A 72,089-nucleotide genomic window follows, 5' to 3' on the forward strand; every position below is an offset into this window, starting at 1 on the left:
AAAGATGGGTAGGCGCAACACGTCTTTGTAGATTTTGTCCTGTGCTGGTGAATTGGAAGAACCAGCAAGAGAACAATCCGTTCCTACAACTTTCAAAATCCAACTGATTGAAAAAAAAAGAAGAAAAAAAAAAAAAACAGACAGTGTATGTGTTGCAATTAGTAATCCAATAAATTGTATTTCTACGCCAAGACATCCGATTAGTCGATGGACCAATTACTCAATGATAAAACTTGTCCATTTACATGCAGATAAAATAGTACATTAAAATGTGTGACCGCTACAAATTCATCTCGATCAATAATGTGAACGCCATTGAGAACTTCAAAGGGTTCTTGGCCTTCGTGCCAGGGTCACGGTGTAGTATCTGTTTTTTGTTTTTACACATCAATAAAAAATGTTTTAATACAACTGGGTTCTAAGTAGGACGTCACCCAGTATGAAAGGGTGAATGCGGTATTATGGTGGAAGAAGATACTAGCTATAAGAGAAACTTTTGTTTAGTTCTGGAGTGACAAGGATGACCAACGACCCCCCCCCCATATTCCAACCTTTTGAGTTGGCCTTATGCATAAGATTTTTGTTCATGTTGAACTTTTTAGCCTGAATAAAAGATTTAATATCTCAAAGTGTAGTATCTGTTCTGATGTTGCACTTCATTTTTTGTTCTCGGTTAATGAAGGAGACATCCTTCATGACTGATACATTTTTATTTTTTGTTACTAACGAGAGTGAGCCTTTTTGGGGATCTGGTATGCCCCCACATTAAAAACCGACTTTGTGTCTAACTCTGCCCTCGTAGAAGGCAAGTAAAAAAAAAAAAAAAATAAAACTTCGCTGAGTGCTTGTCCAGAATTACCTCCCCAACAAAAATAAAGAAATATATATGTATACAGTCTTGGTCACATTTCAAGTCCTCATATCTGCTTAACCATGAATGGTCGCAAGATGAAAGTGGTGCCAATGTAAAGCTAAATGCATTAAGTTTTTTTGTGAGGCTATTGGTTTATTTTTTTATTTTTCACGGTACGGGTTCGAGCCTGCCTACCTTCTACCACTTTTTTGTTGTTGTTATTCAACAAACACCTCCAAACACCCGGGCAACACCAGGCACCCAGGCTAGTCTATAATATAAATCTCACCTGTCTGTTTAAATGTATGTATGTATGTTTGTATGTCTGCCTAAAACTTTCGACAGAGACGACAGATTTTCACGACATCAATATCGTTTTGAAGCTCGACCCTTCGGACGACAAATATAAAAAATTTGGCTGAAAACATTAATCCATTCACCCTCAACTGGGCACTTTTCCACAAAAACGGGGTCGCTTTTTTTGCCGATATTTTTTAAAGTCATCCCTTTTCGATTGACTAACCTTAATTTAAACCTTCAACACTTCCGGTTTGGCAATGGACGCAACAGCAAAGACGTTGTTTTTTTTTCACATTCTTTTCCTCCTTCGCGATAGGGGTTCGAGCCTGCCTGCCTTCTACCACTCTTTTTTTTTTTTTGCTCAACAAACACTTCCAAACACCCAGGCAACACCAGGCACCCAGGCTAAGATATAATAAATACCGAAAGACAAGGCATTAATGGAAAAACCAACCAAGCTTGTTCATCGAACAACTCACACTTTTGCATGTTCTTGTTAATACATTTTTCTACTCGATTCCCGTGTTCTGTTTTCCTTGTAAACCTTTAACTAAGGTTATAACAGAGAATTTACCAAATTTCAATCCAATACAGGATTTTCCAAAAGTCTTGGCACATTTCAAGCCTTCATATTTCTCTTAACTACGAACGGTCGTAACATGAAAGTGGTGCCATTTTAATGCATTAATTTTTTTTCTTTTTTTTTTAAATTTCTTTTCAGATCCAGAAATGGTGTTCACTCAACAAGAAACATGAAAGTGGTGCCATTTTAATGCATTAATTTTTTTTCTTTTTTTTTTAAATTTCTTTTCAGATCCAGAAATGGTGTTCACTCAACCAGAAACAGCGTGTTGTGTGCTTGAATTTGCAAAAACTGAATCCTGGACACTTGTTCAACGTGCATTTCGCAAAAAAAGATCTCACATGCTGTGATTTTTTTTTACGTGGATATTTGTGAAAAGACTGTTCCAAGAGACGTGGATAAGTTGAAGGCTCGTTCATCTGTTGCAACCATTGACAAAGTAATGCTGGAGTGTATTTGGCAAGAATTGGACTATCGGTTTGATGTGTGTCTTGTGACCAATGGTGTTCAAATTTGAACATCTTTGAATAATCCATTAAAAACTTGAGATTACAAACTTTCTGAATATGAATCAGATGCGTTTTTATATCCTTAATAGTTCTGAAGATATTCAATGTCAAAATGTGTTGAAGACGTTTGGAACACCCTGTACATACCTGTGACAAAACGAAAATATCGTACACCAAAAATCATGTAAATTGATCATGCACATTTATTTTTAAACTAGCAGGCTGCTTGGTGTTGCCCAGTCATAAAATATGCTTAAATACGATGTTTTAATTTATGCAGATTTATTATTTATTATTATAGAGCCAATTTTTTATTGATTATTATATTGTACCCAATATATTCCAAAAAGTAAAAAAAAAAAAAATTACCCAATATATAGTAGTAATTTCAAATGTTTAAAATAAATAAATAAATAAATAAATAAAAGTATGACTTGGGTGCCATCATCTAGAATCGAAACCAAAACATTTAGCTCTCCAGTGTTATTCGTTACCATCCGAGCTACGTCTACATACATATAAAAACTTAAAAAGTAACCTTGTTAAAACTATAAATATATATTTGCACATGCATAGAAATAGCGCGTTTAGTCGACATACACTTGTTAAACCTATAAATATATTGAGAAAATTTTTGAGAACTTTGAAGTGTCGAATATAATGATAAAATTATTTTTTTCTATTGTTTTTTTTTGTATAAGTCCTATATTTCGCTAATACATAGCCTCATCAGGGTCGAAAGTTCGGTTCATGAATTTCTTTTTCTTTTTCATCATTATATTCGACACTTCAAAGTTTTCAAAAATTTCTCAATTAAATTTAGCTTTTAAAAAAAAGTGTCTTCAAAAAGTGTGTAACCATCTTTTACTTTAAATCCCGCTCGAAACTGGAGCACTACACACTTGAAACCACCGGACTAACACGTAAATTCTCGTCTCTTCGCCATAACACCAAAATGAAGAAAAAGAAATTCACGAACCGGACTTTCGATCCTAATGAGGCTATGTATTAGCGAAATATAGGACTTACAAAAAAAAAAAAAAAAAATGATTTTATCATTATATTCGACACTTCAAAGTTTTCAAAAATTTCTCAATTAAATTTTATTTAAAAAAGTGTCTTAAAAAAGTGTGACAATCTTTGACTCTATAAATATATATTTGCACATGCATAGGAATAACATGTTTAGTCAACATGCGCTTGCCAAGTTCCAGTTTTTTTTCAATTCTGACCCCTTAGCAACTATTTTTACTGGCTAAAAACCAAATCGAATTTGTTCCACAGGTTCGATATATATATATATATATATATATATATATATATCAAGTTCCAAGTTTGTAGACCAAAAGTTGACAGAGTAGTTTGATACAGACCATTCCGCACACAGGCGGACAAGGCCACTTTTATATATATATATATATATATATATATATATATATATATATATATATATGTATACTAGCAAGCTGCCCTGCATTTATCAATCGTAAAATATTCATTAATATATTTTAATAAATACGATATTAGCATGAATTATTATAGAGTCAATTTTGTATTGGTTATTATATTGTACCCAATATATTTTAAAAGAAAAAAAAAATGACTTGTCACCAGCTAGAATCGAAATCAAAACATAGCACACCAGTCTTAATCGTTACTGTTTGAGCTATCATCATATCTATAAGAAATAGTTAAAAATGAACCAACTTTAACATATAAATGCATATTTGTGCATGCATACAAGAGAACTTTAAGTCGACTTACGCCTACCAAGTTCCAATTTTTAAAAATTTTGACTACTTAGCAGTTATTTTTACCATCCATTAAGACCAAATCGAATTTGTTCCACAGATATATATATCCTATATATCAAGCTTCCAAACTGTTGACCAAAAGTTGACAGAGGAGTGTAATAGAGCCTTTTTATTAGACAGACAGACAAGGTCACTTCTGTCAGCATTGTCATTGTGTGTTAAAATGTTTTTGATTACTAATGAGGGTATGACTCCAATGATTTCAACGATCGTTTTTATAACCACAGTTATAACAATCAACCAATCAGAAGCTTCAAAAGTTATTATAAAAACTTTGGATTCAATCAGTTCGCCGTTGGCCTCTGTCTCGGAATGACTGAATCGTGACTACATTGATTCTTCGCCGATTTTATTTACTGTCGCCATCTTTGTTCAACATAATGTCTCAACACTTAACATGGCATTTGTCCTTCCCTTGTCTGCGACAAATCCAAATTGCACTTCTGATATTTCAGATCATATTTTTTTTCGCAGTCTCATCATTAGTAATTTCAGTAGAAGCTTCAATGTATAACTTATCAGGCTAATCGTTCTGTGACGTTCACAGTCGGTTGTTTCAGGTTTCTTGGAGAGTGTGATGAATGTGGAGATAAACATATCTGTTAAAATCTTTCCAATGTCATAAATGCGATTCAGAAGAACAGCTTATTAATGCCTATTTTATCAAGTGTTTCAGACGTTTGCACTGGTAAAGAGTCTGGTCCAACAGCCTTTCCTTTGTTCATTTTTCTGATGGCATTTTCAACGTCTGCCTCTAAGATCAGTGGTTCTTCTATCGCTTTGGTAATCTCGGGCTGATTTCCTCTGTCATCAAAAAAGAGATCTTCAATATATTCTGGCCATTTGTTCAGTATGTCTGTTTTTATCCATCAATACATCTCCATCTTTTGGTTTCATACAGCCGCTATGAAATGATGATTTCTTGCCTGTGATGTCATTGACCTTGCTGTTATTTCAATTATAAGCATTTTTTAAATTCCGTAATTACTGGTTGTGAGTAAAGTTATAAGGAGGTCGAATATTCTGTTTACTTATTCTTTTTCGTAAACTGCCTTGGCAATTTTCGGGGCTATGCTCTTGATCAAACGGGGTGTTCTTTTACTTTTTTTTGTTCCATGGATTATTTCAGCGTCCCAAATTATCTCTTGCAAAAAAAAAAAAAAAAAATGCTTATTTTTGCTAGTTATCCCCCTTTGAATAATCGTCTCGGACACTGTAAGCACCCAGCTAATAAGTACATAATTTAAAATGCTTATAATTTCTATTACAGTAGAACCCCGGGATATGGTGGTCCCGAGATACAGTTGTTTTCAGGTTACGATGTTTTTATAACCCCTGGTTACGGTATCCCCCGCCTTACGGTGTTCCTTGTTACTAATTTTTAATGCCGCATCTCGAGGTTCTACTGTAATTTTGTTAAGCAGGTACGTCACAATTAAGTATATATATATATATATAAAAAAAAAATGTTTTTAACCTGTTCTTAAAAATAATTTATGTCGTTAATTAAAAGCATTTACCGAAACCTGGCTAATTGTTGCTTATAATTGCAGTTCAATCAAAGGGAGATTACTCTTGATCGATTACACAGTGTGTATTTATCTCCCTTACATCAATGGAAGATTGGACACAAGATCAGGAAAAGTGGGATTTGAAAAAACAGTGCCCTTAATGGACGAACATACTTAGAGTGGATACTTTTTCCGTCAGTCACTATAATGAAAGGGCGGTAAGATATATTTTCCCCAAACAGTAGCTTCCCTTGGAAGTATTTAAAATTCTTAGCAAATCTTGATCGTCAAGATTGTTTGCTCCTTTTGATTTCCGGTTTCTGCTCCGTATATGGGACTACGGTGGCAAGTAAGATATAGTCCCTTCTGATTAATGACTACCGCCATCCCTCTTTCCACATGTTAAGAATGGCTTTTTCGTCCGCTTGACCATGTCTAATTATCCAGCCAAATAGACAGTTAGAAACTGGAAGTTAAATATAATAGAAAATCTTGACTATTAGCCAAATCCTTATATTAAAAGATTTGGAATCCATATAGTGATTCAACCAAAATTGGTGTAATAAAATTAGTTAAATAAATGTTACCAAAGGCAAGATAACTTAATCTTCTACCTATCTGGATAAGTTTGTATGTGCTTTAACTTATTTTAAAGCGTTTTTAGTTCTAAACAAATTGAGTTTCCATCCTGTGCAGTTAGAACGAAAAAAAAAATATATAAATATATGGCTTCCAAAGACTCTTAATAATAACTCCAAAATTAAACAAAATGCTGGTAGAATATTGCATTTTCGCATGAATGGTAACATTTATTTATTACATATTTGATTTTGTTTTCTTAACTACACAGTTAAACTTACCCTAATACTTCAGTACCCCCCCCCCATCCTCCAAAAACCAAAAAAGAAAAGAAAAAAAAAGAAGAAAAGGAAAACGAAACAGAAAAATACAGTAAAGTTTAAAAAAAGAAGAAGCAAAGCAAAGTATAAAAATCCACTGGCAACGCCAGGTAGTCACAAGGTTCAGCCAATAAATGATGAAGAAACATTAGTTTTATTTCAAGATACTTAGCTGCCAATGATAATTGTTTTTTATAGAAGAGATTGTCAATTTTTGGTCCCAATATTATTAGACCATACATTTATTCATTATTTCCAAAGATGCAATCATACTCCAAAAGTTCAACAGCAACAAACGTGTACATGTTTCAAAGAAATTCGGTAAAAAACATCCTTAGCGCCACAAAAGAAATTGTCTTAGCATTTCATTACAAGTTCAGGTAAAACTGATTTTAATGATTACAAACACATAAAGCAGAATACTCGTCAAAATCCAGAAATAATATTTAATTATTCCATACTTTTTCCTTGTTTCACAGCTTGTGAGAATCGTGAAATACATTTTTATAAATGCCTCAAGGGGCGATCTTCAGTGATGCACTTGCATCTTGATTTCCAGAAATATGAGGATAATATTGTTGTATAATGGACTCTGTCTAGATTCTTATGAATGCTTCAATTGTGATCTTCAGTGATGCACTTCTCTCATTACCGTTTACAAGTTTCATATCATATTATAATAGACAGCAACCACAACCTGACTATTAGATGCATCAGATCGTTTCCTTGAAAGCTACGTTGCAAAAAAAAAAAAAGAAATGTACTTTAAGCATCTACAGTATTTCTTTTCAATGGCATTAGAAGCTGCTTTCTTAGAACTCCACGCCTGTGAAACCCTTGTTTCCCTGTTTTCCAACTGACTACAATATAGCCGTCTTCAAGTCCAATGTAAACAAGTTCTTGATGAGCCGTTCCCCTTAAGCAATCCAATTTATCAAATTTACACTACTGACGATCACTATAATATTGTCCCATTGATTACTGTACACGCATTGACTCTTATCTTCAAGTTGCTTCTGAGCCTTGATAAGCCTTTAAAAAAAAAAAAAAAAAAAAGAAAAGAAAATAATAGGCATCATGCTGACAGGTCATAAAAAAATGAGCCAAAGTAAATGTCTGCGAAGGATATAAAAAACTCAAAATTACTTTTAAGTTGATTCATCATTTCCTAATAATTTCTTTTCTAGTTTTGATCGTTTTTAGGCAAATCCATTTGGATGCAACTAACACTTTACTCGTAATCTCCTTAAGAGCACAGGCCATTCTGCGTCAGATTGTCTCCTTGAAAGCTATGAGCTATGTGTGTTAACATTACAAAAGAAAAAAAGAAAACTATTCTGACAATATTATTGAATTATTTTGGAGATAAGTAATTTGTATAATTTTTTTAATTTAATTATTTGGACTATTATCCGCTTCTTCTAGCTGTGTATGTATGTGTGTGCGTGTGCATTTTTTGTGTATGTCCGGCAAAGGCTTTTTTGTATGGGTGGGGTGGGGGGTGGGGGTCACTGTTTCTTAGAACTTTTTAGACTATAATATTTCCGAAACGGGGTCAAATGTTTCTTTTATTTGAGAGATTTTTATACGCTATTTTCGCGATATTTTTTTACTCTCCGCATTTCTTTAGTTTTTCCATGTAAAAAACGTGAAACTGTGAAAGCGAAGTCGAGTTCTTGGCTTTTTGTGCCGAGACATTTAGAAAGCAATGAGGCTTGATCAATGCGGGGGGAAAACCCCGTCATATCAGACAATTACTATTCATTTGGACACACCCCTTTTTATGGGGAGCTGGTTTTCCCCAACATCTTGGGAAAACTGGCTTGCAGCCAAAGTTAAGTCGCGTGATGTTTGACCTCATTAAATTCACGCACCTGTCACTTTTTAATCGTTAAATTAAAACGCTTTTCACTTCCTGTCCCGTTGTGGTCGAGTGGTAAGATGTCAGGTTTTTTCACACTTTCTTTTCCACCACCTTCGCATCAAGGGTTTGGGTTCGAGCCTACCTGCCTACCAAATCTGTTTTTTTTTTTCATTTACACCAACAAATACCCGGGCACCCACGCTAGTCTAATATATAAAAAGCAAAATGTGTGTGTAGGTGTGTCTCCCAAAAATTTGACACACGCAATGAACACTGACAAAATTGATATCATTAGAAAGATCGATCTTTCAGATGACAAATATCCAAAAATTGGCCAAAAAGATTAATTCTGTGCTGGTCAACTGGACCGTTTTTTGCAGGGAGGGGTCAGTTTTAGCATCAAAATTTTTGCAAGTTGTCCTACGCCTAGCAATCTCAACGTACGTTTAAAATACATTATTGTGAAGGCCTGTGACTTATATGTGTGCCATGAGTGAGACAGCTAATGCATTTTCACCTCCTTTTCCTCTTTCGCGTTACAGATTTGAGCCTGGCTACTGCAGCTAATTTTTTTTTTTTTTTGCGCTTGCACGGATACTTGCTGCTATTTTGATTGAAGAAAAGTTTTTTTTTTAGGGGATTGGTTGCTTAATCGTCTAACTATACAACCTCTCAACAACCAAGAAACGGCTTGTTCTTGTTGCGTAAAAAAAGGAAGATAACACTTCATTAACGGAATTTCTTTCGGTTGTCATTCATTTCGTGAGGCACCCATTAATCAAGTTTTTTTGTCTGTCCAATTTCTTTCAAGTGATTCGAAATTGTCTAATTCAGAAGCAAGTTTTCAAACAGTTGTGCATAGATTGGCTTTGATTACGGCTCTTAATTAATCATTGTCAACATCTGATGGCCGACCACTACGCTCATCTTCAAGATTCTCGTTGTCGCCACAAAATTTTTTAACCCACCATTGTGCTCTGCGTTCAGTAGTAGTTCCTGGGCCAAATACCTCATTGTGAGCTGTTTCAGCTTAAATTCAAATAAGAAAATTGTGCAAATTTGTTTTTTTCCGTCTTGTATTCAACGTTCTGAAAAGAGGACATAATTGTTTTAAAACGATTGTAATTTAAATGATTCGATAGAGTGAAGAATGCTCTTTAAAATGATATATAAAATAAAAGGTATTATAATGAAAACATATTTGAAAATACATGATTTGAAACAAAAATAAATTCTGCAAGAACTTTCTTCTCAAACTAATAATGTTTTTGAATTTTAATTAATTTTTTTCATTTAATAAACTTTTTAAAAGTTTAAAATAAAAAAAAAAGTAAATTAAAATATTTTTATTTAAACTAAATTTTTTTTATTTTAATTTTTATTCAATGAAATTTTTTAATTTAATTTTTTTTTTCAAACATTCTGGATGAAAAATTCTTTATTGCAATCTCCAAGAAATATCTGGGTTGAGGAGTTATAACTATTTTGAAATCGAGAAAATATAAACAGTATAAAGTTTAATCACATTAAAAAAAAAAAAAAAGAATTCAGTAAAATTTGAAGTTAACTTTAATCAATCAAATTTAATTTTTATAAAAAGGATGAAACCTACCAAAAAAATTATATATTTTCTAGTTTTTAAATAAAAAACATCATAACTTTTTAAAAAAATCTAACAAATTTGATTTTAAAATTATCAAGCCTAAATTGAAATTATATTTATCTAATTTAAAACAATTTTGACACAAAAAGGAAAAAAAAAATTAATTGTAACATTCCTAATTTGAAGAAAATCTTAATATTAAAAAAAAAAATACTAATCATATTTGTTTTGTAATTTTTAATTTAAAAAATAAAAACATTGACAAACCAAAATTAAAGTTCTAATTTGAAAATTAAAAAATTACATCTAGGGTGATCTTGTATCACTTCAAGTCTGCTTTTCCCAACTGTACTGACATGCAGAAATTAAAAAAAAAAAAAAAAAAAAAAAAAAAATCAATCCAAGTCAACAATGAATTCTTTGTCTCTTTTACATCAGATGTAGCCTGCACGTTACATTTGCTATGAGGTGATTTTCTTTATGAAACTATCATTTAAGTTAGTTTTGATGTACCATTGTTTAGGGTCATCTTAAATCTTTCTTGACCTGATTTTTCCTTGCTTACCCTTGATTGAAATAAGTGTACACACACACACACACACACACACATTCATATTATACAACACGTATATACAATTATGAATGTGTATCTTTAAATGTACAACAAACAGCAAAATCCCACCCCTACACAGTAGAGATCCCTAGATGTAAGAAAGCCATCTGCTCTAATAGTTTCTTCTGTTACAAGAAAGGTCTCCCTTTTCTTCTAAGTAAGAAAAACATTAGATAAGTAAAAATGAGATTAGATAGACCGAGATTCGAACCTCGTAAGCCAGGTTAAGGAATAGGGTAAGAAATGGAATTTTCGCATTGTTCAGTTTTCACATAAAATAGTTTAGATATGTTGTTTGAAAAGAAATTTGATTGTTCAATTCTTTATATGAAAACCGAATTAAAATAAGTGCCTTGTTTAGGGTGAAAATGGAATTAAAAAAAAAAAAAAAATAGAAATAAAAACAATAAAAAAATGTATAAAATACAGATGAAATATGGAATAAGGAAGACCTCCAGCTGAGCTCACTTTGGTTGACACGGGTTTAACCATCACCTTGGCATGTTCAAGCAGATTTTTGCGACCAAGAGTGTGTTTTTATATATTTACACAACTTTAATCTTTGGATTGATATTTTTATTTTAAAAAAATAAATTAAATAATTTATATTATTTATTTGTGACCAAATTTATTTGGACAGTGCATTTATATATTTACAAAAATTTTGATTAAAAAGACTACTTCGACCAAAATTTGGATTGATATTTTTATATATATATATATATATATATATATATATATATTATATATATATATATATATATATAAAAAACACACAAAAAAATAAAATAAAATAAAAAGCAATAAAAAAAAAAATTAATTATATTAGGTATTTGGGGCCTGGTAGACCAAATGAAGACTTACAATTAAAAAGTTGATTTTTAGGAATATTTAGCTTTGTTTTGAACAAATATCACATTTAAAATAGTCGCAGGCAAGTAATTGTTTACAAGTAAAAAACAATTCAATTCAACCTCATTTTCAAAAACACATACACAGTCGCGGATGTGTCTTAAAATGCATGTATAAAGTACATGCTTCATTGTCATTGCAGTAGTAATAACAATAACCGTCCATTTTGAAACATATTATACAGTATTTGCAGCTTCTCTTCCAATGTTCGGAATTTAATAATATCAAAACGCATTTTATTTCCTTTTTATGGATTGATTGTTGCTATTTCTTCTGATGAGTTAATGACAAAATACACGCACAAATTGATATAATAATTAAGTTATTGATTTTGTGCTGTCAAGAATTGTAAATGTCAACTATATTAAAGGAATAAATTGTAAGATGGTTAACATCATGAATTTTGGAATATAGACCTTTTGTCAATACTGCATCTCAATGGGTGTGATGCATAAACATTTTGCTGCAAAAAAAAAAAAAAAAAATCGTTTTCTCACGTTACTTTTATATATGATTCCTAAATTAATTCATTGATATATATATATATATATATATATATATATATATATAGCCATAAGAGGTGGATGTAGTTTGCTTGAAGCATTGTTAGTATGTAGTTAAATAGAATTGTAGAAGGCGGTACAATGCAGAGGTAACGGAAACACACAAGCTGAAGCAAGTGAGAAAGTTTTATTAATACAACTTACAAATACATGTGTACATATTCATATATTTCTTATACACATAATATTTTTATTTGCACAGTGGTTACCTGGGAAAGTCGATCTGGTGGTATATCCGTGTTATATAATATTTCGAGAAAGATCTCTTTGGCAGATATTTGACTTTGTTTAAATAAAAACAACAGCACGTTTGAACCAAAAGTCAAATAAATATCTGCCGAAGAGATCTTTTTCGAAATATTATATAACACGGATATACCACCAGACCGACTTTCCCAGGTGACCACGGTGCAAATATAAAATATAATGTGTATAAGAAATATATGAATATGTACACATGTATTTGTAAGTTGTATTAATAAAACTTTCTCGCCTGCTTCAGCTTGTGTCTTTCCGTTACTTCTGCATTGTACCGCCTTCTACACATTCTATATATAGCCATGTTATATATCATTTTGAAGTGGTTCAAGAAATTTTGCAATGGTAATGAGTCTCGAACATGAAGATGGTCACGACCGGCCAACTGTGGTTCACAATAAACATTTGAAAGCCTTAATTGAAGCTGATCCTCGCAAAACCACACGAGAAGTTGCTGTTGAACTTGAGGCCGAGTACTCAACAGTTATTCGCCATTTAAAGCAAATAGGGAAGTTAAAAACGTTGGATAAATGGGTGCGGCATGAATTGAATGATAATCAAAAAATATTCACTTGAGGTGTCTTTTATGCTCCTTCTGCGCAACAAAACAACCCATTTCTCGAGTGGATTGTGACATGTGATGAGAAGTGGATCGTCTACGACAATCAACGACATTCGGCACAGTGATTGGATGCTGGAGAAGTTCCACAACACTTCCCGAAGCCGAAATTGCACCAAAAAAGGTTATGGTGACTATTTGGTGGTCTGCGGCTGGTCTCATCCATCACAACTTCTTGAATCTGGGCAAAATGATTATGGCGAAGAAGTACTGCTGACAAATTGACGAAATGCACCAAAAGCTCCAACGTATGTGCCCGAGATTGACCAATATGAAGTGACCAATTCTCCTCCATGACAATGCTCGCCCACATGTTGCTCAACTGACCCTGCAGAAGTTGAACAAATTGGATTACGAGACTTTGCCTCATCCGTTATATTCATCGGATCTCTCGTCCAACGATTATCACTTTTTCAAGCATCTCAACAACTTTCTGCGTGGAAAATGCTTCAAAAGCCGAGATGATGTCGAATCGGCCTTCAATAACTTCATTGCTTCCAGAACTCTGAATTTCTATGCTAATAGGGGTAAATAGACTGATTTCTTGTTGGCAAAAATTTGTCGATTCTAATAGTTCTTATTTCGATTTACGATGAAAGTTGAACTTACTTTTGAAGTTGAACGTCAAAAAACGACATTATTTTTTTTCCCCAACATAATATAATACACAAGTCCATTAAAACAGGACGAATAAACATTACCCGAACAGTTCTTTAACGGCTAATCTTCCTGGAATAAATGTCTCAGACATCAAGAAGCATGTTACATTGGTTATGGCGGCATGAAGCGACTTTCTATCATTTACGTTGGTTTCGATGTACCATTGTTTGAGATCATCTTTCACCAAACATTCATTCCAGGTCTCTTTCCTCGTAAATGCGTGCATACATCTATCTACCCAACGTGTCCATACAACGCAGAGCTAGCTTCTGTTTGAGTATCTTCAAACTCAGTAGCAGGGAGTTCGAAATAACTGCCATAAAGTTGCAAATCAACTGATAACCAGATAATTTCCTTGCATCTTCAGAAAGATTGAGCCAGTGAGAGTCCAGCATTCACTGGTATCGCTCTATGGAGATAATTGGGATTGAGTTTACAGCAACTAACAAGCGAGAGTGAACGATAGGTTAAGATAAGCTCATGAAACTTGACCCATGCAATCTATACCTGCAGTCATCCCAGATCATATAATAGATAGCACAATGTGACAATTAACTTATTGCCAAGATAGAATCTGTACTGGTAGAAAATGTGAATTAATTTCCCAATTTTTTTTTTTTTAAATTAAAAACAAATAAATAAATAAAAAGAGAAAGATTTCTATTATTTTTTTTTTTCAAAACAAACTAAAAAAAAAACAAAACAAACAAGCAAAACTGATAATGATCTAACATCTCTAAATCTTTCTAGAGGACCATTAATAATATCTATCCTTTCAGTTGTTCAAACTACTGTCCTTATCTTGTTGTGTGTTCAATACACAGTATCAATCGTCATCTAAAAAGATTTTTAGAAAGATTTCATCAAATTGGTACGAACCTAAATACAAACATGGAAACAACTCGACACTCTTTTCATTTGACGTTTCTGAATTTTTGAGATGAGGATTGGTTATTCGTATTATTTGGATTCATCGGACTACTGTTCTCATCTTGAGTGTGATTTTCACAACATTTTGATCGATGTAACCTCGGAACTGTTTCAGGTGTATCTTTTTGACCTCTGAAATCTGGATGGAATTTCAAACGAACCCCCCCCCCTTTTTTTTTTTTTACTTCACGGGGGAAGCATGCTCTCATTCTGTCAGCCATGACTGGATAGAAGTCCTAAGTAATACACAATTGTATTTTTTGGTTGTTCACACTGAGAATTGAACCTTCAACGCTCAGGAGAATATCAGCACAGTGGTTAGAGTACTTGGAAAAATCAATTGTAAAAATGATATTCTTCTGAAGGTTGAAGGTTCAATTCTCAGTGTGAGCAAATTGCATATTACTTAGGACTTCTATCCGGTCATGGCTGACGGAACAAGAGCATGCTACCCTCGTGAAGTAAATAAAGGGTTCCGCTCAAAATTCCGTCCAAATTCCTGAGTTCGACAGAAATATTCCTGTGACACGGTCAGGCGTCTTGATTTTGAATGATGGTCACTGTTAGATAGTGCGGCCCAAAAAGCGGAATTGGCACTGGTGGTATTTTTTTTTTTTTTTTTTTTTTTTTTTTAAATCGGAAAAAAAAAAAAAAAAAAAAAAAAACGACGAAATTACATTTTTGTTTGTTAAATATGGAAACATACAAAATAAGGTCCATCTTTCTTAATTTAAACAAAAAACACTCACGTCTAAAAATAGAAATAAGATGAACAATACATGGAATGTCTTGGTCGATATTCGATCATTCTATGTCAACGAAATCGAGTATCTAGCAGATCGAGTTACGCTTACGTGTAGGTCGGAGTCTCCGGGCGAACGCGACAGAAATCATATAAAAAACGTGCAGATTTTAGCAAGAGAGTAGTCGGCCGGCGGTACTGGTGAAGAGACAATCACCTAGAGTTGAGTAAGCCGCGCCCTCTGGTCCCATCCTTAGAATCGAGATGCCTGGCAGTGTTGATTGCCCCCCCTCTCCCCGGTTCTTTTCTACATATAACAAGCGTTGTTGTTTTTTTGTGACGTTATTATCATCAACACCACACGACAAAACGTCTTATTCCAGAGTTTGACAAAAAGAAGGTCGAGGTTACATCAAACAAAATGTTGAGAAAAATCACACTCAAGATGAGAACAGTAGTCCGATGAATCCAAATATAAATTTCATTTCATAAACGCATCACACATTTTGAATTCTAACAACGATGATTCATTGGAGAAAAAAAAAAAAAAGAAAAGAAAATCACAAAAACTTTCTACCATTCATCAATAAGAGCTATTGGCAAGATATACTTGAAAAGATCAGAGATTACATTCTTGAAACAGGGCTTTACGTTGAGAGTGAAGCAGTCGCATTTGCAAGAAAATTTGCAAAGTGGCTACTAGGAATAATAAAATGCTGAGTGTGGTTTGAGTTGTCCCCTTTGCAAATTGCCTGATCTTTTGATGATTGTGTTTTTTTTCACCAACAATCTTCCAAAGCTCATTACTGAATGAAAAAATTTCTTTTCAACCTTTATTTGCTTTTTAATAAAACGAGCAAAGTCAAATTATTTAAACAATAAAAGGCTTAGTAAAACAATATCCTTCTCTTTTTAACGAAAGTTGATTGAAAACATCTGAAGAAATTCAAATGTTTATATTTTCAAGTCTTGACATAAAATTTGGTGCATATTTAGAATTACAATTATTTTTAAAAATACACAAAAATCTTTATGAAGCCTGTACTCATCAATGAACAAAGATGTCATATTCCAAAAATCATACGAGTTTGGCTAGTAACTTTTCTAGCTGGCTAGTAAACAAAAATATTTAGTTTTCAAAGGTCAATTAAACATAAATTTGTCCACAGAACCCTGTGAAACATCCAAGAAAATAACACAGTTGTCTGAACAATTCAAATGATATAAAATATTTCTTCACTATTTTTTACTTTAATTAAAAATGAAAAAAATTAAAAAAGAAATTTTTATAAACAAATTAATTGATTAAAAAAATTACATTTTTTTTTAATCAATTAATTTTTACTTGCAATAAACAAAAAAATCTTTATCAATTTGTTTTAAATATTGATAAAAAAAACACAAAAAAAAACAAAAAACAAAACAGAAATTGTAACATCTTAATTTTTTGGATTTTGATTTCGAAAAAAAAAAAATAATTTAATTTAAAGAATTTAATGTACAGTGCAAATTGGAATTTTAAATTAACAAAACGAAAAAACAAGAAAAAATAAAAACTAATTGTATTTTCTGTATATTGGTAGCCTTACAACCTATGCTAATTTACCCAAAAATAAAATCAGATTCTACTTTTATTAGGAGATTATGTGTAAACCACCTGAAGAATTTAGAATAGGCGATCAATTTTGCATATAAATTTAACATAAAATGATTACCCATTTCCAAGACACCAGGCTATAAACACTTTGTAACTTGATAGCATTTTAGGGACACAAGTTTTTTTTTTTTTTAAAAGATATTTTGATTTTGTGCTTTTTTTTGGTGGTGGAGGGGTCTAAAAACATGGCAAAGAACGATTTCTAAGAAAGGACACCTTTGACATTTCTTAGAAATAGCTGATTAAAAATTAATGATTTTGGAGTAGAAGATTACCTCTAAAAAATTGGCGGTAGAAATAATTAAAAAAAAAAAATTATTTTAAAATTTAGAATATAGGATCAATTTTGCATATAAAAAAGCAATGATGACTCACTTCCTGACTAAACATACCATTCTTTTTTTACTAAAAAAAGAGGTTAATCTAGTTTGCTTGAAGCATTGTTAATTGTGTATATACAAAGGAAATTTAAATCTATGAAATAACTAAATTTATAAAATATATATAAAATCTATAAATATACAGAAAGCACTACAATGCAGTGGTGTAATGGATAAACATGAGCTGATGCAAATTAAGACATAGTGGCAGAATAAGTTACGCAGATTCACTTTTTATTGATACAATATTTTCTTTTTAAATATTTTACACGTATCATGGTCAGATGGGGGATCCGTATTGTAATGTTTCGGGAAATCATTTTCTCGTCAGTGTGCTTAAAGCCAAATGGAACTTCCATGAGCAAAATTTACTTTCAAGAACTTCCATTCTCGGAGCACAATACCATGGAATTGCTTTCCTACTAACTACAGCATGGTTGTCAGTAAGCTTAATGTCAGCAAATATTTGTTAAGCCGTCCTCTTAAATTATCAACTTCTGCCTTTCGACGCATTATTTCCAATCAGTTTTATCATATTGTTTATCACCCAACTGACAATCTTGTTCATTTTTATCCTCGAATGGCATTTGGTCTTGGTAAGAGATGACTCATTCGTATTACACATGTTCTTACTTGCATCAGCATGGTCAGATGGAGGATCCGTATTGTAATGTCTTGGGAGATCTTTCTCCCATCAGACATTTGCTCAACTTTCAAACAGGCATATTATGGCTATCGTAAAGGTAAGCAATTCTTCAGAAATAAAATTAAATTCCAATTTCTGCAGAAGTGTTCACTTTTACAATAGTCATAATATGCATGTTCGAAAGTTGAACACATGTTCGACGAAGGATAGTTTTCACCCCAAAATATTACCATAGCGATCCTTCATCTAACCACGCTGATACAAGTAAAAACAAGTGAAGCATGAATGGTCTCCCGTGAGTGCACAGTGAATGACGCATAAAAAAAAAATGATCATGTTCAGCATTACCCCTCCCCCCCACTATTTAGCGTCAAAAGTCCCCAGGGGACATCAAATTCTGGTGAAGATGAACAAACGATGCAGTTTTAGGCCTTAACATATGTAACTGAGTTCTGTACCATGCAAAAAAAGAAATGACTAAGTCCATCACCCCACCCCCCCTTTAGCCCCAAAACTGCTAAATAGACATACACAGAAAATTTTGGACAAATATGGTAAAAGAGTCCAAAACAAATGGAGCGTTTTTATTAGCCCTAAAAGAACCTCTGGTGCACACCCAAGAAATCACTTAGTTACAACTTTTCAGAAAGTTTTACAAAAATCCAAGGCATCAATTTTTTTTTTTATACGCACAAAAGTGTCAATTTTAGCCATTTTAACCTGAAAGGCACCCCTGGCGGGGTGGGGGTGGGGGTGAACTGGAGTTTTACCAAAAAATCCGTTCTGTTACTTTTTTTTTTTTTACTCCTATCAGGTTTAATGTTTGTGTAAAATTTCAAAAAAATTTCAAGGTGTAGTTATTGGGAAAAGTACGGACAGACGAACGGACAAGAGTGAATTTACAAGTCCACCCTCTTTTTGTCGGGGGACCAACAATACATATAAAATATTTGTAAAAATATATATAAACGTATATATTGGATCTATAAAGGTGAAACTATATAGCTTATTCCAGTGTTATGTGTCTTGATTTGCTTTAGTTTGTGACTATCCGTTACATTTCTACATTGTATTGCCTTCTATAAATTTAAATTTCATTCATAATTTTTGTTGTTTTTGTTTTCGTTGGGTGGGTGTCCTTTTTTAATGCTAAAAAAGTTAATGCATAAAAATTTCTAAGAAATGGCAAAGAAAAATTTCTAAGAAATGGCCGATAAAACAGCTGATAATCTAGGAATAACGGTTGGTTGGTTGTTTTTGTTTTACAGCATATCAACCCTTTTCAGGTTATTTAATGCCGAATCCGGTGATTTTGAGGAGAATTTTTTAATAGAATATATTTGTTTTTTGCAAGTCAGTTTCTATTTAACTCATAGTTGGGACCCTAACAGGTACTACCACTCCGGGTCAGAGTGGACCTGGGAGCAATGGCAATTAAAGGATGGCTCCACACTCCCCAGAGCCCGCAAGCTGGGGCCTCACCATCGGATATAGTTTAAGGTCATGCCCAGGACCCCTAGGAATAACGGATTATATAAACAACCCGAAAGAAATCAGTAAAAATTTAAAAAATAAAAACTAGAAAAAAAAAAAAAAAAAGATGGTATGGGCTCTCTAATCCTACTGCTAACCCAACATACAGGTAATAATATGCAAAAATACACGCACAATAGTTTCCCCTCCTCAAAATAAAAGAAATGACCAAGATTTAAATAAAAAACGAAACTTAGTTTACATGTCCTTAAAAACACTATCTGGTTAGGAAGTGGGCGATCATTTTTACGTTAAATGCATATGTGAAAATTGATCCTTCATTTTAAAATTATTTTTTCTGACAGACTTTTTGAAGCTGTTTACATGTAATCACTAGAAAAAAAAAGTAAAATCTCATTTTATTTTTTGGTGAATTATCATAGGATGTAAGAAATCACTTTTTTTTTCAAGGAAAAACAAAACCAAAGTCCTTCATTAACCTCATCACTAACCTTAGTCGGGTATAAATACGAAAAATAAATAAAGACAAAAAAGGTGCGCGCCATGTGGGTGTAAGTAATTTTTACATTTTCACCCATCGTTTCCAATCCTCTCATAGTCTTGTTTATCATTTAAATCACAATCTTATTAACTTTTATCCTCGAGTGGCCTTTGAGCCTTGATAAGTGTTAACTCCAAACTAGTGAATGTTTTTATGCCAAAAAGCAATTACTTGATTTATAATATCTTTGAATGTACATTTTCAGCAAACCCTTCCACCAAACACAGCAATTTACATTTGATCGCATAGAAAAGAAAGTACCATGTTCTTAAGAATGTGATCCGGAAGTAGGTGATCATTCTATTCCCCATTCTAAATATTTTTTTTTATTTCGCTCAATTTTATATTCAAGTTTTTTTTTTTTTTTTTTATCTATTTGCAATTTACATGTAATCGCTAAAAAATAAAACATGATTTGATCCAAAAGTAGGTGATCATTTTTGATTAAATTTATATACGAAACTGATCTCCCATTCTAAATTATTTGTTTTTGTTTAATTTTACATTCAAATTTTGCAGTTTACATGTAATCGCTTAAAAGAAAAAAAAAAAAGAAAAATAAGTAGAATCTCAATTTCCTCTTTGGATGAATTAGCATATGGTGCTAGGCTACAATGACACCAAATTTGTTTTTCTTTGTTTTTTCTCTCTTTCTATATATATATATATATAAGTTCTTTTTTTTCTACCCCCCCATCCCACCCCCATTAAAAAAACGTTCTACGAATTTCGTCTATTCAACCTTTTCGCCCGAACCAAGACCCAGAGCTTGGAGCCGAAGACGGCTGTTCCGACTTATCCGATGAGAGTCTTAGAGATCGTACTTCCTGTACGAGCCGGTTTAATTCCCGGATGCGTGTTTCTTGTTGTTCCGTGACAATGTCCAATTCCTGGATCCGGTTCTCCAGGATCCGAATCTTTTGTTTTTTCTCCTCTTCCTTAAGTTGCTCTTTCATCGATGACCTCTGGTATTCCACGTACAACGTAACCGAAGCAATGAAGAAGATGATCGTCTCGCCAAGTAGCTCTGCCCCGAGGTCAATGGCCATTTGTTCATTCAGTTTTTCTACATCTTTGGCTTTTCCGAGGCCCATCACTCGCATCTTCACATTCACGTCCGCCCAGTGGTAAACTGTAGAAAAAAACAAAAAGAAAACATGAAACTTTTAGTTTAGTTAATTTTTTTTTTAAATCTTTTCTTTTTTATGGAAATTGCTCCAGGCAAGGCATGAAGCCATTTGATGTAATGAAATAAAAACAAAAACAAGGAAAAGAAATATCACTTCAAAGTCAAAAAGTAGTCAATGAGAAGCATTGGATCGATAGAAAAAGGAAAAAAAAAAAAAGAAAGAAAAAGGAAAAAAGAAAAAGGAAAAAAGAAAAAGGAAAAAAGAAAAAGGAAAAAAAAGGAAAAAAAGGAAAAAGGAAAAAAAGGAAAAAAAGGAAAAAAAGGAAAAAGGAAAAAAAGGAAAAAAAGGAAAAAAAGGAAAAAGGAAAAAAAGAAAAAAGGAAAAAAAGAAAAAAGGAAAAAAAGAAAAAAGGAAAAAAAGAAAAAAGGAAAAAAAAGAAAAAAGAGAAAAAAGGAAAAAGAGGAAAAAGGAAAAAGAGGAAAAAGGAAAAAGAGGAAAAAGGAAAAAGAGGAAAAAGGAAAAAGAGGAAAAAGGAAAAGAAAAAGGTTCGTAAAAAATAGTGAAAGAGGTATAAATAACGGATAAGTGCCGAAACGATTTTTAAAGTTGTTTACATGTAATCGCTAAAAAAAGAAAAAAAAAAGTAGAATCTCATTTTATTTTTGGTGAATTATCATATAAGCTAACAATAATACCACTTTTTTGTTCAAGGAAAAAAAAAAAAAAAAAAATCCTCCATTAACCCCATCACTAACCTTACAGTCGGGTATAAATACGAAAAATAAATTTTTAAAAAAAGACAGAAAAGGTGCGAGTCATGTGAATGTAAGTAATCTTTACATTTTCACCCATCGTTTCCAATCCTCTCATAGTCTAGTTCATCATTTAATTCACAATCTTATAAACTTTTATCCTTGAGTGGCCTTTGAGCCTTGATAAGTGTTGACTAGTGAACCTTCTACACCAAAGAATAATTACTTGATTTATAATGCCATGATCGTATTCGTCCACCAAGATTTCTAACCGGCGAATAAAAACTTTTTGACCTTCAAAGAATTAACGAAATAATTTTTTTTTTTTTCTTTCTTAACACTTATCGCTTCTTGTTCACAATTCGTTATTTTATTTGACCTAAATTTTCAGAGTTTCAGAATGAGGCTTCTCTGCTAGACCTACTTTTTTTACTTGCACCAAAATTGAATTTAACTTGAAAATCCTATTTAAAAAAATAGTATGCTTCTTAAACTGCAGAACACAATTTCAGATTTTATATCACTTTTTGTATAAAAAATTATCGGAAAATGATCAATTTTCGGAAACTTTATGTAAAAAAAAAAAAAAAAAAAAAAAAAAAAAAAAAAAAATTTAAATTTTGAATTTTTTGAAAAATATAAATCTTCCATTTTTTTTTTGGAAGAGAAAATGTTTTTTTTTTAAATTTTATTTTTTTAATTTAAAAAAAAAAAATTTTATTGACCATTTTATTTATTCATTCATTTAATACACAATACAAACTGCTAGTCTCAGTTTTTTCTATTTTTTTTAAAATTACATTTTACCCCAAATAAGGCACAGTGCCACTTTGATGTAGGCGGCTACTATCAGGGGCATAAATTGCAGGGATACTATGCAGGGAGTTGAGCAGCAAGATGTCTTCACATTACACTTGAACTTTTGTATATCAGTACAGTTTGGAAAGCAAGAACCCGGGATGGAATTCCAAAGTCTAGTAGTTCTGGAAACTATTCTTATAAATCTAGGAATCTCTACTGTGCAGAGGTGAGACTTTGTTGCTTCAGTTTGTCGTGGTTATTTACATCGTGTGGGTACAAAGGCTTGTAGTTCATCAGCGCATCTACCAGTAAAATACTTGTAAAACAGGCAGAGGCATGCAACATTTTGTCGATGGGACAGAGGCTGAAGCTTAGATGACAGTTCAGGACCTATCAGGTTGGCGACTCTATTTGAACCCTGTCCAGGAGGGAGAGACTAGTAGCAGATGCACCAGCCCAAATGTGACAATAATACTCCATACATGGGCGAATGGTAGCCTTGTAGAGGTACAGGATATTTTCATGCGTAAGTAACTTTCTAACACGGTAGAGAGAGCCCACCTTCTTCGCAGCAGCTGCAGCAATGCTCTCGATGTATCTATTCCAACTCATGTTCCCTGTGAATGTTAAGCTGAAGAGTTTGGATAAAGTACTTTCAGGTAATATATCTTTAGTCATAGTTATTAGTGGTTCTTAGTCTTGGTTCTTAGTCTTGGCAGCATTAAACGTTACCATCCATTTTTGTCCCCATTCCATTACAGACTGAAGGTCTTTCTCCAGTGTTTCCGCCATTTCCTTGGATATGTGTTCATTCGTTTTCCCCTTGTACCTGTCATAGAACGTGATGTCATCAGCAAATTTTATCAGGAGGTTGTTTATGAATACCAGGAATAATAAAAGTTCAATGATCGATCTTTGAGGTACACCTGCATTTATATCATATTGTTTAGACGTATGGCTATTGAAGACAACCCGGATTCTTCTCTTATTTAAGAAGGATTTAATTATATTAAGTGCCCATCTAGTAATACCATAGAATCTAATTTTCATGAGCAGACCATCGTGCCATACCTTGTTAAAAAACCTTAGATATATTTAGGACTATTACCATCCCCCCTTATCCAGTGCATGGTATATATGTTCAGATTACAGTTAGGATATCTGCAGTAGAATGGGCTTGCCTAAATCCATAGTGTTGGTGGGACAGAAGCTTAGCAACTCTAATGTGGTGGACTAGAGCTTGATTATTATGGACTCAAATATTTTGGCGAAAAGAGGGAGGAGGCTAATGGGGGCGATAATTTAATGGGTCAGTTCTTTCACCAGAATTCTTGTAAACTGGTATCACAGAAGCAGCTTTCCAACAGTCAGGAGAGCAAAATTTGTTGAAGCATTTGTTAAAACGTTTGGGGAGAACTGGAGCAACCTCAGCAGAGCGTTTTTTTAATAGTACAGCTTTTGAGGTGTCTAGGTTTTTTATGATATCATGTACTTGAGAAGGGGTGATTTTCAGATCATCTAGTGTGGTTTCTGTCCACAAAGGAAAATCAGAGAGGGAGTGGTTTCTGGGTCCAAAATAGAGTTTGAGGCAAACTGATGGGCAAGCAGGTTAGCTTCCTTGGTTGCTGTGCAATCAACTTCATGATTGTTTGATAGTGGGGGAATTGTTGATTGCATATTATTTACTATACTGTTGTAGATTTTCCAGAAATCATGAGTTCCTAATTTCTGTGCTTCAATACGTTTTCTGGTGGTTTCAGTATATTCTCTCTTAGCTGTTGCTATTTCTTTCTTAAACATCTGTTTGTACTGGACTTATGTTGGATAAATCTGCAGTATGCATGTTGCCTCTGAGCAATGGCAGCTGTGCAAGTAGAAGTAAACCATTGAGAAAAGTGAGGTTTACTATAGAACTTACATGTGGGAACATGTGCTTGAATTGCTGCTTTGAACCATTTAGTGATCTCATTTGCGCACTGTTCCACCGAAAGAGAAAAGATATTTCCACATGGGGCATTTCTGATGTGATCTCTCATGGCATCCTAGTCAGCCTTATTGTAATACCTTGTCCTTTTGAGCAATGGTTCTTCAACTTGAGGTGGAGAGTTTAGAGTGATGTCTATTATTATGACAGCATGATCAGCATTCCCGAGTGGGTCATGGGCATTTGTTACACCATCCTCAGGAATTGCTGTGAGAAATCGACCCAGAAGTGAAGCTTGCTGATCCTGATGATCTGGGAGACGGGTCAAGAATGTTACTATCTGTGTCAAGGAATGGGATGTAGAAACATTCATTGCCCTAGTCAGGAAACAAGGCTAAGCACTGGGCATCTCTAATGAGCTCGTGATCAAACCTCTGCTCCTAGCTAATAGGCAAAGAAGGAGTATGGAAGCTGGGCGATAGGCAGAGCCTATCTACTCCTTAAGCAGTTTAAGTTTGCAAACTAGTGATTTGATTGAGTTACCAGCTCTAGGGAGGTTGTTGACTAGGACTGAAGAGGCCTCCCTCCCCAGTTTAGTGTCAAGATGTACGAGGTCAGTGGCACAGGTTTAAATATTGGAGTTTTTCTTCTCTTAGATGGATGACCTGACCAGATCTATGGGTCCATCAGCATCAAGAGGGTTGTCTCCACACCTAGTTTCAAAGCCGCCGCATGGATAGTTTGTTTTCTATCAATATTATAATAGCAGGTATTCTTCAGAATTGTCGGATTCCCAGCTTCTTTTGTTCCAGCTCGTTTGACCTGTTGCTCTAGTGGTCTTCATCAATTCACTGTTTCATACCTCATTGTAACACAGCTTCCTATTCCAGTAGCTTCTTTCCAAGAACCGCAGGTTTGTGGAATTCTTTGAATGTTTTCCCCCCACCTATAACTTTTTTTTTTTTTTCAAGACTAAGATTAATAGGCATCTCCTATCTTTGCAATTATCATTTTTCATCTTTGTTAGTTTCTTACATCAAATGGATTCATGCCTTGTCTGGAGCGATTTCCATTAAAAGAATTAATGGTTTTCATTGTCTTTCAATATTTTTATCTTCACTGTTTTCCTATTGATAAGAGGCAGCTGTTTTTGTTTTTAAATACAAGTTGACAGCTAAACCTTTTTCCCACTTGTTAAAGTTAAGCCAAGGAATCAGCATTTGTAAAAAAAAAAAAAAAAAAAAAAAAAAAACTAGCAGGATACCCATTCCAGAACGGGTATTTTTTATTTATTTTTATTTTCAAACAAGGAACACTACCATTTGGGCGTTAGGGGAGACTATTTTCTTACTGGTTTAATAGGGAACTGTAGGGAAGTGAGCAGCATGATGTGTGTTCACATTACATTTAAAATTCTGCAGGTTAGTACAGTCAAGTAAACTTAGGGAATTCCAAAGTCTAGCATTCCAAAGAAAGAAACTATTAGAGTAGAAGGTTTTCTTGGTATCTAGGGACTTTAACAGTGAAGGGGTGGAATTTTGCTGCTTGTCGGGTTAGTCATGAGTATATACATTCAGAGAGCACAAGTTTTATGAGTTCATCAAAGCACATTACATTAAAGTACTTGTAAAACAGGGACAGGGATGCTACATTGCGGTGATGGGACAGAGGTTGGAGCTTGGATGATAGTGAAGGACCTCTTAGATTTTAGACTTTTTTTTTTGACCATGTCAGATGTGGTAAGAATACTCAGTGCATGAGCAAACTGGGGCTTTGTAAAGAGATTGGATACTCTCTGATTTTAGTAATGTTCTTATATGGTAGAGGGAGCCAACCTTATTTGTATTACAACTCTTCTGAGATGGCATTGTTAAATACCAGTGGCAAGTGAAGGTTCAGGATAATTGGAAACCCATCTGGTACTCGCCAGGCTCAACATTGTTTAATTTCAGTGATCTTACAAGAACCGGAGTGTCAACATGATTACACCACACATAATATATATATATATAAGATTGTTTATTTATAAGCGATTCTGTTGTGTTTTTTCCTCCTTAGTGCTTTAAAGGGAGAGGTTATCTGCTCTTTGTTTATATTCTAGTCGCTCCCACATTTTTGGGACATATTTATAATTAATTTATTATTTAAATATTTATTTAAATATCTTCTACGTGTATAAAATTAAGTTATTTATATATATATATATACACACACACACACACACACACAGAAAATAAATAATTATTCTTTTTCTTCTGATTTATGAACATGTTCTGAATCAGTTAGAGTTTTTGTTTTTCAACTTAACTTTTCTTTCTAAATTATCTGGGTGAAGTTTGGTTGGTGATTCGATTTCTGGAGTCCTGCAAATTGTGACTGGCACAAGCGTGGATTTGCCAGGATCTGTGTAAGCTCTCCGAATTATGGAAAAAATGTTTTTTTTTTATCAAGCAGACACCCGCCCCACGCTCCACCCCTATTGCAAACAGCATATCCAATTTAATAACTTTTTCTTTCTTCTCTCGTTTTCTTTTCTTTGAAATAATTTCCTTTCTTTCAATAATCATATGCCATCTCCCTCTCTCTGTTTTCTTCTCTTTCACTGCAAGAATTTATTCTGTCACTAACTTGTCATCCTCGTGACATCCAGCCATCACTAAGAATTTTAACTTTACCCGTTTCACTGGTTAACAATGAAAATTCCAATATTTCAGATTTGCAATGAATTTGATTTCGGTCATTAAACATCAATTAAGCAAGATTCCCTGAATTTCAGTTTCTTCTTAAGACCTCTTAAGCTTAAGCCTTAAATTGTAGACATTTTCTAGAATTAAAATCGTGTAATGGATTTTGATCAAAATTAGAATAAGGATTCCAGACATAAGGTTTAGTACCAGTATATATTGATTTTGATCTTAGAAAAGGGGCATAAAAGTGATGAAAAAAGTCCCAGAGTTCAGGAGTTAATACCATGGAAAAGAAATCAAACAAAAAACTTTTTAGCCAATAAACACAAAAAAATGCCCCCTCTCTCAGGTGGCCAGAAAATGGGTGCTCATTTTAAGTTAAATTTTGATGGAAAAGTGATCATCCATTTTTCGAAAAAGTAATTTCTTCATATCATATTTTTTGGCGACAGAAACGGTTTGCAGATTCGTTTTTAGCACACCGAAATTTACAAAAAATATATTTTGTTATATACGAACGTGAGACGGGCCATGAAATAAAATACCGATTTTTCGGTGCAATATTCAGGAGTCAGAAAACATCCATTAAAAAGGGATCTTTAGACAACTCTAACTCTACAAGAATTTATAAAAATATTTAGTGGAGAAAATAAAATTGAAAATAAATTTAAAATGAACAAATAAAATAAAAACAAGCACAAAATAAAAGTATAAATGAAATTTACTCAAAGAAAAAAGTCAAAGCAGAAAACACGCTCGATTAAAAAAAACCTTCTGCGCATCATGTCTGGTAAGGGAGCCGTTCGTGAAAAGCAAACGTTTGCACAGGGTCCACACTCCTCATCAAGTGCCAAAAAGAATCTCTAGTGACTTTGGAAGTATACAAAAAGGTGGGGGCGGCAAATTAGTGATGGTCCAAAAGTGGGTGATTAGTTTACACTAAATTTATATAGGAATTGATACCTCTATAGGAGGGAAATGTTGTGAATTTCTCTCCTAATAATTACTTAAACACAAGACCAAACGACATTGCTTTTAACAAAACAATAATAAAGGGTTTATTTAAAAAAAAAAAAAAAAAAGCTAGATTGTATCTCAAACTGGAGAGAAAGAAAGAAAGTGTAAATGTCTGAAGGTGTCGTCTGCCATCAGACTGCAGTCGTCAACAAGTAGCAGTGGGAGGGGTGAGTGAGAAAGGTTTGTATAGGTCGCTTGCTGGCGTCTCTCAGGCGATTGCAGCTGAGATCCCAAAGGGCTAAAAATACTCCTTAAGGGGACAGCTCAAATCAATGCGCCCTGCCAACCGATTGGTCAGTGTGGCCGAATCACTTTGGCACTGGGCATTGATCCACTTATAGTAAATAGTTTGTTAACTGCTACACCATCCCCTGCTTAGGCGAAAAGCCGATAAAGAAAAATAAAAAGGTAGCAGTCTTTAGAAAAATACAGAACGCAAGGCAACGTAATGTCTGGAAGTTTATGTTGCCGAAGAAAGAATATATAAAGGGGTAATGGGAATAGAAAGTTCCAGCTAAAATTTTTTTTTTTTTTAAATAAACCGAATTTACAGGGGTTTAAATATGCAAAGTTTTGCATAATTTTTGGAGCCAATGTATACGGCGGCCACTATGTGTAGTAGTGATATAGTTGTCATTTTCAGTATTCATTTCAGGTGTATGCTGTGTGAATGTAGGTGGGATATGTGTGTCTTGTGTTTCTGAGTTAAGAAAAACTCTTTTCACTGTCAACAGATACTGTTTCTTTTTTACCCTAATATCCAGGGTGAAAAGTTTAGAAGTGCGTGATAACACGCGATAAGGACCAGTATAAGGCAGTGTTAGAGGGGCTTTCACATAGTCTTTTCTAAGAAACATGTGTGTCCATGAAGAAATGTCTTTAGAGACCAAAGATTTTATGGTCTGTTCCCTAGGTTTCATGGGTGGGAGCTTACTAAAGTAAGCTTGCAGCCTGTTTATAAAAAGAGCTGGATCTGACAATCCTAGTTCTATCGGAATCAGCATCTGACCTGGCAGCGATAGAGGTACTCCATAGACAAGTCCGGCTGGAGAGTATCCCAGGTCCTCTTTGATAGCTGCATGACAGCCAAGAAAGACAACAGGTATGTATTCGCTCCATTGCTGTTGGTCAGGGTAAGCGCGTAAGGCAGCTTTCAATTGTCGATGGAAGCGTTCTATCATCCCGTTCGAAGCTGGGTAATAGCTTGTTGTTCGAATACGTTTGATCTCTAAAATCCTGGAAAGTTCCTGGAACAGGTGGAATTCAAACTGTGCTTCACGGTCTTTGGTAATTGTTGTGGGGACTCCATAGCGTGATATCCAGCCCGATGTAAGGGCTCGCGCTACAGATTCAGCCGAAATGTCCTTTAGGGGAATAGCTTCAGGCCACCGTGTGAAACGGTCTATGCAGGTCAGGAGATAAGTAAATGCCTGGCTAAGAGAGAGAGAGAGACGGGAAACCCGTTTCGAAGTTTTTTTGTTATTGTTTTCTTCTTCGATTTTGAACGCGCTGTCGCTGTTTGTATCGGCGATGGTATGGTGACAAAAGGAAAATGAATAATTTTCTTGTTTTCATCGAAGTTCTTTTCATGAAAAAAAAAAAAAACAAAACAAAAAAAAAAAAAGAAATATCTCTTCCAGTCTTTCTGATTTGGTCCCTTTTTTTTTTTAATATATATTTTGATCAAAAAAAAAAAAAAAAAAAAAAAAAAAAATGCCGCTTTGTAATCAAAAGGTCTGTGTTCGTATCGGGTGAGTCAGTCACCATCTTATAGTAGGGAAATGTGCATTTCTCTCCTAATAATTACTTAAATAAACACAAGACCAAACGACATTGCTTTTAACAAAACAATGATAAAGGGTTTATTTAAAAAAAAGAAAAAAGAAAAGCGAGATTGTATCTCAAACTGGAGAGAAAGAAAGAAAGTGTAAATGTCTGTTTAAAGGTGTCGTCTGCCATCAAGACTGCAGTCGTCAACAAGTAGCAGTGGGAGGGGTGAGTGAGAAAGGTTTGTATAGGTCGCTTGCTGGCGATCGCAGCCGACGCAGCTGAGATCCCAAAGGGCTAAAAATAGTTCTTAAGAGGACATCTCAAATCAATGCGCCGACCGAAATCACTTTGGCACCGGGCATTGATCCGCTTATAGTAAATAGTTTGTTAACTTGCTACACCTCCTACAAAATCGAAAATATTTGGAAAAAAAAAAAAATCCCTTAAACAGAATTCTCTGACATTATAAGGCAATTATACACAGAAAAAATAGGTTCGTAAAAATAGTGAAATAGGGATAAATAACGAATAAGTGCCAAAACGTATCGTATTGATGGCCTTCACGCAGGTCACGAATCGTATTCGTCCACCAAGATTTCTAATCGACGGATAAAAACTTTTTGACCTTCAAAGAATTAACGAAACAAGTTTTTTTTTTTCTTTTTCAACACTTATCGTTCGCTTCTTCACAATTTGTTATTTTATTTAATCGACGACACAGGAATTCAGCTAAATAAAAAAAAAAATAAATAAATAAAATAAAAAAAAAAGAACTTTTTTTTCTCCACCTGTTGATCCAAATCCGTGCGCGCGGTAATTGAAAACAACACCAGAAAACCAAAGTCGCAAAATATTCTCCCTTGAATGAATTTTTAAAACGAAAGTCGAAAAACAAATTTCGGTTAAAATTGGTCGAGATTTTTTTTGTTTTCTATAATAGTATTCTTAAAAATAAAAAGAAAGAAAAGGGTTAAACATGACCTCACCCCCGCTATCAACAATAAAAATAAATACATAAAAAAATAAGTCAAATTTTACGACCTGGAGTGCTCCAGCGTAGTATAAACACCCCCAACCTCCCTATGTTAAGAACGGCTTTCGAGGTTGGGGTGGGTGGGTGTTTATTCCGAAAGCCGTTCTTAACATGCGGCGGTTGAGGTGTTTAAAATACGCTGGAGCAGGTCGTAAAAATTTACCAAAATAAGATTGTATGTTGCTGCAATACTTTTATTTACAAAATTATTTTGAGACTAAAACGATGGTTTCAAATATCACCGACTTCCTAACCAGAAAGTGATTGAACACCGGATTCTAGACCACATAGTGTAGGACAAAACAAGTGGCCATTTATTTTAGCCACAAAATGTCAATGGATTTGACAATTTATATTTAAAAAAAAAAAAAAAAAATGGTTACTCGTTCCGACTCAGTGTTGTCAAAAATTCGGCGATGATATATATATATATATATATATATATATATATATATATATATATATATATATATATATATTAGGTTGGTGCAAAGACTGCAAAGATAATACTTTTTGACTTGAAGTTGGACGTCAAAAACTACATTATTTTTGCAACAACCTTGTGCCGTCAAACTTTTACCTAATGCGAAAACCAATATTTTTAAAGAGTACTCTCTTTCTCTCTCTCTCTCTCTCTATATATATATATAGACGAGAGAAAGAAAGTGGTTTTAGTCTACACGAATCTAACAACGTAGACTCCTTTTACACTGTTTACATAATCATTAGGGACATCCGTACTACTCGTATATATATATATATATATATATATATATATATATATATATATATATATTCGTGATATGATTATTTAAAGTTTTATCTTATTTTTTTTTGGGGGGGGGGGTCTTGAAGAAGGACAAAAAGCGCGCAACCACAAAATGCCAAACCAAAACAAAAATTTACCGTTTTAACTTTTGAAGGACAAACAGTGGAAAACAAAGAGGTTTTGTTTTTATTTTGACAACTTAATTTTTTACTTATTTATAAACTGAGGAAAAAAATACATAGAAAACAGAAAACAATAAAAATTCATGTACAATTATTTTCGTTTCCGTAAGAAAAAAAAAAAAAAAAAAAAAAAAAAAAATTGGCTGGTGGCCTCGATCCCCATCTCCCTCCTAGGCATTGTCATTTATTTAGATTATAAACAGAAATTTTAAAGATTTACAAATAAATAAATTACGAAAATTCATCGAGTAGAAACTTATTTATAGTCAAAAGTAATTTTTACGGAAAATTGGGGAAAATTGCATTTTCCCTAGATGTGAACACATTGAAGATTGCGAATACAGGGGACAAACTTATCTCCCTTCCCGCCACTTTAATGGTGACCAATATTTTAGCCTTATCGGAGGTTTCTTCAAAAAAAAAATTTTTTTTTCACTAAAAACGCAATAGCAAGTTGCTATAGTCTAAATTTTCGCAATGTTTTTTAAACAGCAATAAAGACAGTTAAGTAAATACTGTTGTTTTTGCTGAAAACGACATATTTAAAAAATCGATCTATCGACTATCTAAGTAAGATACCCTGACATCTTAGGTCAATTTAAAAAAAACTCAATTTACGCTAATTGTCTTCGAAAACTGTTTTCATTCATAATGTTCTACCTTATCGTTTTTCGTAGTTTTTGGATATGTTCAATTGTTCACAACTATGGCATGACAAGTAGATACCATTGGTTTTATTTGAAATTCAATATTTGGATTTTCGATTTTCGCTCTAATAACGAAGAGGAAGACACTCAATTTAATAAACAAAAGATACCGTAAAAATTAAATTTAACTTGAAAATCATATTTAAAAAAAAACAAAAACAACACGGCCCGTATTCTACATAAAGTACCAATAAATAATAATATTTAATTAAAATAAAAGTTCGGATAATGATAAAACACCAAGTTATCAAACACACACACACACACACACACACAACAGAATTAGGGTTCGATTTTTAGAGAGGAGCCAGTTTCCTTTGTAAGTTTAACGTAAAGTGAAATTTTGAAATTTTTTAACGAGATTATTTAAGAATAAAAAATACGACATTAACACCCCCCCCCAAAAAAAACACGAAGATCTAGAAAATTATAAACTTGAGCTATCGCTTTTTTTTTTTTTTTTTTTTTTTTTTTTTTTTTTTTTTTTGCTATCCTCATTTTGGACTCTGTGGTAAAAGTCTATATTAAACGATATAAAATCGGTGCAATTGGTACCCTTCATTAATCGAATCACTAACTCTAATTCCAAACTTGGGGTTAATTAAATGTGCGTTTTTTACCATATTTGTTTGCGCATTCGTCATCACACCCGATTTCGCGGCAGTAATATAGACTTTTGGGCTTACGGGGTTTAATGTTATTTAACTAAAACATGGTTCAATTGAAAAAAGTCGTTTAGGAATTATGACGAACCTGATTTCAATGTAAATAATTTGGGTGACTGAAATAGGATTTGATCAGTGAAATTTTTATAGAATCACTTTTGTGTTGCCACACGAACTTAGGGCTAATGGTAGGCTTCAGGGTTTTTTTGTTATTTTTTTTCACACTTTCAGGCAGGACACTCAATAAACTTAGGAAACCACACACAAGAGCACATATCACTCAATTGGATTGGAAAGCGATTATTTAGATACGGTCAAAATGCCGAAATAAAATCAAATTTGTTTTTTAGTGCTTATGCACTTATGTTACCGTGCTATGTTTTTACAAATCGTATTTTCCAGTTAAATTCGAGTTTTATATCTTTTTTTCTGTTATTAAATTTTGTTGGTCAATGAGCACTAGTTGTCCAACCTGCAAATGGTGTTTATTCCGAAATCCGTTCTTAACATCGGGAGGTTGAAAATAAACTGCCTTTCGGAATACCCCCCCCCATCTTAAGACCGGCTTTCGGAATAAACACCCTTTCCAGGTTGGACAACATTGACCAAATTGTTAGGCGAAAGTTACTGTACTTTCACCTAACAATTTGGTCAAATAGTTACAAATTTTACAATAGTTACAATTTGGTCAATAGTTACAACCCCCCTTCTCATGTTAAGAACAGCTTTCTAAATAGTAACGTTATTGTTTTAGCACGGTAACATAAGTGCATAAGTACCGTTTTTTAAAAACTAATTAAAATCTATTAAAACCCAATATTTCTGAACAAATTTTGATTTTTCCAGAAAGATAAAACCCTGAATCTTTACACACTAAAAGCAAAATATTTGATTTCCGTAAATAATTGTATTACCCAATTATTTAGTTAAACTCACATAGCAAATAAAACTCCTTGCTAAACATTGAACAATGTATTTTGTGTTGAATTATTGTAAAGTGTTAGGACAGTTAACAAAAATTTATTTATTTTGCGTTGAGATAAATTCTACACGTCTTTTTATTTTTAGAGGTGGGGTGAGGTAGGATTGGGTGTGGTTTACTTTTTAAGCGATTACATGTGGTTTTACGACCTTGCCGCTCCCACCTTTGGTTACCTGCCCTAAAAAAGTTAGAATGGTCTAGAAATGGGGATCATTTTACTTTAAATTTATACGCAACCCAATCCCATAATATTTTTTGTTTTCATCAGGTTTTTCGAAGGAGTTTTTTCACCACAGCCACGGTTTCACACGTAATCGATTAAAAAAAGCAGAATCTCATTTTATTACTGAAGGGAGAGGGATAGATGATTTAACGGAGGTCGTTAATTTACAAATTTACCCCCCCCTTTTTTTTTTCTTATATATATATATAATCTGGAAGTTTGGGAAATGTATGTCCGTCAAAATATTTATTATATCATCAAACTTTAATGAATTAAAAAAAAAAAATAGAAAGAAAAAAAAATGTAAATTAATATATAATTGTAAAAATAAAAAAGCTAAATATACGATACGAATATTGGAAATGTTTTAATTGCGTGTCCGACGTTTTTTTTTTTTGTTTTTTTCATTCATGATCGTGTTCGACCCTCCATCAAAACACGTTATCTCGAAGTCGCTCGAAACAGAAAAAGACTCTACAATTTTTACTTACATTGTGCAGGTGGTATACAAACATATTTCCTAACAAATGGATGCGCTTTCGCCCTATTCTTGATGGCGTTGGCCACCGGCTTACTAATTTGTTTTATGGCCAAAGCCGCAAGTTTGGCGATCGGAAAAGCCACCATAGTCGGCGTGCGAGAAGAAAAAACACACAACCTCTAAAGCATAAAAACGAAACAGGAAGTTGACGGTGTCGAGGGTTAAAATGTCGACTCTTTATAAACATCCGTATACGTTTTTCATCTACCGTGTCTATATATTTACCGCGGCCACCTCTAGCTGGCCTCCATACTACTAACATTGGCGCTTCTGTACTATTGGGATCAATTCTAATAAATTACAACGGTAGCTTCCAAATTACCTGATTGACTATTACTGCATTATTATTAAACAAAACGGTACTAGTGCATGAGCTGGCCTGGGCGTGGCTTATCACTCGCCGGATTTCTCCGTAAAATGACGTCACATGCTGCCATCTGACGGAGAAAATGGACGAGGTGTGGGGGTGGGGGGCTTACAGAGAGAGAACACGCGAAAAAATAAATGGCCGACAGGGGGGGGGGGGCTAGCAGCGCCAAATACAAGTTTCCAGAATATTTCAACATGAAACTGCTTGAAAAATTAATTATAGCATTTTCTTTAATTACTATAAAATTAATATAGTGGTAAAATTATTTAAAAAAAAAAAAAAGAAAACAGAAGCCAAATTTGAAGCCAAATTAAAAAAAAGAAGGCCAAACCATTTCAAAAAAGGTCAAATTCACGAAATTAGCCATTAAAAGAATAATAAATGGTAACATTATCAATAAAAGTTACTTTCCAACTTATCTGCATCATTCGTTGGTATTTTTAAGTAGTTTTAAGTGCTTTTTATTTCATATCGAATGTTAGAGCGGTTTCGCTAACCTTGCGAAGTTCTGAAATGCCATAAAACATACCCTGTTTTTTTTTTAAATAATTACTACTTTTTTAAATAGAAAAATGAATGATGCAGGTAAGTTGCAAAGTAATTTTTATTGTCAAATAATAACAGAAAAACTTACCGTAATTATTTTTCACATGCATGGGAGTCAAATAGAAGAAAACTTGTCGTAATGTTTTCAAGGAAAAAAGCTAAACAAAAAAAATGGACGACTGGGGGGGGGGGGGCTAGCAGCAGCAGCGCCAAATACAAGTTTCCAGAATATTTCAACACGCAACTGCTTGAAAAATTAATTAACGAATAACACCAACCACTCTAATTTGTTTTTTTTTATAGGTAATTGAGGTCGCTGACAACGAATCTGATAGTCAAACTTGGGGCAAATTTACCGTTTGCATGGTATTTACCCCTGAACCCACGAACTACTTTTGACCATTTTGCAGCTTCCGTTTATGCTACAGCGTAGCATAAACGACGGCATCACCAAGCAAACTACGTTGGGGGGGATTTTTTTTTCCAGGACATAGCGCGCGCCCCAACATCACCCCCCCCCTGCTCGCTCGCTCACTATGTCCTGGAAAAAAAAATTCCCCCCCCAACGTAGTTTGCTTGGTGATGCCGTCGTTTATGCATAAACGGAAGCTGCAAAATGGTCAAAAGTAGTTCGTGGGTTCAGGGGTAAATACCATGCAAACGGTAAATTTGCCCCAAGTTTGACTATCAGATTCGTTGTCAGCGACCTCAATTACCTATAAAAAAAAACAAATTAGAGTGGTTGGTGTTATTCGTTAATTAATTTTTCAAGCAGTTGCGTGTTGAAATATTCTGGAAACTTGTATTTGGCGCTGCTGCTGCTAGCCCCCCCCCCCAGTCGTCCATTTTTTTTGTTTAGCTTTTTTCCTTGAAAACATTACAAGTTTTCTTCTATTTGACTCCCATGCATGTGAAAAATAATTACGGTAAGTTTTTCTGTTATTATTTGACAATAAAAATTACTTTGCAACTTACCTGCATCATTCATTTTTCTATTTAAAAAAGTAGTAATTATTAAAAAAAAAAAAAAACAGGGTATGTTTTATGGCATTTCAGAACTTCGCAAGGTTAGCGAAACCGCTCTAACATTCGATATGAAATAAAAAGCACTTAAAACTACTTAAAAATACCAACGAATGATGCAGATAAGTTGGAAAGTAACTTTTATTGATAATGTTACCATTTATTATTCTTTTAATGGCTAATTTCGTGAATTTGACCTTTTTTGAAATGGTTTGGCTTCTGTTTTCTTCTTTTTTTTAAAAAATAATTTTACCACTATATTAATTTTATAGTAATTAAAGAAAATGCTATAATTAATTTTTTCAAGCAGTTTCGTGTTGAAATATTCTGGAAACATGTATTTGGCGCTGCTAGCCCCTCCCCCTGTCGGCCATTTATTTTTTCGCGTTTTCTCTCTCTGTAAGCCCCCCCCCCACACCTCGTCCATTTTCTCCGTCAGATGGCAGCATGTGACGTCATTTTACGGAGAAATCCGAGCGAGTGATAAGCCACACCCAGGCCAGCTCATGCACTAGTACCAACAAAACAACTTTGGTCGTGTTAGCAGTTGAAAAATTGCCGCCATCTTGTTTAAATCGAAACGGAGAATTACCTCCGTTTTGGACTCTCCTCTGTCTTACGATCATTTTCATCAAATTCTACTTTTTATTTTTTTTAATAAATAATTTTCTACCTTATCGATTTTCGTAATTTTTTGATATAACCATCTTAAAAGTACGAGGAATACGTAGATACCACCGTTTTCATGTGAAATTCAGTATTACGATTTCCAAAATTTCGAACCAATAGTGTAGAAGCGCCCTAAAATTATTTTGTTATCTTATCTCGCTTGCTTGTTACCAAGCACAGTGGATGACGTCACGAAATTATTCATCACAATGGATGACGTCACGAAGGTCATCGGGCAGTAGATAACACTACAAAAGACGAATGGCGTACAAATGAAAATCGATTGAAAGAGAATTAATGTATGTTGGGGAGGGGCGAATATATATATATATATATATATATATATATATATATATATATATATATATATATATATAATGCAATCATGAAACGAAGACGAAAATTCATGATTAAAACGTTTAAAATAAAGTTAACAGGGTAAAAAGAATAAAAAAAAAAGGAAAGAAAAAAAATGGGGGAGTCAGCTGACTGGTTTCACCCTCCCTTTATCAAAGCTGTATCGAGGGATTTAAGAGAAAAAAATCACACAAATGGGAATCAAAAATATGTACAAAAATAACGTTGCGTTATGTTATGTATGGGGGGGGGAGGAAACATGGGGAGAAGCGATTGAAATACAGCAATGTTATATTACTCAAATATCCAAGAGACTAATCACGCTCAAACCGAAGAGGCATTCCTTCTGCTTACAGAGGGAAGGCCTTCTCAACCGAACGTGAACAGTCTCCAAGATCTTTAAATGAAATAATGAGTGAGCACGACTCAAGATTGAAAAAGAATTTGTGCTAAATTTCGCTGCACAAGACGGGTTTTTTTTATAAGGTGGTCAGTAATTGAAGACCCGTATGTATTGGCAATTACGTCTGTTGTTTGTTATGTCCCATTTCTGATTTTGGTAGGTACGTGTTGTTGGACTCTTCCATCCAATCTCAATGTTGTTCGACCCACATAGTTGACACTGCAACTACATATCAAAATTGTAAATTACATTATTATGATGGGGGGGGGGGTAGAACATCTTTTCGAGAAAATGGCATTAACGTTCTCGTAGGAAACACAACACGTACATTTGAAGCAAAATAACAATTTTGCACTGTTGAGCTGATTTGCTTTGCGAATTTCTCACTTACTGTCCCCAACCAAGGTAAACGCAGATATACTGGACATTTATTAACTGATTGAATTTTAGTTACAGAGGACTCTGCTATTTTCTTTGTATAACTGACCTAATCACATCCAAAGGGTACCTATTTTTGGAGAGGGTATCAGTAATTATTTTTATTTCCTCATCCAATTTTGATTTTGAGCAGATCATAAGGGCATGATGTGTTAGGGTTCACATTAAATTTATCTTACGTTTTCGGGGGCAAAATGAATCCCAGCATGTATACAGTCCCGTAAATGTAGGTTTCCGGTTTATTGATGTAAGATAACTGGATCGTGTTTTCGTTACCAATACATTGAGGAAAGCTGTGGATGAATTAGACTCCTTCATAAGTGTACTGTAACGCGGGATGCATCTTATTAAGTAAGGAGAAAAAATTATTTGCCTCTATTTGGTTATTGAAGAGGCAAAATGTGTCGTCCACATAGCGAAAATAGACCAACGGTTTCATGGGTCCAGACAGCAATTGCTCTTCATGGAAACTCACAAAAATATTCGCCATTATCAGGCCCAAAACTGAGCCAATCGACACACCGCCTATTTGCTGATACATTACATCGTTGAAACTGAATTCAACAGATGTCGTGGCAAATTTCATCAGCTCAATGAACATACTTTCAGAAATGGGAGGAGGCGATGTCTGACTACGATATAAAAAATCAGTACAGATATCTGTAGTCTCTGAAATCGGCACGCAAGTAAACAGGTTGCTAATGTCCTAAGAATACATAAATTTATTAGCAACCTTTAACCTCTGTATAAAGTCTGCAAAATAAAATGAATCTTTCAAACAGTATTTACTGTAATACTTTAATACTTGTTGTAAAATATTTAAGACCCATTTTAAAACTTTATTCTGTGATGACAATACCGTATGTATGTATGTATGTATGTACGTATGTATGTATGTATGTATGTATGTATATGTGTATGTATGTATGTATGTATGTATGTATGTATGTCAGGTCATGTCATATGCTACTGGTACGATGTAACCCAGTACTACCTGCCTCATGGTCGGGTTACCGGCGACTAAACTGGTTCCCCCACTAGACTTGTTTGGTGAGGAGAGCGGCTAGTCTCCCTGAAGGAATAAAAACAAGACCTTCCAAAGGGCGAATGAACTCTTTTTTGGGGTCAACGGCCAACTAGTACCGTGTGTGTTGGTGTGTGTGTGTGTGTGTGTGTGTGTGTGTATATATATATATGTGTATTGGGGTGGAGAGGGCTCCCGTAAGCCGTGGTGAAGGCAACCTTTCTAGGAGAAGCAAATCTCTGATTTAAAAAACCATAAAGCGGAAGACCAGTACCCGCATTAAGCTGGTCTGCAGTTTAATTTGTTGCTGGCTATCTTGCTCTTGCTTGTTGCTGGATCTCAACATTTTGAACCGAGAGAGAGACTTAGCTGTCGTACAAAGCTAAGACTCCGTAACATCATATTTGTATAGATACTCCCTCAGACATTTGGGCTCATGGATTTTAAATGTCTGAGGGAGTGGCACTCGTCTGACAAGACGTTGCAATCATCATGTATGTCAGGTCATGTTATATGCAACTGGTACGATGTAACCCAGTACTACCTGCCTCATGGTCGGGTTACCGGCGACTAAACTGGTTCCCCCACTAGACTTGTTTGGTGAGGAGAGCGGCTAGTCTCCCTGAAGGAATAAAAACAAGACCTTCCAAAGGGCGAATGAACTCTTTTTTGGGGTCAACGGCCAACTAGTACCGTGTGTGTTGGTGTGTGTGTGTGTGTGTGTGTGTGTGTATATATATATATGTGTATTGGGGTGGAGAGGGCTCCCGTAAGCCGTGGTGAAGGCAACCTTTCTAGGAGAAGCAAATCTCTGATTTAAAAAACCATAAAGCGGAAGACCAGTACCCGCATTAAGCTGGTCTGCAGTTTAATTTGTTGCTGGCTATCTTGCTCTTGCTTGTTGCTGGATCTCAACATTTTGAACCGAGAGAGAGACTTAGCTGTCGTACAAAGCTAAGACTCCGTAACATCATATTTGTATAGATACTCCCTCAGACATTTGGGCTCATGGATTTTAAATGTCTGAGGGAGTGGCACTCGTCTGACAAGACGTTGCAATCATCATGTATGTCAGGTCATGTTATATGCAACTGGTACGATGTAACCCAGTACTACCTGCCTCATGGTCGGGTTACTGGCGACTAAACTGGTTCCCCCACCAGACTTGTTTGGTGAGGAGAGCGGCTAGTCTCCCTGAAGGATTAAAAACAAGACCTTCCAAAGGGCGAATGAACTCTTTTTTGGGGTCAACGGCCAACTAGTACCGTGTGTGTTGGTGTGTGTGTGTGTGTGTGTGTGTGTGTATATATATATATGTGTATTGGGGTGGAGAGGGCTCCCGTAAGCCGTGGTGAAGGCAACCTTTCTAGGAGAAGCAAATCTCTGATTTAAAAAACCATAAAGCGGAAGACCAGTACCCGCATTAAGCTGGTCTGCAGTTTAATTTGTTGCTGGCTATCTTGCTCTTGCTTGTTGCTGGATCTCAACATTTTGAACCGAGAGAGAGACTTAGCTGTCGTACAAAGCTAAGACTCTGTAACATCATCTGTGTATAGATACTCCCTCAGGCATTTGTCTATTAAAATGGTCCTATGGCAATGGAAGTCATTTTTGGGCTCATGGACTTTAAGTGTCTGAGGGAGTGGCACTCGTCTGACAAGACGTTGCAATCATTATGTATGTATGTATGTATGTATGCGTGTGTATTTGAAGGCGAAAGATTTTTAGAGAAACAGAAAAAATAGTGAAATGCAGCGAATGTGATGATCAAGCAGTCATAACAGGATCTATCTTTGCCTGATGTGTAGTTTCAGTTTCGTTTTGCTTCAGTCAAAGTCAAAAATCTTGATCTGTATTGAGACAGATAGATATTCAAATATTCCACTAAAATTCTCTTTCACCTTTTAGGAGGTAATGTTTTACCCTTAATAAAATATATTTAATTAAGAACACAGCACGAAAGGAAACCACAAAACTTCTTTGCAACAATAACAATGAAAAAGGGTATTTATTTCACAGCAGGAAGTTGAAGGTAGGACTGTGATAGAGGAAGAAGAAATAGAAAGTTCTTTTTGGGGTCTGTTAATAGCAGTTGTCTCCAGTTGAGGCCGTCTATGCTAGGTAGAAGTGCCCGGTGGACAGAGGACGAGAGAGGAAAGGTGTTGCTTGGCTGAAATTCCCAAAAGGGTTGAAATTAATGCAATAAAGACGGTAACTCACCAAATCACTTCACAAAAGTTGTTCTCTGCAATAAAATAAAACTCAGTATTCATGGCTACTACAGATTAGGATAAGTTGCACTTTTTTTTTAAGCCTGAAATTAGTGACCATCTAAAAAAAAATTAATTGCAACTTTTAATTCATAACTTGGCTCGAGGTCCGGTCTTGACTGATGATTTTCTGTAGTTCCAAAAGTAGTTCTTTAGGGGACTGATGAATCAATGCATCCTGTTAACTAATTGGCCAGTGTGTGGCCGAACAGCTCAAAGGGGAGGTGGTTCACGAGAGAAAATAGGTCTTTTTAATAGCTACAACTCTCAAACGCTGATTTATTCATAAAAATAAATGGAGAACACTAATTTTTCTCTCAAATTTTATATCTTTCTTGTAGTCTCCTGGTCTTACTGAATTCCAGGACAGGAATTCATCTAGTCTAGCCTTAGTACTATGACTGTAGGTAGCATCACTTGAAGAAGGTACACCATTTATTATAGTAGCCAGTATGCAGCAGCCATAGCAAAGAGATCTTATTTGGGTTTCAAACACTATGTTATTTTGAATATTTAGTCAGGGTTTACTTGTAGTTGAAAGTATCTTTATGCCAGATTGTCCTGACAAACTCTTGTACCGAAAGACCTTAGACATTCAAGGACAGTATCCAGTATGCATTTAAATTCTCTCCAGTAGGCATTCAAATTTGATTGAATCGCTAAAGTGCGTTTTGGAAACCTAAACAGATGAGTCGCCATTTTGATTGACGAGTTCAACTTCAGTGTAATATTCGATCAGAATATGAAAATATAGACTACGTTATAGAAATGAACAAATGATCATTTGCACAGTGAACTGGTAAATGACTCTATTTTTCAGTTCACTGTGAATAGAATATATTGTAAAGTGGTTGTGTCTGTTAGGAATGTCTGGTCAGGAACTAGCCGTTTTTTTGAGTCAGCCATATTTGTGCGTATCTATCCTGAATAAGAAAAAGGTACACAGAGTGGGAGGAAAACACGTCTTCTCTACAATGATATAAATGTGTCTGTCATTTAACTAGAACAGGAATAGCGAAGCATGGAAATGTTATTATATTTTTGAATTTTTTAGATGAAATTTCATGCAGCTTACTGGGTTTGACAGAAAGATTCCCCAGTTCGACACGATACACTTGAAGAAGGTCAAAGGTTCCATCAACCGAAACGTTGTGAAAATAACGCTCAAGATGAGAACAATAGTCTGAATAATCCAAATAATACAAAGTTGAGTTGCTAGCTCAGCAGGTGCTTTTTTTTTTTTTTTTACATAAGAGTCACCACTTATCAAGGCCAGGAGGCCATTCGAGGATAAGGGTTAATGAGTGTACAGTAGTCAATGGGACAATTTCGTAGTAATCGTTAGTAGTGGAAATTTGGTAAGTTGGATTACTTAAGGGGACATCTCATGAAGAACTTGTTTATGTTGGACTTGAAGACGACCATATTGTTGTCAGCTGGAAAGCAGGCAAACGGAAGAGAGTTCCACAGGCATCATAGAAGAAATGTAATACAGTTTCAGTTTCCTCTGGAAATCCATGTCTATAGGTATCTGATTTAAATTAGAAAAGGGTCACCATGAGTCTGAAGGAAAAACACCAACATCTTTTCTACAACAGCATAAATATGTTGCTCTAGTGGTCTCCATCAATTCATTGTTTTCATACCTTATTGTAATACAGCTTTCTGTTCTAGTTGCTTTTTTCCAAGAACTGTGGCCCTGGATATGACCTTAAACTATATCTGATGGCAAGGTCCCAGCTTACGGGCTTTGGAGAGTGTGGAGCCACCCCTTAATTGCCATTGCTCCTAGGTCCGCTCTAACCCGGAGTTGTAGTACCTGTTTGGGTCCCAACTGTGGATTAAATAGAAACCGACTTGAAAAAAAAACTTATATTCTATTAAAAACTTTTTCTTACAAAATTACTGGATTCAGCATTAAATAATCTGAAAAGGGTCGATATGCCGTAAAACAAAAACAACCAACCAAGAACAGCAGTCTTGTGGAACTCTCTTCCTGCTGACTGTTTACCCCTACTTTTAACCTTGTTTTTTTTTTCATCAAGACTAAGGTCAATAAGCATCTTCTGTGTTTACGATAATAATCTTTTGTTCTCGTTAGCGCCTTACATTAAGGTGATTTTTTTTTATCCCAGTAACTTACATGTTACTAAATATATTACTACGTTTTCTTTCAACCTAAAAGACTTTACTCCTTGATTAAAGGCCTAAAAATGTTTACCATTTTTAACAAGTAAATGTTTCAAATGACCAGCGCATATACAAGGGAAGTAACTCTGTATTCAGAGTTACTCCCCTTTTGTGGAGGAGAGAGTCACTAAATATTTTTGGGAAAAAGATAAAATACAATTAGCAGGAAATGACGAGTGAGTACACCTAGTATAATTCAATAACTTGAGTGTTATTTCTTCCGCCCATCACACCGATAATTTCTTGGGTAAAGTTAACACTTTTGTCCAAACTTCTGTACACGTAACGCACCTTCTCTCAACTCCCAACGAACTTCTGCTAATTCAACTTATTTCTTCGAAATCCAACTTCAAAATGAACATCCCTCTAAAAAAAATCAACCCTCTTTTATCTCCAACCAGGAGCATCTCATTTGCATATCGGGTGGTCACATTGCAGGCATATAAAGAGATAAGGCAGCCATTTTTGTTTCTTTCTTCTTCATTCATTTCATTCCACGACCGACCTGTTGAATTATGCACATGTGCTAACTAGGTAAGTCGCACGTTTCCCTACACCTATGTAAACAAGTATGTAAGATGAAATCAAGTACGGATTATTGCAGGTAAAGTTTATAGGGTACTACCTATAAACTTTACCTGCAATAATCCGTATTTGATTTCATCTTTGGCAACAGTTTTTTTTTTTTTTTTTTTTTTTTTTTTTTGGTCAAAGTTATCACAAATAAGCAAAATATATAACATAATTTTTACCAAAGTATAGAAAATTTAATTTTCCATTGACCGGCATAGTTTTAAACTGTTGAAACTGTTTATAAGTTTTGTTATTTCAAAATTTGATTCTTGTCCAGAATTGCCAGATTTTTCTTTCTTTTTTTTTTTTTTTTTAATATAAGGAGAATTCTGGACAAGAACCCAAAATTTTTAAATTTTTTTCTTTACTTTCACTTAGCCAAAGTTATCAATCAAAAATTGTAATTGATTTTTTTTTAGATGGTCACTAATTTCAGGCTTAAAAAAACCCCCAAAAAACAAACAAACAAAAAAACAAAACAAAAAGTGAAGCTTACCCTAATCTGTAGTAGTCATGCACCTGAGTTTTATTTTATTGTGGAGAGCAGTGTGGGAGCCTTTCCTAGTCTCACACAAAAACACGCGTTCACATCTGAAGCCATATTTCTTGTCATATGCATATGCGCACACAAACATACGCGCACATGTACACACAAGTAGATATATTCACGTTCGCGTATATACACTCACATTCACGTGTATATACACACACGCTAACGTACACACATGTACGCACATGTACGCACACATGGACAACGTCACTTCCCTTTCAAAGGAAATTCACACATGCGCAAAAGACCACCGGAAACAAATATAAGAGCAATAAGCTGCGTCCTCCTTTTTTCGACTTAGCTCTCGAGCTGAGCGGTCGTCGGACCATTCGCCCCCCCTGCCTTTCGGGGCGCTCCGCGCGCATCACGTCCCCTGCTACTATGTAGGGGGCACAAGCTAACAGACAGTATGTACACTTTATACGTTTTCTATCTCCATGGCCTGGATTGACTTTTTCTCATTCTCTCTCTATACTACAATAGACTTTCCTCCTCACCAGCTAACAGCGAGAGACGCACGCCAAACTAAACACGTGTAGTACCCTTTTCTTTCACTTGTTTCTTCACGAAATAAATTGTAGTTCGTTTAATTCAATTTAGCACGTAGTTTGTCTCTTTCTCAATTCAATTCATTATTCCTAATTTGCACCACCTCAAACAAATTGGCGACACCCGAACGTGAGATGAACACGCATTTCCTTCTATACCCTAGACCGCTACACCAGCTCCTGTGATGTGATTTGGTCATACAAGAACAAATTAATGTCTAAGTTACATTAATTTCAACCGTCCCTCAAAGAACTACTTCAACTCTTTTAAGAATTGCAGACAGCAGTTAGAGAGTTCCCTAACATTAGCCTAGAAAGACGTCGATCTGTTTTTCTGCCTCCATTACCGATGCTGAAAGAAGCTACCTTCACTGAAGATTTCTCCAAGAAGACTTTCAGCAATCAAACTTTCTCACTGTCTTATTGCTTTCTTTACTTTGACACCGTCCTACCTTTCGTCAACCTACACCCAAAGGTGTATAACTGCTGTAGCCCTAGGAAAGGGTCATTAAGGAAGACGTAACCAACAGGGTTTTAGGTAGAAAGAATACATTTTTTTTTTTTACACAGTGATCACCACTTATCAAGGCCCGGAAGCCACTCAGGGATCAGGGTTATTGCAAGTACAGTACGTTAGTGTGGAGATTTGATGAAGTGTTTACTTAAGGGGCGGTTCATTAGGAATTTGTTAACGTTGGACTTGAAGACATCCAAGTTGTAGTCCGGTGGGAAGCAGGCAGACGGAACAGAGTTCCACAGGCGTGCAGTTCTAAGAAATAAGCTTTGTTCATGGAATCCGCGTTTTGATTTAGGCACAGATATAGAGTGGGGGAAATTTTTCACAGTGGATTCAGCTAGACGGGTGTTTTTCGTGAAAGATTAGCGAGGGGGGAACCAGAGATTGGAGTTCAGACGAGCACCTGCCATGGAAATAATGATAAAACAAGGATAGGCTCGCAACGTCTCTTCTGTGGGAGAGAGGTTGCAGGGTAGAGAAAAGGGCATCCCCCACTAAGCCACAAAGTCTATTTTGTACTCTGTCAAGGCAGGATAGGCTGTTTTTAGCAGCTCCTGCCCAGATGTGGCAGCAGTATTCCATCCTTGGACGTACTTGGCTTTCATATAGATAGAGAATTGCATCAGTAGTGAGATATCTTCTGGAGCGGTAGAAGGATCCCACCATCTTTCCAGCGACCTTGGCAACAAACTTGATGTATGTGTTCCATTTCAGATCAGGAGTAAAGGTCAAATCCAGAAGCTTGTCAAAAGACGGGGCCTCACCCAGACAAGAGCCATCCATCACAATTGATGCCAGATGAGGATCAGAGCGTTGATGATGTAAGGATAGGAGTTTGGTTTTGGATGCATTAAAGGTAACCAGCCACATCTTCCCCCACTGAACCATGCGCTCGAGATCAGAGGGGAGAGAATCAGAGAGAACTTTGTCATTTACAGCCTTTGATGTGTTGCCGTAGATGGTCGTGTCATCAGCATAGATGTCAATGAATGATTTAAGTATGTGTTTAGGGAGGTCATTGATGTAGATCAGGAAGAGAGTTGGGCCCAGGATTGACCCCTGAGGGACTCCAGCATTTATATTGCAGGCCTCCGCTTTTTTGTCCATCTACCACTACTCTTATGAGCCTATCGGAGAGAAATGATTTAATGATTGAGAAAACATTTCCAGTTATATCGTAGCTGGAAATCTTGTGAAGTAGACCCTTATGCCATACCTTGTCGAAGGCCTTTGATATGTCAAGAGCAATTGCCCTAGAAAGGAAGCCTTTGTCAAGAGATTCACTAATCCTGTGGGATATAACCGTCAGCACATCTGTGGTAGATCTTGCAGAGCGGAAACCATATTTTGTGTCACTAAGAAGGTTATTCCTGCTGAGGTGGTTGACTATTTCTCTATTTAATATGGATTCTAGCAACTTACTCATAACACACAGGAGACTTATTGGTCTGTACTGAGAGGGAGATGACTTATCACCTGAATTCTTAAATACAGGGCAAACTGATGAGGTCTTCCAGGGAGTCGGAAAGCACTTCTCCTTAAGGCAGCGCTTAAATAGTTTCGTAAGTATGGGAGCAAGTTCTGGTTGAAGCTTTTTTAACACTATAATTGGGATGCCATCAGGGCCAGTTGCTTTACTGGAATCTAGGTTCTTGATTAGCTTGATGACCTCATGCACGGATATTTGTATGTTACCTAGCTTGTTCTGTGTTATAGGAGGAAATATGGGGAGTTGATGGCCTTTGTCGTATAGGGTAGAATTAGCTGCAAAGTTCTTTGCAAATAGTTTGGCCTTGTCTGATACCGACGAGATGACCTCTGGTCCATTGATAATGGTTGGGATAGAATGCACACTTCTGTTCAGGATCCTATTTGTTATTTGCCAAAACTGGTGGGAACCAAGCCGCTGATTAGCCACCTTGGATTTAACAGACTGAGCATATAGCTCTCTTGCATTTTTTATTACTCTTTTACAGTGGTTGCTGGCAGTACTGAAAGCAGCTTTAGTCTCAGTGCATCTATTACGTTGGTAGCTATGGAAAAAGTGATTTCTGTGCGCGATAGCAGCAGCACATTCTGGGGAGCACCATGGCTGGCTGTTAGGTTTTTGTTGGAGTTTTTTAGATGGTATGAATTGGTCTATGCCTACAATTAACCATTCGGTCAGATCTGATACTATAGAGGACACTTCCTTTTTAAACATGGAGTGCAGAGGTAAATCAGATATGAATGTACGGAAGCTATCCCAGTCAGCCATAGAGTATCGGTATACAGTACGGTGGAGGGGTACGTCTGGGGACTTCTTACATTTTGTTTTTATCTTAACTGATACAACGGAATGGTCGGAGGATCCTAGAGGAGAATTAACGGAACATGAACATAGCTCAGGGGAAGTTGAGAGAAAAAGGTCTAGGAGGCTTGCATATTGACCGGGTGTATCGGGCACACGGGTGGGTTCGCGAACAATCTGAGTGAGGTCATAAGCAATGGCAAAATCATGACAAAACCTCCCCTCATCGTCTGTCTTATTTGAATGGGTCAGCCATTCCACGTTATGAACGTTGAAGTCACCACAGATGTGGATGTTAGCCAAGGGATGTGCAGACAGTATGTGGTCTATTTTCTCAGATATGCTCTCAAAGATAGTAACTCCGCTGTTGTGGGGCCGATAGAGGGCAAATATAAATGCAGCGGTGTTAGCAAGTGCAACTCTGAAGCACATATAGGGTAAATTAGGATCTTCTCTAGAGATATCCCTGCCACATGGGAAGCCATCCTTAATGTAGGCACATATTCCATGCCCATGGCGATCTTGGGGGTCAGATTTAGCTTTTAAATTTGAGTATCCGTTAATTATGAACTCATCTAGGGAAGTGGTCGGCCCTATTCCAGTTTCACTTAGAAATAGTATGTTCGGTTTCATCTCCTGTAATTGGATTTCAACCTCTGGAAGGTTGGAACGTAGACCCCTGATGTTGGAGAAGGAGACCTGGTAGTGGGGGTCTACGTTGGAAGATGGGGTTCTAGGTTTAATTGAGTTTTTATTCTGGAGATATTTCATGTTGAGGTTTTGGGATTCGTGGAATAGGTCGGCATACTTGGTTAGAGCAGTACAGAGAGGGAAAGTAAGAGAGAAAAAGACAGGAAATTTTTTTTTTTTTTGTAGCACACGAAAAGATAAAGCCGTAACAATTACCCACTAGTATGGCATCGAGAGGCCCCACCAGAGACTACTAGGTGGTCCAGATCCACTCACCAAATGACAATACAGCAGTCCCAGTACTTTGCGCCAGCTGATAGGACAGCCTCCTTAGTGGTTAATCCAAGGTTCGGGTCCCTGACTATCAGGCGGATAACGTCAGTCCAGACAAAACGTTTACCTCCAGCACCCTTACTAGTGACATGGCCACAAGGACAGACAGAGACAGAAAAATTTCCGACATCTCAGACTACTGGTCACCAAGTACTACTGACCTTTAAGCAGCTTTTTCTTCACCCTTTGTCAGAAAAATCACTCATTGAATGAGGACTGAGGGACAAAAAAGGAGAAGCGAGAGTTACTGGAGCTGCCGATAACACATCCACTGTATTATCTACTCTCCATGTAAAAAAAAAGGGGGGGGGAGGAGGGGAATGGGTACAAGTGACTTATTTATATCTAAGTAGTAAGTCCGGTGCTAAGTTAACAATTCAGGACACTTTTGATGATAATCTCCCCTCCCATGTTAATGGGTGGAAGTTTGTCGTTATCTATCGAGTTTGAATCATTGGTGTTTCACCTTATAATTAATTAAAATCCAATAATTAACTATTATCAATTTGTAAAGTAATATTAACTTACATTCGAGTTTAGATAATTATTCAAGGTTTTACTTTAGGAGGTTCGTTTTCATAGGTAACTTTTTTTTTGCTAATGGCACTGTATTATATTTCGAATGTACTTGAAAATAAGGCTAACTATATTAGATGGTTTGATTGGCTAGCCAGGAAGCAAGCATTTTCAATATATTTGCAGTAATAGTATAGATTAAGTATAAATAAAGTCCTAAGTTTATCTACTCTAATAGAGAATAATTTCCGGCATTTTGTTTTGTTTTTGTTTTTTTTCGTTAGTTTCCGGCATTTTGTACAAAAAAGTAAATACAAGAAAAGTTGTCGGTATTTCCAACAGTTAGGCAATCTGTAGTCTCACGTAAAGTCACAATATTTTCCTCAACAAAAGTGTGAACCTCATGAGTGATATAATGGTTAGAAGAGTCTATTTTGTGTCACACTTACATTTGAGTGACTGTTGTTCAATTGTTATGGACTTCCATTTCTTGTAATGAATAATTTTACTAAGAATTCTTTATAAGTTTTGGTTTTCGTTTCAATTATAGATGATGGCACTCAAGTCATTTATTTTTCATAAATAATTTTACCAAGAATTGTTCATAAGTTTTGGTTTCGGTCTCGATTATAGCTGAAGGAACTCAAGTTATATATATATATATATATATATATATATATATATATATATATATATATATATATATATATTTTTATCATCAGTTTTGGTTTAGGTTTCAATTTAAGCTGATGTACCAGAGTCATATGGATAGATTTTTTTTTATTTTTGAAATTGTAACTTTATAATACATAAAAATCGATAGAACATTAACTCTATAATAATATATACGAAATCTGCTAGAATTAAAATATCATATTTAAGCATACTTTATGACTGGGCTACGCCGGGCGTCCCTGCTAGTGTAGGTAAATACTTTTACAGTTTTAACAAAAAAGCTACAATAATATCAGAGCGTCTCTATTTATGCTGAACATCTACAGAATGCCAACATCAATATATTACATTTGAATGAGCCCCCCCCCCCCCCCCGTAGAATTTTCACAGGTCTCACTAGTAAATAACAACTTTAACAAAATATAACAATCAAACTTACGTAGAAATGGGAAGATAACAGTGAAAGATTAGTGACGCTGATATTTATTCAGGAATAGTATCACACACACATGAAATGTGAGACAAGGCCAAAAAAAGGGAATGGGGAGTTGCTGGATGTAACTTACATATCTTCTATATATATAAAAGCCAAACGTCTGTGTATGTATGTTTGTTTGTAACGCTAAAACTTTTGAAAGACGGAACCAAACTTGACAAATTTGGTATCATATCGAAGCCCCATCACCCGGATGACAAATATCGAAATTTCACGTCAAACGGACCACTAGAAGTTGGTCAACTGATCAGTTATCTTCGAGGGGGGCCCCCAAAAACCTGTCATTATCTATATATATAAAAGACAAATGTTTGTTTGTAACGCTAAAACTTGAGATGAAAGATTCCTCTCCCCTAAGAATAAAACATATGTTCAATATCTGCTTTTGTTTTTTCATTGTTTATACGGTCCCGAGCAACGCCGGGTAGCCCTGCTAGTCTATATATATATATAAAAGCGAAAATGTATGTGTGTATGTGTGTTCGCTTTTTGTGTATGTCCAAGAAAGGCTTTTTTCAGAGAAGCGGTCGGTCGGTCGCCTAACAACTTTTTAAAACTTTTTATATCACATGTAAATCGTAATATCTCAGAGTTAACAACGGAGCTCGCTTGTCTATTTAATTTGCTCGACTTCGGGAAGATAAATATTCAACAGTTTGCACTTACCACATGTGCGTTAGGCCTTTTCCTATAATAAAAGCGACACTAATTGTACCCCTCGCTAGTCTATATATATAAATATCACCTGTCTGTTTAAATGTATGTATGTATGTCTAAAACTTTCGATAGAGGCGATGGATTTTCACGAGATTGGTATCGTTTTGGAGTGCGACTCTTCGGACGACAAATATCGAAAAATTGGCTGAAAACATTAATTCCTTCACCCTCTACTGGTCACTTTTCTACAGGGAGGGGTCGCTTTTTTCGCCGATATTTTCGAAAGTGATCTCCTCTTTTCAATTGACTAGCCTTAATTTAAACCTTTGGCACTTCCGGTTTGGCGATGGACGCAACGGCAAAGATGTCACGTTTTTTTTTCATCTTCTTTTCCTCCGTTGCGGTACGAGTTCGTTCCTGGCTTCCTACTACCACATTTTTTTTTTTTTGCTTAACACACACCTCCAAACATCCAGGCAATGCCCGGAACCCAGACTAGTATATTATAACTTGTCACAATCATCAAAACAAAACCCCTCTATGACCAACTTAAAATCCAAAATGTCACTTCATACATGTGAGGAAAAAATTTTATTATATACAACAATAAAATATTTACAATGAAAAAAAATGGCTATTAGTATAAGAATCCTATCTGCACTAGATAATGTGCCAGATAAGTAGTTTTGCCCGTCAAAAAATAGATACAGGTCTCATAAAAAAATTAATTCTGAAATCATGTCGTTTTCACACAATTTGGAGCAAATCGAAAAAATACATAACGTTTATCTTTCTACGATTCTTAGCTGTTTCGCTAAAAAAATTCTTGCAGGCTTATGTAACTCAGTTGGTTAACCTTAAGGTTATATGTTAGGTTTACCATTTTGTATCAATTTGATAATTTTGTTGTAGTTTGCACCAATTTGTTTACAAACATCACAAAGATGTCTGTCAACAAAGACACACGTGAAAAAAATGCTCCGATCATGTATGATCACACCTACTTATTCTTAACAAAAGGAATCTATCATTTGTAGAAGTGACCACAAATGAAGGAAGGTGGTTTTGTAGGCTATATATATATTTTCCATTCCCCTTTTCCCCGTGCTTGCTCATACTTTCACTACACCGATGAAAACTGAAGGATCGGTCGAAAATTATGTACTTATAAAAAAAGTTTTAAAATTTTTTTTTTCATAATATTATTTTGTATTCCTGCACGTCACCAATTGAAAACGAATAAAGAAAAGTTATAAGCTTTTATACTTTTCGTATTCTTTTTTATTCATATATATATATATATATATATATATATATATATATATATATATATATATATATATATATATATATATATATAGAGAGAGAGAGAGAGAGATAGTATAAGTATTAATCCACTTTTAAGAAGCACGGGGACAATGGAATTTAAAATGTGAGGTTACAAAGAACGATCACGTGCAAATTTGTATTTTTTTAAAAATAAACAGATATTTATTTATTTAAAATTTCAAATTTTCGGCTAGTAAAAAAGCCTTCATCAGGATTAAAAAAAAAAACAATACGATATATATATATTTATTTTTTCTTTGTTCTTTTCTTAAGTACCATGATATCGTTTAGCAGAGTGGTTGTGTATTGTAAGTCCAGTGGTGAGCGCTGTTGGTGCACGAATGTGTAGTATAAGTATTAATCCACTTTCTTTCTTTCTTTCTTTCTTTCTTTCTTTCTTTCTACTCTTTATCTGTGCCTAAATCAAAGCGTAGATTCCATGAACAGGGCTTCTTTCTTAGAACTGCACGCCTGTGGAACTCTGTTCCATCTGCCTGCTTCCCACCTGACTACAACTTGGATGTCTTCAAGTCCAATGTTAACAAATTCCTAATGAACCGCCTTCTTAAGTAAACACTTCATTAAATCTCCACACTAACGTACTGTACTTGCAATAATCCTTACCCTGAGTGGCTTTCTGGCCTTGATAAGTGGTAACCACCGTGTAAAAAAAAAAAAAAAATCACGGGGACAATGGAATTTAAAATGTGAGGTTAGACAGAACGATCACGTGCGAATTTGTATTTTTTTTTTATATAAACAGATGTTATATTATAAACCCTTTTTAAGAATTCAAAACACAACAACCATTGGTGTAAGCAACAGTCCGTTTTTTATTTCTCCTGTTGTTCTTGCTTATGGTAGATAGAGAGAGAGAGAGTGGGGGAGTGACAGAAAGAATTATCGTGGTGTCCACTCGGTTGACCATCAAATCTCCAACTCCCATCTTTTTCCTTCTGTCACTTTTTCCTGTCAATCTTTTCAAAACATCCACATAACCAGATTCCTTTCTGTTACATTTTTCATAACAATAACAAGGTTTGTTTATATTTGTGAGAAATATTAAAACAATTCCCATTTAGCTTGTCAATTTCTGACATTTCATCCGCAGACGCGTGCCACATTTTAATTCATGAACATACATATATGTATATACACCTATACACATATATATACTAGCATGTCAACCCGGCTTAGACCGGGTCATTCGTGTAACACAGATATTTATTTATTTTAAGTTTTAAATTTTCGGCTTATAAAAAAGCCTTGATGCTAATGCAAAGTGTGATCCGCACTATTTTTTAAATTGTATTTCCATGTTTAATTAAAGTTTTATGATATGTTTTTTTATTCAGTTGTAAGGTTAAAGTACAGACTAGGTACAAAACACCCTCCCCTCCCCATGTTAAGAATGGCTTTTTAAATAATAACGTTATTATTTCAGCACGGATCACTCTCGTCATTAATACCAAAGCCTTCATCAGGATTTTGAAAAAACACACCCTTATAAAGTTCATTCTTCACTTAATAATTGGTAAAATTTCATATTGATTAGAAAATTGCCCGAGTTTTGGTAGATTTTTTAAAGAGAGACTCCATCAAAACAGACCTTACACTCCTATTTTCATTTTGTCCGTCGCTAAAAAACACTTATCGCTTTCATTGTCTGTTTAAAGCAAATAAATATTTGAAGATATTTTTAACTTGAAGCATTACAACTTTTACAAAAATGTCTTGATTCTCGAACCGTGTTGATATTTCTTGAATGGAAGATTTAACAGGGAATAGAATAACAGAATTTAAAATAAGATTGCAGTTCAGATGCATAATTTATGCCATAATCGCTGACAGAATTTTAAAATAGTTATTATGTAAAAGTGTTTTTTAAAAAAAGTTAAACACAAGGGAGATAATCAAAAGGGGATACTTGTAAGAGTTATTTCCCTTTTTATGTCTAACTCATTGCATCTTGTTTCTAGTTATAAAAAATTTATTTATTATTTAAAAAAAAATTATTTTTAACTATTTAATTTTTTTTGTAGATAAAAACGTTAGATATTTGTTTGGTTATTCGTTCATTTAACGAGAATAAAAAAAAACTGCCATATTTGCCGTCTCAGCACACTGTAAAGATCAAAAGAAACTGAAAACCGAAGCAAATACACGGAACATGCAACTGGTGTTCTGACTTCTTTACTCCTTCTACACCTCTCACCATCCCTCACAGACTTCCTGTCTTCCTTGAATCTCATGTGCCTATCAAAAACTAATGCACGATCCATGCAAGATGGTCCAAAAGCAGTCTGAGGCATTCTGTACGTTTCTGTGGCATTTTGTTCAAGTTTAAAACAGAATTTTATAGCATATCGTTCTTCTAAAGTGCCCTCACGTCCAGATTGCATTTTTGAAATTCACCAGCTGTGATAATCAAGCTTTAGTAGGGTGTATTTCAATTTCTGCTGTAGATGTTCATTTGAACCTGAAATCATAAAAATTGGTCAGTCATAAGATGTATAGCAATAACATGCTGGATTTTCCAAAGTCTACCACGATTTTAAATGACTGTACAAAAAAAAAAAAAAAAAAAAAAAAAAAATCTGGAAACTTATTGAAGTCATCTTGTAACGCTGAACTTAACTGGAAATAATAATCATGCAGAAAGTATGATTTATAACAAGTAAAATCTTTGTATTGTATTCCACAAATACATAATGCGTACAGAAATATGTTTCGACTTGTCGATATATTTCTATTAATTTTATGCATGCACAAATTCAATTATAGTTAGAACTAGTTTAATTAAAAATTTTTTTTATCTATCTGTCGGGCTAGCTGAAATGGTAGGTAATATGACTGGAGCACTAAATGAGGGAATGCAGTTACAGTGTTAAATGTTTTGGTTTAGATTCTAGCTGATGGCACCCAAGTCGTTTTTATTTTTAACTTTTGAAATCAGTATCATATGCATATAATATGTTGCAATATTTATGATATTTAATATATAAAAAGGATATGATTAAAGAAAATTGGAAGGTTCTACTTAGAGACACTGGCGATAGGAACTGGCCAATCAAATTGTGCCATGTTCTGCTAGCAACAAATCAAAAACTGAAATTACTCCATAAAAATATTGTATATTTTAGGATTCCCACATATAATTTTTTCGTGTTTACATGAGAAAGATCTTTGGTCTTTGCCTTCAAAATTTTTAAGTCCAAGATTTATAGAGATCAGCCCTCACGTCCAGATTGCATTTAAAAAAATATCTATTGTTCATTTTTATTTATTTCTATTGAATAAACTTCAGTTTCATACAAATCAAATCGTATTCCTTTTCTTTTTAAACTTTTTAACAACTTTTCTCCCTTTCAATTCGTTTTTTATTATTAATATTGGATGAGTTTCAGTACAAAGTATCATGTTTATCTTTTTTAATCCAATTTTGAAGTTTTCTAACGCTTTCTGTAAAAAATGTCTGCTCATTATCGACAGTCTGTGTCCCACTTATCTACGGACATAAAACTCTTTTTACATTTCATCGGAAATTCTTTTGAAATTAAAAATGACTTTCAATTCAAAATAATATTCAATAGATAACAAATAATAAATACGAAATCAAAATATAATTGAGCATATTTTACGACCGGCAAACCCGGGTAACCCCCTTGCTAGTAGTAGTAGTAGTATAATAATAATAATAATAATAATAATAATAATAATAATAATAATAATTAAAAAAAAAAAAAAAAGCTAGGTGAATGCAAAGCTGGTTGGATCATACTTTTATAGATGAAAAATGTGTTTCAAGGTCAAAGACTCTTCTATAAATTAGAATATAATCTTCATGTTTTTTTTAAAAAATTCAAAAACCAGAGGAACAACAATTCGCGGTCAATTGGGTAACATCCATTATAGTGTTAGTTGAAAGAAAGTCTTGTAATTCATCTGTTTCAATCCCTCGTTGCTTTAAGTTTTTTTTTTTCTAAAATCTGTTTGAGTCGGCAAAAGAAATGATTTTATTATTTGTTCTGAAGGTATTGTTGGTATTAGTTGTAAATTTCAATTCAATTTGTTTCTTTTTTCTTCTCAAAATGTATTTATCCTTAAAATGTTTGATGCAAAGAACTGAATTTTTCGTATTAATTATTTTGATTAACAAATTTTATCCATTTTATGATAAGATTAGATTTTTCAAAAGGAAAAGAAAATGTTGAGAGTTTTTTACGGTTTGTATCACGATCTGCTAGAACAAACAAATGGCACGCATTTGTGAACCATTTTTTGTTATACGAACGACAAAAACAAAATTTAAATTCAATAAATGCAATTAATGCATCAGCAAAAATATGTAATATGGAGTTTCGGGTTTGTATTACTGTACACATAGATTCGAAAAAGTTGTCAAAAACAAACATATAACGAATAAATGTAATCAAAGGCAAGATAAGTTACTTTTCTACTAAACTGGATATATTTTACATGTTTTTATTTAATGTAACATGTTTATTCAGCTCGAAAACGATACAGTGTTTACTGATGTATTGGAAAATTCAAGATGGCGTCTGACTCTCTCTTTAACACGGTAAGTTTGGAAAAGGGTGTTATAAATAAAATACTGGATAAAATACTGTTAGAAACCCGCTCAATATATATATATATATATATATATATATATATATATATATATATATATATATATATATTACACATTGATCACCACTTATCAAGGCCCGGAAGCCACTCAGGGATAAGGGTTATTGCAAGTACATTACGTTAGTGTGGAGATTTGATGAAGTGTTTAATTAAGGGGGCGGTTCATTAGGAATTTGTTAACATTGGGCTTGAAGACATCCAAGTTGTAGTCCGGAGGGAAGCAGGCAGACGGAACAGAGTTCCACAGGCGTGCAGTTCTAAGAAAGAAGCTTTGTTCATGGAATCCGCGTTTTGATTTAGACATAGATATAGAGTGGGGGAAATTTTTCACAGTGGATTCAGCTAGACGGGTGTTTTTCGTGAAAGATTGGCGAGGGGGGGACCAGAGATTGGAGTTCAGACGAGCACCTGCCATGAAAATAACGATAAAACAAGGATAGGCTCGCAACGTCTCTTCTGTGGGAGAGAGGTTGCAGGGTAGAGAAAAGAGCATCCCCCACTAAGCCACGAAGTCTATTTTGTACTCTGTCAAGGCATGATAGGCTGTTTTTGGCCGCTCCTGCCCAGATATGGCAACAGTATTCCATCCTTGGACGTAGTTGGCTTTTATATAGATAGAGAATTGCATCAGTAGTGAGATATCTTCTGGAGCGGTAGAAGGATCCCACCATCTTTCCAGCGACCTTGGCAACAGACTTGATGTACGTGTTCCATTTCAGATCAGGAGTAAAGGTCAAACCCAGAAGCTTGTCAAAACACGGGGCCTCACCCAGACGAGAGCCATCCATCACAATTGATGCCAGCTGGGGATCAGAGCGATGATGTAAGGATAGGAGTTTGGTTTTGGATGCATTAAAGGTAACCAGCCACATCTTCCCGCACTGAACCACGCGCTCGAGATCAGAGGAGAGAGAATCCGAGAGAACTTTGTCATTTACAGCCTTTGATGTGTTGCCGTAGATGGTCGTGTCATCAGCATAGATGTCAACGAATGATTTAAGTATGTGTTTAGGGAGGTCATTGATGTAGATCAGGAAGAGAGTTGGGCCCAGTGTTGTGTTACCGTGACATAGGTTGACATATATTCGGTGAGTTTTTAATAGTATTTTGTCTAGTTTTTTATGTATAACACCTTTTTCCAAACTTACCGTGTTAAAGAGGGAGTGAGGCGCTATCTTGAATTTTCCAATACATCGGCAAACACTGTATGTTTTTCGAGTTGAATAAACATGTTACATTGAATAAAAACACGAAAAATATATCCAGTCAGGTAGAAAAGTAACCTATCTTGCCTTTGATAACATTTATTTGTTATATATTTGTTTTTTTTGACAAATCTTTCGAATCTATGTGTACAGTAAAACAAACCCGGAGTTTCAAAAACAAAAACATCGCTTCTGCAATTGAAAATCATTCAAGCGAGATCACTTTTGATAGCTAAATAATTATTCTTTTAATTTAAAACAAAACTGCAAGCATGCATTTTAGTGTTGGAAACATGTTTGAAAATTAAAATAGGTTTTGATAAATTCTCTTGAAATTTATCAATTATTTATTTACGTAAAAAAAAAATAATTCTTAAAGTTATGGCTTCATAAGTTTTGTAATTATCTAAGCGAAAAAATAGTAAAAATTATACAAACACTCACGAGAGGAATGTACAGATGCACGAATGCACGACTGGAGAGGAAAAAAAGAAAACCAGCACTTTCTACCTACTTCCAACTACTCGACGTCATTTTCAGACAAACTTTTGACTTTATGACATTTAGAGCTTCAGGAGAATCCATGCTTAGACGACATCGTTTGTTTTGTTTGCACGAACTCGCTTTTGGGGGCTAATTAAGCTATTTTATTGTACAGACAAGATATTTTTTTTTTTTTATTTAATTCAATATCTTAGCACCTTACATAATGAATTATTTTTTAAATAAACCCAGAAAACTAATATTTATTTTTCAAAGGATTTTTACAATGAATTTATTTAACTTCAAAATTTAGATAAACTTAACAGTTTCGGAATGTCGCCGTGAAAACATTTTTTCACGGGTACAACTATTTTTTTTTTTTCTTTTGGAAATTAACTTTTAAATACAGTCAAAAAATAATTCGAAACCTACAAAAAAATTATGATAACCCGGCTTTCAAAACTATGTACCCCTATCAGTTTTCCGATATTAATGCATGTACTTAATATTAAAGAATGAATATTGGGGATGATGAAATTTATATCATTGCAAATTTGTTCCAAAATAGTCTTGCCTTCATTATTTTGTTACTATGGAAAAAGTTAATATCGGGGGAAAAACTGACTTAACATTGTTAAGAAACAGAGAACAAACAAAACGAAATTGCTACTATCAAGGAAGCTAGTGGTTGTCTAGAATTCTCTCTATATTAAAAATAAAAAAAAATACAAGAAAATCTTTGTGATGTACGTATCCGTGATGGGACAAAATATCATATTCCAAAAATCACTTAAATTGATCAAGTGATTTTATTTTTTATAAAGAAAAATCATTTTTAAAACGACTTTAAGTGACTAATGGGAAATCGTAGGCATTATAAAGCTGATCTTGCATGTTTGAACTATTGTGGAATTATCTGCCTTTATTTCTCCAAGATGGCGACACAAGACAGTCTCTCTGTGCATACTCATAAAATTTTATTTTCTTCGTTAAAAATAAAACTTTTTGATTAATTTACATGATTTTTAGAATGTGATATTTCCGTTCCGTCATACAGAATAAAAAAAAAATGTTTTTTAATATAGGGGGAATTATGGACAAGATCCAGAATGTTTCATAGTATTTTGTGGATTTTCAGCGGTCCATGTGGACTCCGGTTGGGAATGTCGTGTTTAGACTTGCATTGAAACAAAAAGGAAAATATAAGTTCCTTTAGGTTTGTATTACTATACACATAGATTCGAAAAAGTTGTCAAAAAACAAAAACAAAACAAAAAACAAATATATAACAAATAAATGTTATCAAAGGAAAGAGAAGTTATTTTTCTATCTAACTGGATAATTTTTTAGTGTTTTTATTTAATGTAACGTGTTTATTCGACTCGATAAACATACAGTGTTTACCGATGTATTTGAAAAATGCAAATGGCGGCGGAGTCTGTGTTGAACACATAAGTTTGTGAAAATGAGTTAACACTAAAATAACTATACAAAATACCGTCAGAAACCCACCGAATATATGTCAGTGTATGTCACAGTAACATATATTGAGTGAATTTCTAATAGTGTTTTGTATAATTTTTTATTTTGGACTCATTTTCCCAAACTTACGTATTCGACACAGAGTCCGCTGCCATTTGCATTTTTCAAATATATCGGTAAACACTGTATGTTTGTCGAGTCGAATAAACTCGTTAATTAAATAAAACATTGAGAAATTAGCCAGTTAGGTAGAAAAGTAACTTATCTTGCCTTTGATAAGATTTATTTGTTATATATATATATTTTTTTTGACAACCTTTTCGAATCTATGTGTATAGTAATACAGACCCGTTCCTTTAAATGTATTTACTTTTAAAAAATTGTGACTTTTTCTTATCATTCTTGTTTTTAGTAATTATATATATATATATATATATATATATATATATATATATATATATATATATATATATAATGTGCAGTATTGTACGGATACAAAAAAAAGTTCGTTTTCTTTCAGCGTGGAGTTGAAAAGGTTGCAATTTTTTAAGAATACATAATTCATATTTACAAACGAAATTGTTGCCTGCACATTATATTCGAAAGATACAACGCACGAGCAATGACCTAAAAACACTATTGATACTTGTTTTTCTGTGGATGGTTGGAATTAGCACTGTTGACTCAGCACAGCAAAAACAGTGTTTACTCAAACTGGGTGTACGTTTAAAAAAACAACATTTTTTAAAAAAACTTTTTGTCCGTTTTTATTTCAAATTATCATTCATCCCATTTTATCTTTTGTTTTTTTTTGCAGGGGAATCACTGCTTATCAAGGCCCAAAGGCGACTCGTGGATGAAGGCTAATGAGTAATAGATAAACGGTTATGGTGGAAATTGTGTATAAAGTGATTATTTACAGGGACGGTTCAACAAGAACTTGTTTACGTTGGACTTGAAAACGACCATGTTATAATCAGCCAGGAAGCAGTCCTACGGTATTGTGTTCCATATACGGGCAACTTTATGAAAGAAATTTTGCCCATGGAATTCTCGTTTTTTTTTTCGTACAGATAGGGAGTAAGGGAAATTGTTGGCAGTGCTTGTAGTTAAGCAAGTGTTTATCATGAATGTTTTACAGGGAGGACCATAGATTGAAGTTCAGTCGAGTATCTGCCAGGAAAATAACGATAGATCAAATATCGGCTTGTAAAGTCTCTTCTGTGATAATAAGGTAGCAGGGAGAAGAAGAGGACATGACCCACTAGATTTCGAAGCGGATTTTGTTCCCTGTCAAGGCAAGAAAAAAGGTGCCTCGAGCAGCTGTTCTCTAGACGTTGCAACAGTAGTCCATTTTAGGAGGTATTTGGCTCATACAGGTAAAACGTAGCGTGGGGAATGAGATACGTTCTAGAGCGGTAGAATGATCTAACCATATTTGCGGCGACCTTAGCAACGGATTTGATGATGGTCTTCCATTTCTGATCAGAAGTGAATGTCAATCACAGAAGTTTGTAGCAGTAACGTCAGCCACACTTCGCGGCTTAACATTTTGAATATCTTTGGCTTGTAAACTCAGTGTTGATTAGTGCTGGCAGCCAACTTCTCTTCTGGCTTGCCCAATCAAACGCCATCTTTCTGGCGAGCTAAACACGTGACAAAGTGCATAAAAGTTAAACCACGGCAGCCCCCCCCCCTCTGTTCTGGCTCTCGGACCAGCAACATTCTTCACAGGATACGAACCTATCCCCAACTTCTCTCCAGGAAATGCAACAGAACGCATTCGGGCCTTTGGTCCCAGGGGATCGACTAAGACGAGAAGAAATAATTCATCATGGCTACCACCAAACGATAACGTCGACCACACCTACATGAACTCTTCTTCTCCCACGGGACTCTCTAATCTTTTGTTCCCGTCCATACATGGACGCACGCTTCTACTACTAACTTCAACACACATCCATGAACTTTCTTTCAACAAGTCTGTCCCATATTTCATCTACATCCATACATATTAACTCTTTGCATTACTAATCCTTTTTTCTTACAAACGATGCTAACGAAGATAATCAACAAAATTGTTATTAAATGTTAGAATAAAGTAAAAAAACAAACAAAACAAACAAAAAGAAAAAGAGCAGAAAGAAACTGGGACATGTGCATACGAGCAATATGTTTTTTAGACAATTCACTTGTTGTAGTAAAAAGATATACTCGAGCTGAGATCAAAACCAAACCCAAAAGAGTGAGTGAAGTACGATAACCATTAGATCCGCTTGACACGTTATTTAAAAAGTGTTTTCAAACCTCGTGAAACAGTTGACAAACAGATAAAAATCCAATCTAAGTTACTAGTTTTGGTTTCGGTTTCGATTATAGATGATGGCACTCAAGTCACTATTTTTTCAATTTTTACCCCATTAGCAGCCCCTTTTTTTTCTGAATATGTAGGTTGAGAACTGTCCTCACACACGCAGTCTCACTTTTATATATAGATTTTATATAGATAGATTATTGTCATGTAAGGAGCTAACAAGAATGAAAAATTATTATTGCTATAGGTAGGAGGAAAACAGCCAGAAGGAAGAGTTCAACAAAGCTGCAGATCTTTAGAAGTTCTTAAATCTGTTATTTGATCGAGAACATGTTTACTCCATTGAAATAAAATTAAAATCTAAAATGTGCAAAATTTGTATTAATATGATTAATTAATAACTAGCGGGATCTGTTGAAATTCCACAGCGAACTCTTTTATATGTAATATATTGATGTTGGCATTCTGTAGATGTTCAGCATAAATGGAGACGCTCTGATATTATTGTAGCTCTTTTGTTAAAACTGCAAACATATTTGTCTAAGCTAGCAGGGTCGTAAAATACGCTACAATATGATGTTTTAATTCATGCAGATTTTGTATATATTATTATAGTCAATTTTCTATAGATTTTATATATTATAAAGTTGTTATTTCAAAAATGAAAAAAAATAATATCCGTATGAGTGCATCAGCTTGAATCGAAACCGAAACCAAGACTTATGAAGAAAAATACTATATATGTATATATAACTGGAGTTCCTTCAGCTGTTATCGAAACCGAAACCAAATCTTATGAAGAATTCTTGGTAAAATTATTTATAAAAAATTAGATGACTTGAGTGCCATTATCTATAATCGAAACCGAAGCCAAAACTTACGAAGAATTCTTGGTAAAATTATTTATGGCAAGAAATGAAAGGTCATAACAATAAAACGAAAGTTAGTCGAGAAAAAGAAGATGTCTGCGTGACACACAAAATAACACACACGCACTATCGTATTACTATATAGATTAACTAATATTTTTTTTTTTTTTTTTTTTACAAAGGCATCACCACATTATCAAGGCCAAGAGGCCACTCAAGGATAAGGGTTAAAGAGTGTACAGTAGAAATTGGTCAATATAGTAATCATTAGTAATGAAAATTTGGTAAATTTAATAACTTATATGGAACGGCTCATCAAGAACTTATTTACTTTAGACTTGAACACAACCATATTGTAGTCAGCCGGAAAGCAGGAAAACGGAAGACAATTCCACAGGCGTGCAGTTCTAAGAAAGAAGCTTTGTTCATGGAATCTACGTTTAGGTTTAGGCACAGATAAAGAGTGGGGGAAATTATTGATAGTGTTTACAGCTAGACGAGTGTTTCTTGTGAAAGTTTGGCGAGGGGGGACCATAGATTGAAGCTCAGTTGAACACTTTCCATGAAAATAACGATACATCAGAGACAAACTCGCAACATCTCTTCTGTGAGATAGAGGTTGCAAGGAGGAGAAAAGGACATCTCCTACGAGGCTACGAAGTCTATTTTGAACTCTATCAAGGCAGGACAAGTCCTTTCTAGCAGCTCCTGCCCAGATGTGGCAACAGTATTCCATCCTTGGACGTACCTGGCTCTTATATAGATAAAGAATAGCATCAGCAGTGAGATATCTACTGGATCGATAGAAAGATCACACCATTTTTCCAGCGGCCTTGGCAACAGATTTGATATATGTGTTCCATTTAAGATCAGGAGTAATGGTCAAGCCCAGAAGCTTGTCAAAACTTGAGGCCTCCTGAAGACGAGAGCCATTCATTTCAATTGATGACAAATGTGGATTAGAATGTTGATGATGTAAAGAGAGAAGCTTGGTTTTAGATGGATTAAAAGTAACCAGCCACTCCTTTCCCCATTGTACTACGTGCTCAAGATCAGAAGAGAGAGAATTGGAGAGAACTTGGTCGTTTACTGTCTTAGATGTGGTACCATAAATGGTATGTTTATCTTGGAACATTTTTTTCGTAAACTAATTAAATTAACTATTTCCAAAGGAAGGAAAAGAAAGATTGTAATAAATCTAAAGATATTTGTTTGAAAAGAAAATTTAAAAAATGTGGCACTTGTGTACTGCTCGGACGGAATCACTTTTTTGGGAGTTTCTGTTTGGATATAGGAAGAGTGTATAGCAAGGGCAGATAAATGCAATTTTATGACCGAATCAAAAATGCGTGTTGTTTTATTAATTAAAAAAAAAAAAGGTTTGGAATTTATTACGAAAATTTTAAATTTTGAAAGAAAAAATAGTTTTTTTCAAAATTCACACGCATTTCAATAATGCGTGATCATGTTTTAATGAAAAGCTGTTTATTTTGTTTAAAACACACACGCCCCCCCCCAAAAAAAACGCTCGTTTGTGTTATTATAACTGTTGTGGTGGCACCCACCCATTTACATATGTGGATAATATTATACATAAATAGCAAGACTCGGTTAGTCTGAGTGTATGTTAACCAGAAGCCACCGAAGGCCGAGTCGAGAGCAGATATGTTCTCCAGCCAAGACTCTCTTACTTGACAACTATTATGTAAATATACTGTAAATATACTTTTCCTAATACACTTCTTATATAGCTACCTTTGTTTGTTGAGTCTTCATTTGTATTGTCTTATACGTTATTTGGTTCAACGTGCAAACATAACAGTTGGCGACGAAGATGAACGTCAAACATAACAATAACTTTCTTTTATTTATGAGGAAAAAAAAAAATTCTAAAAAAAAAAACAATAAAAACGTGCATTTATTTCCGATTTGGTCCTGAAATTATATTTGTCTCCCCTTGCTATGTCCAAACTGAGAAAAAAGTGAATCCGTCCGAGTAATACACAAGTGCTAGAAATCTTTATCATATACGTACCCGTCACGAAATGAAAATATCAAAAACTTTATGTTCATGTTTTATTAGAAGTAAAATAAATGTCTATGTTGTTTAAAACCCCCCCACTAGTTTGACTTAAAAGTTTCTTATATTTATTTAAAAAAAATCCTCTAGTTTGACAGATAAGTTTCTTATATTTCTAAAAAAATACAAACAAAAAAAACACATGCATCTATTCGGTTCTGAAATTGCATTTGTCTGCCCCTGCTATGCACTCTTCCCTGAAAACCAAAAAAGTACATCCGTCCTAGCATTGCACAAGTGCCAAACCTGTTGGTAAACTAAACATTATGAAAAACGAATTTGCTTTTAATTTTTTAGGGGAGGGGGGTCACCATTTTTGGGTGGTTTCTTTAGGAATTCAAATTTGTGCGAAGTATTTTTGAGAATGAGCCAATTTCAGAGAAATATTTTCAGTGAAAAAGTATTTTTGGGGTTTATAATTAAATGCGAGAAAAACGAGAGACATGTCATACGATAAAATACAAGCAAAATATTTATTTCAGTGGCATACAGTTACAAAAGAGATATTTTGTATATGTTTAAAATGGAAGATTACATCGATGGGAAAAATGTAGAATGTTCGTGAATGTTTTTAGAGTTCTAGTAAAACATGAGGAATTCATGTGTGTCAAATATAATAAGCTATTTAATATAAACACTATTAAACTATCTTTTCCTACTTCCAAAAATCTAACCGCGTCTACGATAGGATATAATAGCACTAACATATGACGTGTATGCTGTACAAATGATGCCCATGGACCTATTAATGTAAATGAAAACAACTGTAATTGTAGAAATAAGAATAATTTACTATTAAGTTGAAACTGCTTTACTTCAAATGTTGTATACAAGTGTAGCGTAATTACTGGAAATGATACAAATCCTATGTGGGATCATTGACACTATTTTTATGAAATATACATAAACCACTCGTACTTTTCCAAAATTGATTCAAATTCTGGATCTGATAAAGCTCTCACTTCTTTAGCTAAATATGTTAGGGAATTAGTTTAAATAATATTCATTGTGAATTAAAAATAGTCAATATTAGCTAATAAATATATGCTAAACAAAGAGAAAAAAGTGTAATTTATGCACTTTGGAATTCTTCAATATAGTAATATCTGGTAAAATTTGCTTAATAAAAAGCAAGAAATTATACCAAATTGTCTCCATAGAATAGGGTATATGCTAGTCTATCTCGATTCCATATAAATAGCAGTGTGACAAATTAAGCTAAAATTATTACGTATATTGTAAGCTCTAGAATGGGACAATATATCTTATTAACAGTTTAGTATTTGAAGAAACTTGCACTAATCATAAACTAAATCGGGTCAAATGTGTTTTTCTGCTAACCTTAAACAAAAATTAACATTAATGTGTGAATCATAATAAAATTAACCATATAATTCTTCTAAGTTAATTAAATAAATTAAATTAAGTAGATTTAGTAATTCTTTCACGTTCCGTACCGTCCGAACCATCGACAGATAGATAAGAAAGATTTTTAAATTAGACCATGTCAAGCTATTAATGAATATGCGCGAAAATAATAGAAATATGTCGGCAAGCTGAAATGGACATTTTGCATTTAAACTTGCTGATATTATTCAGCACCCCCCCACAAAGAAAAAAGATTTTACTCATTGTTAACCATCCTTGGTGTATGATTACTATTTCTGTTAATTTCAGTGTTATGTGGCCAGTAGTTTAAGCGTTTATCGGTTAAATATTTTCACAGACATACACATATATACATACATCTACTACTTTATTTATATGGATTATTCATATCGCCTGTATTTAGGTATTGACTTCAACCCCCAGCGGATTATCATTTAGAACTGATTAATATTTAGCACTTTATCCGTAGTGTCAACAATCTATGTGAACAATTTAATATAAATTTTAATAGTCGTAGATGAATACTGTTACTATGTATTACTATTCATTTATTATAACCAGTCTACGTCGCAATCCTGTTGTCAGAAGTCGGATGCGACAGTTATAGAGTTCATAGGATCGACGCGGTCGCTAGGTCCACAGGACTCAAATTGTTCACGAACAGAAAAAAAGTCTTCCTTTCGAGATTGCAAGTCTCAAATAGGTCATCTTCTATAATATAAATATAATATAAATCACCTGTCTGTTTAAATGTATTGTATGTATGTATATATGTATGCATGCCTAAAACTTTCGACAGAGGCGACGGAGTTTCACAAGATCGATATTGTTTGGAAGCTTGACCCTTCGGATGACAAATATGGAAAAATTGGCTAAAAGCATTAATTCCTTCACTATCAACTGGGTATTTTTCTACAAGTAGGGGTCGTTCTTTTTCGATGATATTTTCGAAAGTCATCCTTTCTTTTCGATTGACTAGCGTTAATTTAAACCTTCACTACTTCCGATTTAGCGATGGGCGCAACGGCAAAGACGTCACGTTTTTTATTCACGTTCTTTTCCTCCTTTATGGTATGGGTTCGAGCCTGCCTGCCTACTACTTTTTCTTTTTTTTTTCTTTTTTTTGCTCAACGCACACCTCGAAACACCCGGGCAACGCCGGGCACCCATGCTGGTTAGAAGTAAAAGAACTCATCGGGTCCAGATGTGACCTCTTGCTGAGTTTGAATGTCGTCCATGCTACGGTCATATGTCAGAAGACATCTTGCTTCTGAAATCCCCATATGCTGTGCTCTGATGAAGAAAGGCTCTCGCTGAAATAAATGCCAATCACATTCCAATTCGGCAAAAGAAAGACAACGATGAGGTCTGAGTTCAATCTACAAGCATATATTCAGCAAATAAAATGATAAATGAAGCTTCTTACAGGAAAAATAAAACAAATAAAATAATGCAGAGAAATATCCAGCAATATATGTACGCAAGCATTAAGGTTGTTATTTCTGTCTTTTTTTCTTTTTTTTTTCAATCCCTTGTTAATGCGTTAGTCCAAGTTATAGCAGTCGACGGATTTGTTCTTTTGAAAGAAAGGAAGAAGGATTTTCGGGTTTGTTTTACTATACACAGATTCGAAAAAGTTGTCACCCCCCCCAATATATAACAAATAAATGTTATCAAAGGCAAGATAAGTTACTTTTCTATCTAACTGGATAATGTTTTTTAGTGTTTTTATTTAATATAACATGTTTATTCAGTTCGAAAAACATACAGTGTTTAGCGATGTATTGAAAAATTTAAAATGGCGCCCGACTCTCTTAAACACGGTAAGTTTGGGAAAATGAGTAAAAAATAAAAAATATACAAAATACTGTTAGAAACTCGCTCAATATGTTACCATGACATAGGCTGACATATATTCGGTGGGTTTCTAACAGTATTTTGCATAGTTTTTTAAAAAATTTTAACTCATTTTCCCAAATTTACCGTGTTCAAGAGAGAGTCTGGCGCCATTTTAAATTTTCCAATACATCGGTAAACACTGTATGTTTTTCGAGCTGAATAAACATGTTACATTAAATAAAAACACTAAAAACGTATCCAGTTAGGTAGAAAAGTAACTTATCTTGCCTTTGATAGCATTTATTCGTTATATATTTGTTTTTTGACAATTTTTTCGAATCTATATGTATAGTAATATAAACTCGAATTTTCTGCATCACTGGGTCGTCAGTTCGAGACAGTGGAGCTGGGTCGGGGAGGCCACTTTCACATATCCCCATGAGAACGGTAAAAATTCTCTTTAAAAACCACTCCACACGTGTTTTATATACCGAACAATGAGTGGTGGGGTGAATTCTCTTACCAATCAATTTGTCCCCACGTTACCCCGTCGCTAAACATTATTGGTTCTCCGTTCCACCAAGTTGCATATCGCTAATTACTCAGGTGGTTTGTTCTCACCATAATATCGACTCTGGGAAGGGGTCACGATCACTAAAGGTCGGTTTCACTTGCCAATCTAGGCGTTCAATCGACTTTCCACGCAACATCCACCGGGAATATCAACTTTTTACAGCCAAAACAATTATACCGTTCTTTTGTTTGTTATCGGAATTTTAATTGACCGCACTCTTTTTAAAGAAGAAAAAAAAAAAAAAACCAAAAAAAACAAAACAAAAAGAAAATGAAGAGAAAAAGTTATAACACGTTTTTTCTTTAACAACACCGGGTTTGATTTGCCTTGTATTACTAGTTATTTATTTTTATTCATTTATATTGAATAGTATTCTAATTAACTATTTATCATTAATGGTGCCAATATTTTATTAATTTCTATATTATAGCCAGGTTCCTAATGTAATTTTGTGGGAACTGTTTGAAGATTTGAAAACCTATACATTTTTGGAAAGATTTTTGTCTCAGGAATCAGAAAATCAATGTTTGCATTTGCCCAGATGCGTATATGGCGGCCATATTGCAATTTACAAAATGGCCGCCGCAAAATGTACGTTTTCTAATATCTTGCCTCTAAATAAGCTGGAACACTCATACTTAACCTACAAATACAGAGAGAATTACAGTAATGTTAGACTAGCAATACAAAAACTACAAGTTCTCAAAGTATCAGAGGTAAATTAACAATTTGAATTGGTGATATAAAAGCAAGATTTTTAAGGAACAGCTGAAGTATGAATTTATAAAGGATACATATTTTTTATTACAAAGATATTGCAATAAAACAACACCACATCAGTTTAAACCCAGTTATGCATCTAAAGATTAATGTTAAAAATGTTGTTGCTTTATAACTACCACCATTGGCTTCTATGACCATGAAAATGTAGGTTTAGCAGTTAAAATCAGTGTTCTAGCTTATTTAGAAGCTGAGATATTACAAAACGTGCATCTTACGGTGGCCATTTTGTAAATCCAATATGGCCACCATATACGCATCTGGGTAAATGCAAACAGTGATTTTTTGATTCCTGAGACAAAAACCTTTCCAAAAATGTATAGGTTTGCAAATCTCCAAAAAGTTCCCACAAAAGTTACCAGGTTAAATTAGATGACTATTGTCGCTTAACATATGTGCCGTTCTTCTCTGTTTATAACTTTTACTTTGTTCCATAACGGTAGACAGTCTCCCATTTCCGTTTGAAATTCCATATAGATTCCGAAATGCAATATAAAAATTCCTACATTGAACAAGGTACACCAAGAGAATACCGGGGGTTACATCGGCTAAAACGCTGTTATGATAACATCAAAGAAGAGAACAGCAGTTTGAATAATCCAGCATTAATTCTTTTTTCATTTTCTCAACGAAAATGCCCTGGTTTACTTTAGGATGGTCAACTGTCATATCAATGGTAGATAAACTACCCCCGTAGATTAAAATTCGAAATTCCATATAGATTCCTGGGTCCGATTGAAAAGTTTCCGAATTCGACAAGATGCATCTGAAGAAATCGAAGGTTAAATCGATCGAAACATGTGAATAGCATAAAAAATGAGAG

The 72,089-nt window shown here is 34.5% G+C and overlaps 1 protein-coding gene across 1 annotated transcript; it reads right to left on the reverse strand.

Annotated features, from left to right (window-relative positions):
* Positions 1-20,638: 20,638 nt before the first annotated feature.
* Positions 20,639-35,326, reverse strand: LOC145259854 (optic atrophy 3 protein homolog). Its single transcript, XM_080117696.1, has 2 exons — positions 35,085-35,326; positions 20,639-21,083 (listed from the first exon to the last, which is right to left on the reverse strand). The coding sequence occupies exons 1-2, from the start codon at positions 35,218-35,220 to the stop codon at positions 20,689-20,691; spliced, it is 531 nt and encodes a 176-aa protein (XP_079973822.1). The 5' UTR covers positions 35,221-35,326; the 3' UTR covers positions 20,639-20,688.
* Positions 35,327-72,089: the final 36,763 nt, after the last annotated feature.

The sequence above is a fragment of the Euprymna scolopes genome, chromosome 35, assembly GCF_053919585.1.
Source record: "Euprymna scolopes isolate OS-2025 chromosome 35, ASM5391958v1, whole genome shotgun sequence".
NCBI classification, from domain to species: domain Eukaryota; kingdom Metazoa; phylum Mollusca; class Cephalopoda; order Sepiida; family Sepiolidae; genus Euprymna; species Euprymna scolopes.

Bases quoted from the DNA above. Each gene is read 5' to 3' on its own strand.
- LOC145259854 (XM_080117696.1), bottom strand. From the start codon at position 35,220: ATGGTGGCTTTTCCGATCGCCAAACTTGCGGCTTTGGCCATAAAACAA. The intron at 21,084-35,084 runs GTAAGTAAAAAT...TTTTTTCTACAG, and splicing joins TTGTATACCACCTGCACAAT to TTTACCACTGGGCGGACGTG.